We start from the raw sequence: 71,758 nt of genomic DNA, 5'->3' as shown, positions 1-71,758 counted from the left end.
CAGATTAAGGGTTATGTGAGAATCCAGTGTAAGGAGCACTAACCAGACCCGAGTTAATCTGGAGGCAGGTCTTGGCAAGCCATGGCCTCATCTTCCTTCAAGCTCCCTCTTCTGTGTTTTGTTGTAGCCAAGCTGGCTTCTTTTCAGCTTCCAGGACTTTCTGGGCTCTCTTCCCTACCAGACCTTGTGCAGAGGCCATTGTCTCTGCTTGGAAACTTCTTTGCTTTTTTCTTCCCCTGGTTGGTCCTACTCATCCTTCGCCCACACATGCCTTTCTCTCCACCTAGGTCAAATCCCTCTCTTGTGGTGCTTGTGGCCCCGACATCTTCTGTTTGTAGCACTCATCATGGCTGCAATTTCATCTCTTCGTGGGTTATCTTTCTCCTACACTAGACTGTAAGTCCCGTGTTTGATTTTTCTTACCAGTGTTCCCCCAGGTCGTATACAACTTTGGGCTTGGATGAACAAATAAATGAATAAGAAAGCTAAAGTCCAAGTTAAGCAAATGCAAGACCTGGAAGCAGCCTGGGGCCTAAAGCTGATAGGAGCAAACAAACCAGCATGGAGAGAGTTAGTGTTCAGACAAAATGAGTTTGCAGTGACTTCCTTGGGTCAAGGTCACCTACGTTGGTGTTTCTTTCCAAAGATTCCGGTTGGCCCGATCCTTCCTCCAGTCACCCTTCTCTGATATTCGAGAGGATCGATCAGTACATTGGTTACCAGATCCAGATTCAGATAGAAAACAAGATCGGTGCTCATTCAAGTTGAGTATATCTTGTTAGTCCCATGTTCCAACCTCTAGGGGGAGCTCAAGGCTACCCCTCCTCTCAAGGTGACCCAAGAAGAAGGGGCGGGACTCTTAGTCTGAGGAACAATGCAATTACAGATGGAGCTGGACTGAGCAAATGGCTTTTTCATTCACCCCATGTCACACAGTGTGCTCTTTTTCCCCCTTTCCTTTTCTTTTTCTTCCCTGCTGTGTTTGCCATCAGATGGGCTTGTTTGAATGAGTTCACAAAAGTCCTACTAAAGTCAGAGGTGCTCCAGTGTAGGTTGCCAGGGCAGGAGGCATGCCAGGGCCCGTGCTATAATTAGGAGTAAAGATCCAGCTTTTGCCTGGTGTGTTTCTGGTGCCTTTATTTCTTATGCTCTCATCATGGTGGGAGGCACCCGGTAGAAGACATAGCTAACACGTCAGTGAGCCAGGCACTGCTCTAGGCTCTGGAATAGCAGGATGAGTTAGACATAGTCTTTGCCCACAAAACTTTAAGTCTCACCATGTAGGCCGCCACACACCCATGTTTAACCTCAATAATCACTGGCAAAAAAGAAAGCTGAAGGAGTCCTGGCTTAGTAATCTTACGAAAACAAAACAAAAGAAAACGAAAAAGAAGTCATAATTTACCGTAAACTCACAATGCGAATCCAGAGTGATGTGGTGGCTGAAACAGTTTTTGTAATTTTAGGCTCCATTAATAGAAATATATTATGTGGATCAAAGGAGTTAATAGTCCCATTGTAATTAGTGCTGGTCAGCCACATCTGGAGTATTGTGTTTCCTTCTGGACACCACATTTGAAAAGGAACATAGACGAATTAGAATGTGTCCGGAGAGGACTGACCAGGGTAGCAAGAAGAGGGCTGGGCACCCTATCAGATGGGAAATAAAAGACTTAACTGGGGGACATAATAGCTATTTTCGAAGATTTGTCATATGGAAAGGGCCTGGGCCAACTCCTTGTGTTGTTGCAGAGAATACTTCCTAGGGACAGTACTTGGGTGAATGGTAGAAATGTTGAGGAAAATTTTTTTTTAAATTTATTTATTTATTTTTTTTAATTAATTTTATTGGGGTGACAATTGTTAGTAAATTTACATAGATTTCAGGTGTACAATTCTGTATTACATCGTCTATAAATCCCATTGTGTGTTCACCACCCAGAGTCAGTTCTCCTTCCATCACCATATATTTGATCCCCTTTACCCTCATCACCCACCCCCCACCCCCTTACCCTCTGGTAACCACTAAATTATTGTCTGTGTCTATGAGTTTTTGTTTCTCATTTGTTTGTCTTGTTCTTTTTGGTTTATATACCACATATCAGTGAAATCATAGGGTTCTCTGCTTTTTCTGTCTGACTTGTTTCACTTAGCATTATTCTCTCGAGATCCATCCATGTTGTCACAAATGTTCCTATATCATCTTTCCTTAACGCCGAATAGTATTCCATTGTGTATATGTACCACAACTTCTTTATCCATTCATCTATCGAAGGACATTTTGGTTGTTTCCATGTCTTGGCCACCGTAAACAAAGCTGCAATGAACATTGGCGTACACGTGTCTCTATAGAGAAATGCTTTTATATTTTTGGGGTAGATACCCAGGAGAGCGATTGCTGGGTCATATGGTAATTCTATTCGTAATTTCTTGAGGAACCTCCACACTGCCTTCCATAGCGGCTGCACCAGTCTGCATTCCCACCAACAGTGTATGAGGGTTCCTTTTTCTCCACAGCCTCTCCAACACTTGTTACTATTTGTTTTGTTGATGAAAGCCATTCTGACTGGGGTGAGGTGATATCTCATTGTGGTTTTCATTTGCATTTCTCTGATGATTAGCGATGTTGAGCATTTTTTCATATGTCTATTTGCCATTTGTATATCCTCTTTGGAGAAATGTCTCTTCAGGTCCTCTGTCCATTTTTCAATTGGGTTGTTTGTTTTTTTGTTGTTGAGTTTCATGAGTTCCTTGTGTATTTTGGATATTAGCCCCTTATCAGAGGAACTGTTTGCGAAAATCTTCTCCCATTCAGTTGGTTGCCTCATTATTTTGTCAATAGTTTCTTTTGCTGTGCAGAAGCTTTTCAGTTTCATATAATCCCATTTGTTTATTTTAGTTTTTACTTCCATTGCCTTTGGAGTCAAATTCATAAAATGCTCTTTGAACCCAAGATCCATAAGTTTAGTACCTATGTTTTCTTCAATGCAGTTTATTGTGTCAGGTCTTATGCTTAAGTCTTTGATCCATTTTGAATTAATTTTGGTACATGGTGACAGATAGCAGTCCAGTTTCATTCTTTTGCACGTAGCTATCCAATTCTGCCAGCACCATTTATTGAAGAGGCTGTCTTTCCTCCATCGTATGTTTTTAGCTTCTTTGTCAAAAATTATCTGTCCATATTTATATGGTTTTATTTCTGGGTTCTCAATTCTATTCCATTGGTCTATGTGTCTGTTTTTCCGCCAATACCAAGCTGTTTTGATTATTGTAGCCCTGTAGTACGAGGAAAAATCAGGGAGTGTGATACCTCCAGTATTGTTCTTTTTTTTTAATATTGCTTTGGCTATTCGGGGTCTTTTGTGGTTCCAAACAAATCTGATGATTTTTTGTTCTATTTCTTTAAAAAATGCCATTGGGATTTTAATGGGGATTGCATTAAATCTGTATATGGCTTTGGGTAATATGGCCATTTTAACTATGTTGATTCTTCCAATCCATGAGCACGGAATGTCTTTCCATTTCTTTGTGTCTTCTTCAATTTCTTTCAAAAATGTCTTATAGTTTTCAGCATATAAATCCTTCACATCCTTGGTTAAGTTTATTCCTAGGTATTTTATTCTTTTTGCTGCAATTGCAAAAGGAATTGTTTTTTCTATCTCTTTTTCTGAGATTTCATTGTTGGTATATAGGAAAGCAATGGACTTTTGTACGTTGATTTTGTAGCCAGCAACTTTACTATATTCATTGATTGTTTCTAATAGCTTTTTGGTGGAGTCTTTAGGGTTTTCTATATATAGCATCATGTCATCTGCAAAGAGTGACAATTTAACTTCTTCATTCCCAATTTGGATGCCTTTTATTTCTTTCTCTTGCCTGATAGCTCTGGCGAGGACTTCCAACACTATGTTGAAAAGCAGAGGTGATAGGGGACAACCTTGTCGTGTGAGGAAAATTTTTAGTTCAACATGAGGAGGAGCTTTCTAGCATCCAGGCCACCCAAAGTGGACTGGGCGATCTCTTTTCTTAGCATTTCACTTTCTTGTCTCCTTTTCTGCCTCTCCTCAGGGTAAGAACTGGTTTGCCGGTTCCCCTTTCTTCCCTGACAATCTCAATTCTCTGATCCTTCCTGGTCACCCGAATGGCATGAAGCCCTCGCATTTATGTCTATGTGAGTGAAAGGTAATATTGACAACACTATGCCAAGCACCTTACAGAGGAGATAGTGAATGCTTCATGCAAAATGTCGGGTAAACAGAATGACCCCTCCATTTTTACAGATGCAAAGCTTGGATTACTTGCTCAAAGTCACATACCTATTTCTACAGACTGAATGGAGTGCCCTTAAAATTCACATGTTGAATCCCTAACCCTCAAGGTGATATTTGGAAGTGCAGCCTCTAAGTTAAATGAGGTCACAAGGGTGGGGCTCTGATCCAGCAGGGTAAGTGTCCTTATAAAAAGCTCTTCCTCACCTCAAGCCAGGAAGAAAACCCTCAATGAAAACCAAATCAGCCAGAATCTCAATCTTGGATTTCCCAGCCTCCAAAACTGTGAGGAAATAAATTTCTGTTGTTTACCCAGTCTAAGGATATTTTGTTATGGCAGCTGGAGCTGACTAATACAGCCAGGAAATGGGAGAGCCAGAACTTGAACCCAGGAATTCTACTCGTACTTCCATAGCTTACTTTCCTAACCACCTGTTCTACTTGCCTCTCCCCTACTAAAATATGAATTCATAAACAAAACCAAACAAACCAGGTGGATTAGAAGTTTGAACCAAAGTGGACGAATGGAGTAGCCCCCCACCCCCCACCAGTAAATAAGGGGCAGAAATGTAAGGCAGAGATAAATTTGTGGCTTGTGTGGGGGCAGTGGGGCTCAGTGTGTTCCCTGGTCCTGTCACTCATAGCCACCTGAACTGTGCAGTGTCTTTGTTAAAAGAAAACGGTACTCAGACCCACTCCATTGTCAGATGGTCTGTACATGCCACCAGCTCGAGCCCTCTTTGTTCAGTAGAACAGTCAGGATTCTGATTTAAATATTGCCATCTTTTTCTGACACTCTCTGCTCATTCCACTGGGTATCCCCTCCCCACCTTTTGTGTGGCAATTTATTTATTTGTTTTTTAGTTTCAGATGTACAAAACAACTGTAATAGGTTGACATTTATCATTTACACCCCTCACAAAGTGATAACCCTCCCTCCCCCAATCTACTAGCCCTCTGATGTAATCGCATACAGCTGTTACATTTCCACTGTCTGTATTCCTTATGCTGTACTCCACTTCTTGTGACTACATATATATATTAAATTATAGTTGACATTAAGTATTATTCAGCTTTAGCTTCAGATGTACAGTGCAGTGGTCAGGCATCTACACCGTCTCTGAAGTGGTCTCTCTAATAAGACAAGTGTCCATCGGATACCCTACAAAACTTTACAACCTTGTTGATTATATTCCCCAAACTGACTTTCGTATCCCCGTGGCAATCTTGTGGTTACCGATTGTGCTTTCTAATCCCCTCACCGTCTGCCTCATCCCACCCCACCCCCATCTAGCAATCCTCAGTTTTTCCTCTCTATCTCTGAGACTGTTTCTGATTAGTTCATTCATTTATTCTATTCTTTAGATTCCACATATGAGGGAGATCATGTGGTATTTGTCTTTCTCTGTCTGACTTATTTCACTTCATATAATGTTCTCTAGGTCCATCCATATCGTTGCAAATGGTAAGATTTCATTCTTTATGGCTGAGTAATACTCCATTGTATAAATATATCCCCTTTTAATTGTGTCTTTATTGCTTTATGTAGTACAAAGCCTTTTATAATGAATAAGAAAAATGAAAACCTTTTCCCTTTTAAAAACCTCGATGACTCACCAAATACACACAAACCACAACTCAACAAAGCCATGATTAAAGTCTATGTAGAGTAAATCTCTGAAGGCGTAGAGTTTTGCATTCTGTTACCGCAGGCATCCAAAACCTTTGATGTATGTTGGGCCCTCTTGCTCATAGACCTCTGCCGTATCATCACTTTCCCCAGCCACGAATCTTACACCAGTGGATTTTCTCAGTGGAGAAGAAGTCTTGTCCAACAGGAGGCACAGAGGGAAGGCTTTCTGGAATATGTAGGGGAAAATCAGGAAGATGAGAAAGTGAAAGGTCAATCTGGGAGAAGAACAGCAGCAGCAGACAGGAAGCTTTTCCAGCGGGAATCCTTGCTTGTGCTGAATCCAGAGGCTGCTGGAATAAGCGAGCAAGACTGCTTTGGAGGGAATTTTGCCCACGTGTTGGTCTTGTGGCTCTTGTTCAAGGCCTGACTCTCGTGACTCTGCCTCTGGCTTCCCTTTGGGATAAATTTCTACCTCCTTGAGATCTGTTGTGGACCTCATCATATTCTTCCCAATATTTATATAAGTCCGGGCTGCCCCTTCCTGACTTCTCCCCATCAAGGGAGGACAAGAACACTGAGTGTGGGGGGCACTGGCCCGGGAGCATAAGGCAGAGGTTGAATCCCTAGGGGCTGGAGCGAAAGCCAGGACTGTTGTACCCAAGGCCAGTTTGGACTCTGAGAACCAGAGAGATGAGTCTGGCCAAAGTTCCTAAAAGCGAGAACTGAGGTCTAGAGATGGGGAGGCCATGTGGGGTCTAGGACTTTGCTACTCAAGGGTGTGGTCCCTGGCACATGTCAGGAACGCAAGACCTCAGCCCCCGATTCCCTACCTACGGAATGGGATTCCCAAATGATTCGGGTGAACATTACAGTTGGAGAAGCACTTCCCTGGAGAACCCAGGGCAGGATCAGGGTCCGAGACATGGGGCCGAGAGCTTGAAACTTGGTGGGATGAGATGGGAGTGAGAGCAGATTAGGAACACGCAGGTGGAGGCCGAGGTGAGGGGACAGAGAGGTCGCTGTCAACACCAGGGGATGTGAGAGGCTGCCTCCATGTGCTGTGTGTGTGTGGTATATAGATGTATCCAGACAGAAAGCTGAAAGACCGAATCCTCTATTCAGCCTCCAACTCGGATGTTGGAGGACGGGAGCCCATCTTATCCTCTGTCTCCTCAGCGTCTAGCATGGTAATTGCACATCACAGATGTGCAGGGGTCTCTGCTGAACCGAATAGGTCCCCTCGGCCTCTCCTGTCAGTCACACAGCTCGGGGAGGTTGTAGTGGAGAGTTGCCGTTGATTCTGCATTTCCCTCAGGCGTCTCCTGGTGCGATAAAGATATTTCGGTATTTTCTTTAGCAAAACCCACGCGGCTGGATCACAAGGATCCAGTCGTATAACCCTTGGCAGAACAGGGAGTGCACCAGAAGATCCAGGCTCCCACCTGGGTGTGACCCATCCACATGCCATTTCTGCAAAAAGAATAATGGACCTGCTGATTCTTGCTGAAAAGTTGGGGCCTCGACGCCAAGTCCAGAGCCTTGCTATGCACTTGGGGAATCACGTTGCCAGCCTCTGCAGTACGTGTGGACTGAGCTCTGCTTGCAGCAGCCTTCTCCTGGCAAGAGTTAATGCTAAGGTGCAGCTGAAAGAATGTGAAGGCTGGAGAGCCAGCTTGCGGGATTGCTATTACAATCAGAAGACGGCCCGAGTCAGAGTTCCAAAGCCCTTTGAAGAGATGCCAGCTTGGACACATGTTTCCAATTATCATATGCAATCTTGAGAGAGTGTGCAAGTTGCACTTTTATTATGTCAAAGTGAAAGAAATGGTGAGGGTGAGATAAAGGGGGAGAGGCCGCCGAGCTGGAGGCTGCACTTAGCTGTGGCACCAAATGTTAGCCAACTCCAGTCCTTCCCTGGAGCAGGGGCACATCGTGCCCACTCCGAGGGCCTCTCTTTTTCCTACTTATTTTAGGGGTCAAGGAAACCCAGCTGGTAAGGCTGGATGGAGGAAGCCCCAGCTTCAGGAAGCTGTTTGACCAGCTCTTCGGTATTTGGTCTGAATACAAAGATATTGTGGGTAGCATTCAGGACCTCTGTCCATCCACAGGATTTTACTTGATTAGGTTTTGAATTTCCCCAAGGTGTGCACTCGCAGGAGAAGCGAGTTTTGTGGCTCAGAACAGATAGAGGTGACTCTTCTCTCTCTCCCTTCCAGATCTGGGCAACCGCTTGGTTAGGTTTCACCTTGTTTGTAAATCTGGAAGAAATCCCAGCACAAACAATAATTTCACTCAACTTCATTTTCCAAACACAGTTCAGAAATTGTTTCCTCCAGGAAGTCTTCCTGGGTTACTCTTCCCACCTGATTGCTTCTTATCATTGTAGCCATCGATCCGAATATTTATTTGCACTAATTTGTTTGTTGCGCTGTTTTTAAGTCAGCATGTATGTGCATGTGAGTGAAGTAACTGCACTTCCTGGCTGCTAGTTAGTGCTCAGGAGCTCTGTGTGTGTGTTTGTCTGTTGTGTCTCTGTGTGGGCATATATGTACATACAGCTGTGTGTGCATTTACACATGTCTTATATACAATAATTTGCGATGTGAGAAGCACTAAGTGCCTTACAACTTAAGAGTAGGTTCTGTGATTACCATCACATTTTCCATATGAGAAAACTGAAGTGCAGGGAGATAAGGTTATTTGTCTAGCACCACTCAGCCTGTAGCGGTGAGGCTAGCGCTTGACTGTGGCTGTTCGATCATGCCCTTCACCATGACACCAACCTCTGAAAGGTGCTCAGGTGACTCCCATGCAGTGGCCTCAGGAAGGACCTTTTCGTCAACTCAGACCATTAACCCATTTATTGCTGACACGGGGTAGGCACAGACAAGGTGGGGATGGTGGTGGTGGAGAAAAAAATGGGAACTAAGATGGGAACTACCTGCCCTCAGATACATTGAGTGCCTGATGCATGCAAGACTGGGTCCAAGTGTTGAAGGGACACAACAGATGGAACACATTTTTAAGGAGCTGGTCTGAGATGGAGGGATTCTTCTCCAGCTGCTGCTGTGGGAGGGGAGAGGGGAGAAGGGAGAGCCTGCCTGGGAGGACCCACCCAACTTCACGTTGGCCCTGGGCCTCTGAGCCATCTCCACAAACCCAGGTGAACTTGGAGGAAGAGCTTTTCCTTTGTAGACCCAAATTAATTGGAGCAAAACAGAGCCCACGTGCTTGACACGTGGAAACTTTCAGAGCCAATGGTTTATAAACTTGCCAAGGGCTGCGGGAGGGCACATCGCAGCAGGGAACCGTGGAGCACTTCTCTGGCAGTGATGCATGAAAACAGAAAGCAGACCTTCCAGCACTCTCCTAGTTTTGGAACTCAGAGGCTTGCTCAGGCGAATCTGCATAAGGTACCTAGTACCGTGTGTTGACCCCTTGCAAGCTCTTACTTAGTAAATGCTAGTGGTCATTATTAGTATTGCTTGTCACAGAATGAATCTATGATACATTTATAAAGCTCTGTTCACGAGCCTCCTTGCCTTGTTGAAATCTGTTCCACCTCATTCTAACACCCTTTCAGGGTCCTCAGCCAACTCTACTTTTCAAAACTAAAATGTGTTACATACTTCTTAAGTGCCAGGCACTTACTTATATTTATCTACGTTATGTCATTTAATTATCTCTCAGCCCTCTGAGAAAAGAGCTGTTATTATTCCCGTTTCACAGATGAAGAAATTGAAATTCAGAGAATTGAAGTAACTTGCCCAAGGTCAACAGCCTAAGTGTCTGACTTGTCTGACTCGAAAGCCCACATTCTTAACAACTACACTAGAACCTCTAGAATCTAGGTGGCCTTCCTGAGTCCAGATTCAAGCAGAATCTGGAGCTGAAGAGCTGCTGGTCTTGCTCTTACCCTTCTGAGCCTGGCTATTCCATCATGTCCACTGACCAGAGGGTTTTCCTTACCCAATCCGTACGTCTCCGATAAACAAATATTGAGTGAGTACCAGCATAGTTGTTACTCTCCTACCATCACCACAGGGATTAAGTTGAGAACAAATCACTTTGCCTCCCACTTGCATGTTTCCTTTCAAATGCATGGTTTTGCTTTGTGCTCTCACCTCTGGGATATAGGAATGCTGATTTTCAGTTCACAGCTGCAGGATCTGAGGTCACAGAGAAGCGGTGGCTTGTCAGGCTGTCCCAGATAGGACGTGGGGAGCTGGGCCTAGAGTCTAGCTCTGCTGCCACCAAGCCGCATGTTGGTGCCGTCACACCAGCCTGCTTCCTCAGCACCAGGGCCTGGGCCTCCCGCTGTGCCAGTTGGGCCTGTGGAAGGAGGGCTCTGAGGTCACTCTGAGTGGGGCCCTGTGCCCTTGAGAGCCCACGCTTCCACTTCTGCTTCCCCTGCATAACTGTCCCTTTTCTCCAAGGAGTGCAGGACACGTGAGGGGCAGAGCCTGCCGTCTGTCCTCTGCATGCTCGGTCTTGGGTGGAGCCTCCTCCCGCCATGCATGTGATGCTGAGGAGAGTGTGGTGCGATGAAAGAATATTCCTGGGTTGTGGGAATGAAAATCCCCACTTGGTTGTTGTTGAAAGGCTGTGTCCCCACATAAGGATTTCCGCACGGGGAAAAGCAAATCTAGAGGAGGCTGGTGCCTGGTTGGAGACATCGGGGCAGAGGGATGGACGTGGAATGTGAACGAGCGTTAGGCACTGCACGGCTCTTGTCTCCCGGAAGCAGGAGCCCTCCCTCAAGCTTTGCTCGGAGAGTTGGGCTGTGTCAGGCTGAGGGCAGCCAAGGTCTGCACTAGTTGTCTTTGCTGTGCTGGAGGGACGCCTTCCAGCGAGGAAGCTGCTGAGGGGAAGGGATCGCCTCTGACCTCTGGGCTTTTGGTGAACCCAGCAGGAAGACCTCAATGAGGCAAGTGAAGGAAACATTTGCCGGACGCCCAGCTGCTGCTCCTCAGCAGAAGCTAATGGGAGATTTTGAGCTGTTTGTTTTCTATGTGATCAGGTGTCTGGGGCCTGGTGACCCAGGCCGGCCTCTCGGGGGGCAGCCGGGGTGGGTGTGGAAGCCAGAGCTCTGCCCTGTGTCGGGGGCAGAGTCCACGATGCAGTAACCCCACCCCGGCTTGGGGTTCTTTTGGATCACTGCGACTGTCCAGCCAAACTGACAATCCCAAGCTGTGTGTGAAAACATGGGCTCCCAGCTGTGACTCCGGAGGCACAGCTGAGAGCAAATGCTGCCTGTGAGGGAGGCTGTGGTGTTAGCAGGGTCACAGGGACTCCTCTTACTTGACCCTCCGTCCTTCCTCAGAGGTGTCGAGGCGGCCGTCCCTCCGGAGAGTCTAAGGAGGCCAGGAGAGTCTAAGACTTCTTTTGGGGGGTCCCAGTGCCTTGCAGTGTGGAGTGGCTGTCCAGACTCTCCACGCTGGGGTACACCAAACTTTCCAGGCTGGGAGTTTTCTGCGTGCCTTCCTCACCAGCCTGTCTCACTACACCTAGGGCCCGGCAGGCCCGTCAGCCTAGGAGGAAGTGTTTGTCAGAGGGACCAGTAAGGCTGAGGGCCCTAGCACTGGTGCCCAGTAAAAAGCCACAGACACAGGTCAGTGGGAGGGCTGCCTCTCTGGAGCCTTAATCTGACCAAGTGTCTCAGCACAGAATGTTCTGGTTGGTGTTTCTTTAACATAAATCTTTATTCCAATTGCAGTAGCTTTGATAGGAAAAACAGGCCACATTTCCTCATGCTTTCACCCTAATCAAATGTCTCTCATGCCAAAGCTCTCTGTGTTTCTAATTTGCCCTGTTTGGATTGGGTTGGGGGTGGGGCGGGCTGAGTTACAGAGGATTAAGTACTGTGTTTCCCGGAAAATAAAACCTAGCTGGACCATCAACTCTAATGCGTCTTTTGGAGTAAAAATTAATATAAAACCCGGTATTATATTATATTATATTATATTATATTATATTATATTATATTATATTATATTATATTATATTATATTTTATACCTGGTCTTATATTAAAATAAGATCGGATCTTATATTAATTTTTGCTCCAAAAGACGCATTAGAGCTGATGGTCTGGCTAGTTCTTATTTTTGGGGAAACACGGTATGACCATTTGCTTTTTTTATCAAAGGGACAATTTGGGCCTGCTTTCAGAAAAACTAGGGTAGGCATTTCACCCTGGTGGGAAAGCAAAATTTCCATTTCCATGTAAGTGCTCTGTCTGGAGGGTAGGGGGAAATAGTGCCCTTCAGGGAAAATACAAAACAAACAAAAAAAGTTGCAGGGGAAGGTGGTAACTTGAGTGGAGCCCTGCTCCCGACTTTATCCTCTCTTTGTCACCTCCAATTCTCTCTAAGACAAGATGCTCTTTGTATAGTCATTGTTGGTGAACATATCCTCCTCCCTCTCCATCCCCCCCCCCCCAAAAAAAAAAGAAGACTGCCCAGGGTGCTGGATTTCTTGGAGGCAGGGGAAGGATGGTAAAGGTGAGATGACACACCTTCCTCTTTCTCCTTCTCCCCTTTCACAGCCACTCTGTTTCTCTCTCTCTCTCTCTCTCTCTCTCTCTCTCTCTCTCTCTCTCTCTCTCTCTCTCTCTTCCCCCCCCCTCCCCTCTCTCTCTCCCTCCCTCCCTCTCCTTCTCCTATTTGGTTCCCCTGTCAGGGAGGAGCCAAAAGCCATTGTTCCCTTCTGGCTTGACCCACCTTGCCTGATTTATTTGTCTTGGTTTTCACTCCATTTATCTTTGCCTTTCTCCCCCCACCATCTTCCCTGAGGGGCCCATGACCTATCCACCTGTCCACCTTTGGTCATCTGTTGGAAATCACCCAATTAGAATAAGCAGTGTTTCAAAAGTTCTTTCCAGGCAGGTCTCTGGCTGCCCTGAGTATAGGCCGGTGTTGGGCCGTTGGAAGTTGCTGTGGGGCTGTGAGTGGTAGCAGGTGTATTGGAGGCCCTAATATTTCCTCGGGTAATCGAGTCTTTCTGCAGGAAGCTACTGGAGGACAAGCCATTAGTGCCCGGGCAGTCTTACCATGAAATCAGATAGACCGCGACAGGGCTCAGACATTCTTTTGTTACGGTTCTGCCAGACAGCTTTTCAACCACAAACAGGTCTCCCCCTAGAAGAGAGCCAGGCTCACAGGTCCTTGGTACACATCTCCTCCTTGCAGAGTGAGGGGGTCCCTCCAGGATGGAGTCTTCTGGTGAGACCCCACAAACTTACAGAGTGGAACAATCAAGGCTTATGGATCCAGGCTGGGAGTGGGGAGCGGGGTGGGGGGCAGGGACCCCAAGGCTTGGGTAGTTTGGGTAGAATGCAGAGCAAAGTGGCCACGCAGCAGGCTTCCCCTCCTAATCAGCCCGCTTAGGCTAATATCTGAAACCAGTTAGCCTTCCCGGAAGTGGCGGTGCTGGCTGGGGTGGGCTGAGGGCTACAGGCCCCACGGAGAGGGAGCCAGGGGGCACTGTAGACAATTCACCCTGTGTCGTCCCCAGATGGTCACCCTGGGGAAAAGGACCCGCGTGGCGGTACACAGGATGCTTCCAAAAATTTAATAAATAATGATTTTTTTTTTAAAACTGTATAAACTATAAATTACCATGCAGTCCTTATAATTTAAAATAATTTACAGGTTGAGGTAGGGAGGGGCCCAGGAGCGTGTGGAGGGGCGCTGGGGCGGGAGGGGGCGCGCGTGCGGTCAGACTCGTCTCCCCGCCTTCCTGCTGAGCACACACACACAGGCCGTGTCGATGCGGATGAAGCGCCAGGCAGCCTGCTTGTTGTCCATGGTCAGCGCCTTGACGAAGGTGTGGGTCGTGGTGCAATACGAGTTCCAGTGCTTCGCGTCGATGCCCCGGCACCCGCTGTCCACGGGATTGGGGTCCCGGCACTTGGTCTCAAAAAAGTACTGTTTGAACACGCTGTTGTTGATGTTCACCTCGCCCAGGACCATCACCTCCTTGCCCTTGATGTCCGTGGCCGTGGCCTTGTCCCCCACCCACACGCTGATGCTGTCGCACACGGAGAACTCCCCCTTGTGGAAGACGGGGTGCGCCGCCGAGCGCTTGTTCCTGTGAGTCCTGTTGAAGGAGGCGGAGCCCGCGGCCTCCACGCCCAGGGGCTGCGCGTCGGCCGTGACCGGCGGGGGCCGAGTGCTGAACAGCACGCGTGGGGAGCGCAGGCGCCGCTTCTTAAACAGTTTGGGGTCCACAGTGATGTTGCGGGTCTGCCCGGCCACCCTGGCAGCTATCGGCCCGGCCGGGACGCTGCGGGCTCGGCGGAGGGCTGTGTCCAGGGAATGCTGGAGGCCGGTCCAGGGGGCGTGGGGGCCGGCGCGTCCTGCTGGCACATGGCTCTGCGCGCGCGGCGCTGCCTGGATGCCCGTCAGAAGAGCTGTAATCAGAGTGTAGAACAACATGGACATTACGCTATGCACCTGAAATGAAACAGAAACGAGGGTTATTCACGGAGGGCTGTGTGGTGCGGCGGGCAGGTTCTGGGTGGGCTCGGCATTGACCTTCCGAGAGGCCCACCCGGAGGCCGCCCCTGCTCTGTCGCCAGCCAAGGCGGCCCTGGAATTGACCGTTCAAACCCGGACACTTTGGAGCGTGGAAGGGGGTGCTAGCAACAATGACATGGGGACGGGGGACGATAGGCGTCAACGGGGCCATGCCATCTAAGGGGTGCGCTTTTCCAGGAAGGGGACAGAGCCCCCCCGAAAGGCTGCCCTGTGGCCTGGAACGAACTTGGGACATCACTTCCAGAATCCTTGCAGTTCTCTGCCTGCCAGCTTGAGCAGCAGTGAGCAGGCGGCATGTGCGCATGTGTGTTCATCGGAGAGGCAGGTGGGGTGTGCCGGCCACTTCTCCCCACCACTGCGTCCTGCCTAATGGCTGGAATCCCCCGGAGAGCAGTGGGAACAGCTGCCTGGGACTTGTCTGGAAGCCTTAGCTAGGACATGCCCTCTTCAGACAGCAGCCCTGCCTCAGCTCTGACATCCGGTGACGGAACCCTTGTTACATCCATGAAACATCTTGTTTGGCCCAAAAGTGTCCAGTTCCGGGACCATCTTGATTAGTCAGCTGCCCTCACATATAAACAGAACAGTGATAACCTGTTCTCTTTGTGTGACATTTTAAAACAATTTCAAACGTGTTCGTTTTTAGCTTCTCATTAGTCTGTGGGTTAGGTTAGGGTTTATCATCTCTCGTAGACAAGGAAAGTGATCCACAGAAAATTAACTAATAGGCTTAACATCTCTAGCAAACACTAGAACAGAGAGAGAATCCAAACCTGACCCTTTACTGAGGGGTCCACCCTTCCATCCTTCTTTCCTCCCTCCCTCACTCTCTTTCATTCCTAAACATGTCTTTTCTTTTGATTATTTATTTTCATGTGAGTATAAATCAAATGGCATAGATCTATAATATCTGTCCCCCAAGAGGCAGTACAAACCCCTCTTGAGCATGGGACAGGGCTCCACACTGCATAGAGCTGCCCACCAGTGGCCACCCGCTGGGTCAAGTCACTGTGGAACTAGCTCTGTCCTTGAGCTCACTTTTGGTGAGCTCCGATTCACACTCATAGATGGATATCAAATGTCACCTCCTCTGTGGAGCTTCCCCGGATCTTCTTGTAGCGTTAGGGGCATCCCCTATAGAGGGTGTTCAAATGTTCAATTCTGTCCCTTCCTCCATCTCTCCCCACCCTCGCTCCCACAGGTCATTCTGCTCCCTGCCCACTTGTCCAGCCTGGCACAGATACCAACTTCTTTTTGAGGCCTTCTCAGACAACTCCAATCAAAAATGATCTCTTTCTATTCTCAACTTCAGAAGTCAGTGTGTGTGTGTGTGTGTGTGTGTGTGTGTGTGTCTGCCTACTAAATCAATGTAATGAAAAGAACTCGGCATTGGATCTGGGATTAGAAAACTTTGCTTGGATTCCTGGATCGGCTACTTGTTAGCAAACGGAAGTCACTTAAGTCTTTCTTTCCTCCTTGATCAAAACGGAGCAATAAACATCATTTCACCAGGTTGCTGATGGGATTAAATAGGCGCCCACAAAATCTGAGTTAATTCTGAGTCATTGCTGTCATCAAAGGCTTTGGTCTTCTTCAATTATTGTGGCTTATTCACTCCCCGAGCACACTCCAGCCACGTCTTTTCACAGCACCTTGTTTTGCCTCTGTCAGGCTTCTTTCAAAGCATAACGATTTGAGCCTGTCTCCCCACTGACTTGGAGGGCAGAGCAGCTAGTCACTCCATCCCTGGGCGTGCACCTCCCTTGTCTCAGATATGTAACTCTGTCACCCTCTTAGTGTCATGGCATGGATAATTGTTTTCATGCCTGTCTCCCTGAGAGCTTTGCAAGCTGTGCCGTTTGCATTTAAATATTTCCGGGGCCAGGTGCAGTGCCTGGCATGTAGTAGTATGTCCTCAAGAACTCCGAGGAGAGTGGATGGAAGGGTGAATGCGGATGGTCAGGGAGGCTCTCCATCTGCCCTCTTGCCACCACGGTGCATGGCTTCTTTTGGATTTCGTGCCTATGGCCCAACACTGCATTCCGAATATTTTAAAGTGACACATTCTTCTCAGTACTGTGCTTTTCTGCAGCTGGAAATAGACAGCTCTTTGGTGAGATACCAAGAATAAAACCGCCACATTCTTTTCTCTTTGGTTACTGTGAAAATGTTTGTGTTTGTTCCAATTCTTCAGGCCACACAGAGCAGGCGGTGGCACATCTGGGCTTTTGACCACCACTGGATTTGTCGGCTGATGGCCTTGCAGACAAATGTCCAACCAACTGTCAGAGAACTTGTTATTCAGTGGGCCGTGAATTCAAGCCCTTTGCTTTTGCTCCTTTTCTTGTTTCATTTTTTGCTGCTTCTCAGTGTCTCTTATCAGGTAGATGAAGGGAGAAGAAATGAAACTGATATTCATCCCTTTGTATCCAAATTAGTAACACTTAGAATTTGGATAGAGAAATACATTTTTAAAAGACTAAAAGGGGACCAGCCTGGTGGCTCACATGCAGTTGGAGCTCCGTGCTCCTAACTCCTAAGGCTGCCGGTTTGATTCCCACATGGGCCAGTGGGCTCTCAGCCACAAGGTTGTCAGTTCAACTCCCCGAGTCCCGCAAGGGATGGTGGGCTCGGCCCCCTGCAACTAAGATTGAACACGGCACCTTGAGCTGAGCTGCCTCCTGGATGGCTCAGTTGGTTGGAGCGCGTCCTCTCAACCACAAGGTTGCCGGTTCGACTCTCACAAGGGATGGTGGGCTGTGACCCTTGCAACTAGCAACGGCAACTGGACTTGGAACTGAGCTGTGCCCTCACAACTAAGACTGAAAGGACAACAACTTGAAGCTGAACGGCACCGTGCACAACTAAGATTGAAAGGACAACAACTTGATTTGGAAAAAAAAAGTCCTGGAAGTACACACTGTACCCCAACAAAGTCCTGTTCTCCTTCCCCAATAAAAAAAGAAAAGACTAAAAGGCAGGGTTTTGGGGGGAATGCGGGCCAGATTGCTCCCTGTTTCCCATTTCCAGAGGTCCCCACCTCATCCTAAAGTCTCCCCTTTGGTGAGTGCGTCCTCTTCTAAAGAAACTGACATTTCTGGGCAGTTGAGGCCGGTACCAGGATCTCCAGCCCAACTGCGCTTTTGAAAGCCAGTTCTGAAAGTCCAGCTGCCTGATGGGCAACTCTCCATGGACTCTGACATTTTAAAAGCAAGACACGGGAAACAGAAATCTTCATACTCACAGTCCTCATCACCATATCCCTTTTCCTCTTCCTCGCTCAATAGCCCATTTGGGGGCCACTTACTGATTTACCAGGCAGTCCCACAACTCCTCTCTCTACACACATTTCTCCCCATCCTCCTAAACGCGTTTCTCCATATTTTCCTTCTTCCTGTTACTGGGGCCACGACTGCTTCATCCACCAGCTCCAGACCTCAGCTCAGGACTGGACCCTGCTCTTTCATCCACACCCCCTGCCCCCGATCCAGCCCTTTAGGCTGTGGTTCAACAGCATCTCTTGAAACTGTAACTTCCATTCTCACCTCCATGCTGCCAGTTCAGATCATGCAACAGTTTCCCACGTGATGTCCTGGACCATTATCTCTCTTCTTCCAGTGCTTTCCATCCCAGGCTGCCCACTGAACCTCTTAGAGCACTGCTGTGATCACATCACCCCACTTATAGGACCCAGTGATGAGCTGGCTGTCTAGTGAGTCAACAGGCCCTGCCCTCCGTCTGCTCTCCTTGTGTATTTTGCATTTCAGAACGCCTCATAGGCTCACTCTGTTCTTCCCACCCCACCTCTGGCTCTGGTTCAGACTCTTCTGTGCTAGGGGCATCGTCCCCCCCAGCCCTCCATGTGCCTTTTCTGCTCTCCACCTCTGCAGGTTGGAGCCCTTCCTGTTCTCTTAAACACACACAGAAATGCCAGTTCCACGGGGGAGCTTTTCCTATTTCCAAAGAGACAAACTCTCTCCCCTCCCCATCTCTAAAAGCATTTCCCTCAGGCTCTCTTATTATAGTTGTGTCCTCCTCTTATCCTCCCTTCTTGAGGGCATGCTCCCCGAAGGCAGAAAAGCCTCCTTCCTCTTTGTTGTGTCCAGCTGACCTAGCACTCGCAGGTAACTCCACCTCTAAGAATCAGTGAATGTGTGGACAAGTCTCCTGCCTTCTGTGCTCCTTAATTTCTCCAGCTGAGCGGTAACATTTAAGGTATCTTCCAACGCTGACCTTCTTTGAGTTTAAGAAATTACAGGCATACCTCGGAGATATTGTGGCTTTGGTTACAGACCACCGCAATAAAGTGAGTCACATGAATTTTTTTGGTTTCCGCGTGCATGTAAGTTTTGTTTACACTATGCTGTAGTCTATTAAATGTGCAATAGCATTATATCAAAAAATACATATTTCTGAATTAAAAATACTTTATTGCTAAAAATGCTGACCATCATCTGAGCCTTTAGCGAGTCGTAATATTTTGCTGGTGGAGGGTCCGGCCTCAATGCTAATGAAAATGGAATAAGTGTGAAGCAAAATAGAACAAAGGGTGATAAAACGAGGTATATCTGCACAACGTTTTCTACTCTGCCCAGCAGTCAGTCTGCTGGTTTTACTGAACTGTCTTCACGCGGCTCTTAAAGTCTAATGCTACTTATTAGTTCACCGTCAGGACGAAACACATGGAGCCTGGAGGCATTTAATCAGTAAGTGGAGATTTGCATCATGGACGATTGTTTCATGAAGATTTGAAAACGTTGCAAGTACTGCTCTCGTTTGGGTTTCAGATGAAACGGTGTTATTTAAAAAAATATTTGACTTATAATAGAGTGTCCCTATCATCTTTTTAAATTAAAAAACATCTTTCTTTTTAAAATCCACCAGTACTAGAAAAAGAAAACAACGAGTGTGTTTTCTCTTCTAGGGATACAATGCACAACCCACAGTTTACAAATGAACAGTCTTTCCTTGGCCAAAGTAAACCTGGGGAGGACTTTCATTTAATTATTTTTAAAAACAACCTTTGAAGCCTTATCTCCTGGAGAGACGACTGTCCTTGTGGAGGCTTCACTAAGCAAAGCCCTGTGAACTGAACGATTAACTGGGGAGGACACAATTAGCGACTCAGGAAGAAACATGGTCGTGTAATATGTGAGGGGTCTGTCACTGTCCTGCTCCTACCAACATGGATGACAAACGACTAAGACTGGGGGAACCCATCAGGTGCCTTTGATCCAGCTACTAACAGGCTGCCCAGTTCTCTCACCGTCTCCCAGGCCGGTGATGCACACTGTGAATCTCCAGTCGTAATTCCACACACCCCAGTAATAAGAGAAATTTCCTACACCTGGTGAACCATCTTGACGCAGATTCTGGTCTCCTCTGAATAGGTGATGAGCTGCTGGATGGAGCTAAGCAACTGGCCCACACTGTGTCTGGGATGGCTGATGGCACCAGCAGGCTGGGCAACCTGCCTTTGGAGGTGTGTCGTAGAGGGGAGTAAGATCTTTCCTCCCTTCGAGGGAGTGGTGCCAAGGGCTCTCAGTGATTCTCCGGCTAGAGATTGGATCAGTGAACCAGGGTCACTCAGGGTTAGCGAGAGAGGAAATTCTTGTGGTTGAGGAAACCCAGCCTGTCCTCCTCTTCCATCTTACTCGCCACATTAGGAGAGTGGATCAAGGGTCATCTCTTGTTTTACACTTGGCCTCCGCTCTAAATGTAAACTGGCTGCTGTCTTCAGTTGTAAAGACTCCCCCACTCTCAGCTGTGGAGTGTGCGAGGGAGGTTGTGGCTTCTTCTCAGCTCCCCGGGGAAGGAGCCCTGAGGCTGCAGCGGAGAAAGGCAGAGACGGCAGAGAAGCCAGCGCCTCTGCGAGCATTTCCCAGGGGGCAGCGTGGACTGGAAGAGACGGCAGAGGTGCAGCGCATTGTGCTCACCTGGAGAGCCTGTTAAACCAGATTGCCCCCCAGAGCGTCTGATTCAGTAAGTCTGGGGTCGGGCCTGAGAATATGCATGTCTCTTAAGTTCCCAGGTGACACTGATGCTGCTGATCTGGGGACCCCATTTTGGGAACCGCTAACCTAGTCCTCCAGTCCTTGAACTTTACAGAGGAGAGAAATGGGCCTTGAGAGGCTAAGGGACCCGGGGTGATGCAGCTAATGAGTGGCAGGCTCAGCACCTTCGCGGGGACAGAGGCCCGAGACCCCCCTCCCCACAGACACACACGTTGTAACTGATGGGTCCTGGGCTGTGTTTCCTCAAAATGAAAATTCCATTCAACAGACTGTAAGTCTTACCATCCTTAGGCCACAAATCCAGACACCAGGGACCATTTGGTTATTTAATTATTTTTAAATCTAGTTTGTTAGGTTTCTGGGCCTCACATAGATTTGATCCAAAAAGCACTTAAAATGCCCACGATGGCAATAGGCAGCCAGAAAGCACTAGCAGGGGCAGGTACCTGAGGATTTATTGGTTTACTCCCTGGCAGAATGGAACAAACTCTACGGGTCCTCATTTTTCGAGACCCATCTTAAAATGAATGAGGGGAGGTCATAATTACCATCTATTGGGCATAACCCTCTCATTAACCATCGCAACAAGTCTGGGAGGTAGGCCTTATGGTTCCCATTGTATAGAGGAGGAAACAGAGATGCAGGAAGAGTAAGTACCTCGAGGCAGGCATATACCTGGAGAAAGTGGAGCTCAGAGCCGGGCCCTGTCTCCAGATTGGGAGCTCTCCCCACCCTCCATTCCACGGCCACAAGCAAAGGCGTGATCAGGGACCTCCCGTCTCACAAGGCTGCCTACTCAGCAGACCCGGAGCTGTGCGGAAGCTCTGACTGACTGTCTGTTCAAGGTCCTGTGTTCCGTTACTTTCGAGGTGGGCGACTCAGGTTCCTAGTAGCCGTGGGGCCAGCCTGAGAGCATAAGGACTTCCTCTCGCAGACGGGCTAGGAGAATCACATGTGCTGGATGACTAGGAGCCACCCCAGCCCCCGCGGATGCCCCGTCCTCAGCCTGGGGCTCATTTCCAGCTATCCCGGCAGCTCCAGAGCCAGGAACCTTGATGAGACACATGCTCTCAGGTGCTCACCTCAGTGTGGCCAGGACGGAAAGCTGCTTCCTTGGAAAAGCCGTTATTGGGCCCGGACGCTGAGCTGAGCTTGGGTCCAGCATGCCATCCAGCCGCCTGGACTGCACCGCCACGGGCCAGGACTCTGTGAGAGGAGAGAGCTGGCATTAGCTGGGCACGTCACCACATTCTCTAGCAGACAGGAGAGGAGGGATGTGCCGACAGGACAAAACCCGTATTCCTGAGTTCTGGGGTTTTACCAGCATCAGGGCCCAGCCACCGAAACTGCCCAGGACCTGAGCTGACACAGACCTCCGGTGGTATCTGCCTTTCACTGTCATGCCAAAGCTCTGGGTTTCTGCCTGGGCACAGTCTGTGGCTAATCACATGCCACAGTCTCACACCGGCGTCCTGCTCCAACCGACCCCTAATCTAGCAACAAAATAGAAATCCTTGTGTACATTACACACACGCAGATGTAGCAGACTCGACTCTGGGCCACCCTAAGATAACATTATGCAGAAGAACAAGTCCTGACAATTGGGAGTAAGCTGGTGTTTTGATGAGAATCCAGAGGAGTAATGAGGGCAAATAAGACAACCTGACCACTTGATAGACAACGGAGAGCTCTTACAGAGCTAGCACGGGAATCTTGAGAACCATACTAAAAGTCAGTTTTCAGGAATCAGAAGCTATGGGGATCATACAAAGAGAAAAAAAATTCTACTCAGTTTTAGGTTGTAGTTCCTAGAAGCAGTGGAAGGCTTCTGTTTTCTCACTTGTATAAACCTCGTGTGTGTGTGTGTGTGTGTGTGTGTGTGTGTGTGTATGTGTGTTATTCACTTATTTAGCAATATTTCCTGAGCACCCACTATGTGCCAAGAACTGTTTTTAGTGTTGAGAACATAGCAGTGACTAAGACAGACAGGTCTCAGTTCTCATGGAGCTTATAGTCTTGTATAAATAAAAAAGATATCATCAGACTCTTCATCTGCCATGAAGGAAATAAGTGGGGTATGATGACAGAGGGGGACTGCAGGGTGTAGTGAGGCCCTACTCTGTACAGAATGCTCTGTGAAGAAGAGTTCTCTGAGGAAAGGGCCTGCAAGTTGAGATCTGAAGGATGAGTAGGAACGAGAGAGAGAGCATTTCAGGAATGGTAAGTGCAAAGGCCCTGAGGCGGAAACGAGTCAAAATTACTGAGCATGTAGGGAAGAGTCGTAGGAAATAAGTTGGAGAGGCAGAAGGAGTCCGGTCTGCAGGGACATAGCTAGGAGCTATGGTTTCCTCCTAAAGGCAAAGTGTTTTCAGCAGGAGAGTGATGTGACATTTTTAATGAATGAATGAATGAATGAATGAACTATTATGTCTTTTGTAGAACTTGTAGTAGGGTGGGGTAGCGCCACCCTTGCCCCCAAAACAAGTTCTGGAATGACTTTGTTATCCTTCCTGTCTATATTCTCTTTCTAGCTCTACAAACGCCTTTCCCCATCATGTCTGTTTCCAGTGTGGACCCCCACCAATTATCTTCCTTCCACCCCCTCTTATCTTGTGCCACCGAAACAAATGTCAGTGAAGCTACCATGGCCCCATGGCCCTCACATAGAGGAGCTGGAGGTAGAAAGGGCCCCCAGAGTTGTCCTGCTGCTGGAAATCATGAAATTAAGAACTGAGGTGTTTCCATCCTGCTTCCTTACCCACTCTGCTCGAAATATCCTTTCTGCTTCAGAAGTACCAGCAAAACCTTTCAATATTCCATTGGGGTTCAGGCCAGAGATGAATACTTACTCGAACACCCTAAAATAGCATATTTTCATTCCCTCTCAGGGTTGGGTTTAGCACGGGAGAGGAAGGCCTGTCCCCCAGGGTAAGAAGTGGGCATCCTGGGGTCTGGTTCCATCACTCGTGGGGAAGAGGATCTGATCTCGTCCACAAACTCTTCATCTAGGTGTTTGGCCAAACCTGACTGATTGCTAGGCTGGAACCCAAAGCGCTAAATCCTGGTCCAGTTCACTCTCAGTCTTGGGTAAATCACTTCATATCTTTAAGCATCTCTGAGTTTCCTCCTTCACAAGATGAGGAACTGGCCCCGGCGATAGCTAAGGTCCCCTCCAGCTCTGATTGTCTGTGACTCTACGAGCATTTAATGTTTTCCAGCCCACATCCCTGCTGGGTCCGTAAGAAATACTTTCCCCCATCTAAACACTGGAATTCATTTATTTCATTAATGGAGCACTAAACTTGCAGGCGCTGTGCCAGCCACTGTGTTAGGTGCCAGGGACATGAAGAGTAAGACATAATAACACAACTCCCAGGAGCAAATAACCTAGAGGTGAGGAAAGACAAGCACAGGAACAAGCACTGAAAGCACCACATGATAAGTATAATGCGTATTGAACGTGATATGGAAACTTAGCGGAAAGGAATTAGTTTCATCTGGCCAGTCTGGCCAGAGACCTACGTTCACAGAGGAAGTAACAGCTAAGCAGGGTTCTGAAGGATGAATAGGAGTTCACCAGGGAAGAAGGGAAGGAAAGGCATCCCAGAGCCCCGGAGTTCATGAACTGGCAAGAGCTCCCATATGACTTAGTGGGTCTGGGAGGGGTGAGAGGAGTATGTGATGGGCCTTGTATAGCAGCCAGTGCCTAGGAGTTTGCACCTGCTCACTGCTGGGACCCTGCCGGCTGACATCACTTCTTAGGTGACACCAAAAGCCTCCAATGTTAATCTATGGAACAACCAGAGAAGTAAGAGTGACTCTCTCTGGAAACATTCTGGATATTCCACGGTAAGCCAGGATGGCCTCCGATGTAGATGATTAGAAAGAGAGAGAAGTTCAATCTAAGTAAAAAAAAAAACTCCACAACCTGTAGGCAAACGTGCCTTCTTGGGGATCGACTCTAGACCAACCACTAAAGGTTCTCTGCCCCGTATCTGCAACCTCTGGCTCAAGCCACCTTGGTGCAAGCCCGGGTCCCCTGCCAACCACATCTAGATGCCTGATTGCTATATTGGAGACCCTGTCTAGTATTTCCCATGCATTTGGCCTTCTCTTGTCCAGTGGAGGTACAGGTAGCTTGCTGCTGGAGAGAGCAATTCATTGACTAGAATACTGATACACTAAGCGCTTTTCACAGATACTGCTGTCATTGTTTTTAGACTGATGCTAGTAAAGGTTGGGACTTGAAAATTAAATCTGACCTAAATGTTACCAATTTCTAATGCAAATACGTTAGGAACAAAGTACCAAAATGCATATCTATTTTTATAATCCTGTTTGTTCTCATTGGGTAATCACGTCATCAGAAGCCTCTCGCACTTTTATACTTGGAAATAAATCACAGCCCATCTCAGGACCACGTTCTAGTCCTTCTTGTAGGGCACGAAAGAATGCTATTGAAGTCTGGTGTGCCTCTTCAGGACCCAGACAGCCCTGGCCTGTCCTGGGTCTCGTATTTTAAAGCAGCGATTCTCAAAGTATGAGCCTTAATGGTATCTATCAGCAAAAGCTCAGAACGTGTTAAAAATGCAAATCCTTAGGCCCTACCACAGACCTAGCAATAGGTGCTGAGTGACACCCAACAACGTGTGTTTTAATACTCCCTGCAGGTGACTCTGATGCATTCCTAAGCCTGAGAACCACTGCTTTAGAGGGTTTCACTCTGATCCTCCTCAACTGCAACCACCCCATGGGATCCTGGGCCAAGAGAGAGCGCCAACCTGGAGCCAATCTACTCCTGTGGACTGTCTGCTAGAGTGTGAGTTTCCGTGTTACAGTCAACATTACGTCGAGACCATGCTCTCAGAACCCATGACCAACCAGCCTTGAGTCAGCTAGAACTAGAGGTTCTTCTGCAGACGGCCTGAAGGTAAGACTGGTTGTATGGCCCGTTCGATAAATGCTTGCCTTCATGTCCCCTTGACTTTCTTAAGGTCTCAACGAGATTTTGGTCAATTGCAGCCAAGAAGCTTTGATTAACGGCAAATCATTCAAATTCGAATCAATATGTAGTTTGAGAAACAGCCTGTGTATCATGAGTGAAGGCATCTCGCTAACTTCAGTCAGCATCCTTCAAAGCCCTCCCTGCTGGATCCCACCTCCTACCTCCTGGCTCCCACTTTCTGCTGCCCTTCCCCCTCCCCCCCCAATCCTGTACTGTGGACACACCCTAGAATTACCTGGGGAGCTTTACTAGCTCCTGACACCTGTCCCACCTCCAGAGATTCTGATTTAGCTGGTCTGAAGTGCCACCTGAGTCTCAGTGTTTTATAAAGCTCCCATGGAAAAGCCTGGGCTGAGAACCACGGCTGTACAGGATGAAGGGGACGCTTGACATTGGCTTTGATGAGCTAGGAACTAAGAAAAATTGTCAAGAAATTAATGTATCTCAGAAAATGTAAGGTGCAGGTGTGGTCACATTAGAGGTAATAAGAAAGTGTGAGGGTATAGCTTGTAGACTCTCTGGGGGACATTGTCCCTATGTCCCCTACCCACCCCATCCCCCCATTGTCTAGATATAATTGACATGTGTGAATCGGAAGGTTTTCTTTTTACCCCTGGCATGCCACTTAAAATGTTCTTTGGTGTGGGAGCTATGGTAAGCTTATGAGTAAGCCCAAGGATAACTGGCTGACGTGATGCTTGACCAAAGATTTGGTGATGCTTGACCAAAAAGATGTCTTTGACAACTCCTCACACAAGCTTGGAAGCAATGGCAAATCCCAAGGGCAGCTTACCCCCCATCAAAGATGTTAGAGCAATCGGCATTGTGGGGACAGAGTCCCAGAAAGCAGTTTCCAGGCTCTCGGCCTCATGTGGAGAGGTGCTGGCTCAGATAGTGGATGGCCGTCAGCTGTGGCTGGTTGGCCATCAGCTGTAGCCATTAAGCCATTGGCCACTGATATAACTGCCGCAGCTACGGAGGGGAGCCGAGGAGAGTGAAGGAGGAGACTGAAGGAGAGTAAGGAGAGTCGAGGAGAGTTGGTCGGTTGGCAGCAAAGCGGACAGCAGGTCGCACGTCGTGTAAACCTAGCCTCCAGTGAGACCATAGTGGTATGACTTCCCTACCTATGGCTCCGTGGGTGTTCCTTTTTGGCCTCATCATGTCCTGCGTTTTTATGTGGGGAGCGGGAGCAGAGACCCCGCAGGCCGCCCCGCCGGACACCCCGCACAATAGGCATGAACCGCAGCCTTCCTTCTCCTAGCTTCCACCCGCTAGCGTTCTGCGAGTTGGGAAAACTCACTAAATATGCTGAGCACCGGAACACGTTGCTGACGGCCTAATCTAATGGTTGGTGCTGTTGCTGTGGTTTTCATTGCTGAAACCGGTCCCCTTAATTCTCTCTTCTCTCCATTGGTTCTTACTCTGGGCCTGTACACAAAGAGAAAATTTGGAGTCTTTTGCGTCGCAAGTTTGTTTTCCTAATTTTTAGCCTAATCAGAAGTTTTCTATTATGGATTATGACTGTGAGGTTTGCTGACTAGGAGCTCTTTTTTGGGGGGAAAAAATTCAATTTTGGCCATTTCAAGATGATTTGATGTGTTTTAACTGTTTCGTGGTTTTGGCACATCCAATCGGAAAATAGTGCATCTGCCATCAAGGACGTAGAAGACATTAAGGTTCAGCTAAACCGCTCTTCTTTTTGACTGAAAGTTTCAATGCTGACAATTCTAAAGTGTCTTGCCACGTTTCCTATGAGAAATGTTTCCTAAAGAGAAATGGTCCTATGTCTCCTTTGGAGATTCTGGGGTAAATCACAAAATGCTTCTTAGCATTTCCTGGGAGAGTGAGGCATCTCAAGGCAGAGACCATTGTGGTTGGTTGACCTTGAGCTTCAGAAGCAAAGAACATTTGCTATGAATGTCCGTGACCTTCTGGTATGTGTGGTGGGCCACAGTCTGTGTGGTATTTACCTGACTGGATTCATGAGTTGTGTGATGCCAACACCACAGAGGGGTCTTCAGAGCATGGGTAATTCTGACACACAGCAGCCTTCTGTTATAGAACTGAGGGCAGTATATTTTTGCAAGAATATACTGCTAAATAGCTGTCCCTGTAGTATAGCCCACCAGCTTGGGAAATACTAGTGATATATCTATAATCTACATTTGAGTGCCAAAAACAATCTACTAGTTTTTCAAACTTTTCTGCGACCCTAAGAAAACATCTCCTTGGTTTCAACTGGCTGATCCTTAAACCACAAGAAAAAGAACCATTTCAGCTCTGCTTTTGGCTTCTGCCGGCCTGTTCTTCCCATATTTGGGACTAAGAGCAGACAGAAGTATTGTGGGGAAAAGGGGACTCTCAGGTTGGTTGGAGTCAAAGTTTATATCCAATAATGCCATCGCGGCCTCCGGCCCACTGCAGACCTTGGGTGACCACCTGGGATGGGATAAGTACGTGAATGAAAACAAAACGTTGCCAGTGAATGCAAACTAAGATCCAAGCTCTTTATTCTATTTGCTTTATGGGATTAAATGTCCTCAGCTCTTCTCGAGCTAACCTTTTCCTCTCAGTGTGTGGTATGTTTTCCAAGCAACGGGTCAAGCAATGTTACGACATATAAGTCTATAATGCAATTCAGATGTAACTTCAGAAATTCAGACAAGCTAAAGATCCATAGCCCTGAAAAAGACCAGGAAAAATCGTGGCTTAACAGATGTACAGTGTTCTGGGGCTTTTTAAAATGGCAGGCAGTTCATCCTTCAATGAAAGAGGAATAAGGGACAAGTTATGGGACTCAAATGTAAGGATCCCAATAAAAGGCCACCCTTACTTGTTAAAATGTCAATGAGACAAAGCCATTTCTGTAGGAGCAGCTGGACTTCAGTTTCTTGGCAAACAAATGCTGCATCTCAACCAGCCTGCATCCAAGAACACATAGATCACCAGTACCGTGTTTGCCCGAAAATAAGACCTAACCTAGGAAAATAAGCCCTAGCATGATTTTGCAGAAGGACATCCCCTGAACATAAGCCCTAATGTGTCTTTTGGAGCAAAACTTGATATAAGACCCGGTTTTATTTTCAGGGAAACACAGTAGCTAGCACCAACCACCAGGGGAAACTGAGTCCCAAGGACACATCAGATGCCTTCTCATTCCACACCACTCTGGAGTGACAGCTGCCACAATATCTCCAGCTCCCTTGTTCTTCTGTGCTGACATTTCCTGGCTTGTCTGCTGACTTCACACCCACAAAATCTGACTCAAAGCATGAAAGAGATAACTCAGCCCAGCTTTGCTCAGGCATGCAGCACAGGCAAATTCTAGGTAACCTGAGGCTACGATACGAGCTGGGAAAAAAGACTTTACTTCTGTGTGTGTTTGTCAGGGGGCTTTGTGCTGTTTTAGCTACTTCCTGTGTATGGCTTTAACTCTCCCGGCCCCAAATGGGCTCCTTCCGCACAGTAACACATATGCCTGATGGGGAATGGCGGAATATCATCGAGATGGTTAAATATAATGAAGGGTTATGTGATGGGAATTTTTAAGCTTATTTTAAGAAGTTTCATCTAGCTCTTTCATTATCTCGGGAGGAAAGGTCAGGAGAGATGAAAATTTGCCATCCTTCCTAAAATCACTTGAGTCTCAGATGGTATTTCAGTACATTCCCAATCTTCTAGTGTGCCTCCGTTTAGGTTTCACTTGACCATGACATCACGAATAAAAGAAAAACTCTGCACTGGGGAAATGCACTCCAGAGCTAACAAGAGGCACAGAGTACATCTGTCCCCAGGGACCCAGAACACGGTGGGTAATTAGACATTCAGAGATGAGGGCAGATAGTTTCTCCCCTTAATCACCACACACACACACACACACACACACACCACACACACACACACACACACACACACACACACAGGGGGAGAAGAGGGCGGGGAGATACCAGCCACTCATCTTGCTTCTTCTAAAGATGTAAGTTTGGATGTTTAATTTATAGAGAAATAGAAACTAATTAATTTTAGAATCTCAGATTTTATTTTACATAATTATAGATAATTGGAGCCGTAAAGAAAGGGCCACTGATGACTGTGCAGTCCAGCTTCTTCCCTCGACAGGTGGGCCAACTGAGGCCACAAGGCTTGGGGCCGGTTGCATGCCAGCCTCAGCAGTTATCAGCTGGGCAACTTTTAGCGAATGATGTAATCTCTCTGTGCCTCAGTGTCTCCCCTCAAAAATCGGCATAATTATACTATATCTTCCACATTGGTTTGTTGAGAGGATGAAACAGAATAAGCATTTAGCCCAGTGCCTGGCAACGAGTGGGTGCTGCGTAAATATTAGCGATTCTCATTCATATCATTAAAGACATTCAGCTATAATCAGGCCACGAGTTATTGGCAGGCTGGGTGCAGAACAGCAAGCAATGCCTCGTGGCCATCCCACGTCCCCGTCTGGCTGTCTCTGCAGGAAGAAACCCTGCTTTGCGTCCCAGTCATGGTTGGAATGGCTGGCTGTGCACATGCTCAGCGGCCCCCTCTGAGCATGTGTAGGACAGTCAGTCTGCAGCTGCGGGATGATTATCTGCAATCATTTGCCAACCGTGATGCTGAGTAAGGAACTGAAACATTTGTTTTTGAAATGATCCATTTCCTTCAGGCATGTGGCAGTCAGAGGGAGGGAGCTGCTCTAGTTTAGAGACTCTAGTCTAGAGACTCTAGTTTGGGGAGCCCAGTGCCGTTTGAGTATCCCAAAAACTTGCCAGGCCCTGTAGAGTTAATAGAATCTTGGCTTAGGGAAATTGCTGCCTTACAAGGACTATACAACAGGAAGGTATCCTTGTGGTCAAATTTAGGCTTGGTGATCCAGGGATTTGGGACACATTTAGGCATCTGCTGGATGGTTACCTTCTCGAGGTCTCAGGTGTTTTTCTATCCATGGGACTGTCCCACGTTGGTCACTTCATGAATATTTACTGAAGAAAATTGAAAATTTTCCACACAGCTATGCCAGTGTATTCAAAGAAAATCATTATTTCATATTACATTGGGAAATGACAAGTGCTCCTGATGTATATTCCTGGATAACTGGGTGAGTCCCCCTGTGACTTTGGCAAAGTGGCGTTTTAAGAACGAGAATACCCCATTGGTGAGCTGACAGGTACACTGCGGGAGAACACAGTGTCTCTGCTCTCAGGAGAGACGCTTTCATCACAAGCACCTTCATCACAAGCGCTACAAAGCACACACAGGTGTGCAAAATCAGCTCCTCATTTCCAGCTTGCTTATTTTTCTTGTCTAAAATTTCTTTGGATAAAAGCTGTGCTCCAACCCAGCTGCTTGTAACGTTGTGCAATCCACTGGGATGGCAATCACCTCATTGTTTAGCTACAACCCATGAAAAGATGAAAAAAAGAAAGAAAAAAGCAGAGCACACACATACAGGACGAGGGTGGAGGCGGCGTGATGATAATGAAAACCATTTGTTAGCATTTCACTCCTTTCTTTGTGAATTAGCCGAGTTGCTGGCACCAGGCCTCTGTCTGTGAAGGGAGCAGCACCCCCAAGGCTTTCCAGGGACTCATTCTGCCATGTCACCCTTTGTCCCCAGGAAGGAGGGTGTTTGAGTGACTGCCCCAGCTCCCTCTGGGCCACAGGCACCAGGCCTGTCTCCAATGCTCACCTTCTGTCCCACCCAGGACACGTACCCATCCGCTATGATTATGCATTGACCTTGGTTCTTTGTAAAGTCTGCCTAACCAGACTTTGGTTTACTTTGTGTAAGAAGGGCTCTGCTTTTTGCCTGCAGTGTGTCCATGCCTTGCAGCCCCAGCTTTCTTTTTAACTGTTTCTACTTTTCTTTCTTTGCACAGACCTGATTTCCATATTCCCCAAATATAGATTCAAACATTATTTAGGATAAAACTTTTAAAAGAGAAACGAAACAAGTTCAACAACAAACCCCCCAAAATTCACAACCAGTAGCACAGTATATGTTTGCCTGAGCATGTTTGTTTTGCTCGCATTGTCCCTGAGAGAAGAGTCACCTCGAAGTGACAGGCAAGAGCAGTAGTACCACATGCTCTGTGCATAGTACCTAAGCGCCCCTCCGCTCTCTGCCCGCTTCTCAAATCTATCGCAGTAGTTACACAAGTCAGGTCTCTTATTCAGATCTCTACAACATGGCAGCACTACCACTGCTCCTCACTTCTATCACCATCATGGCCTCCACCACGACCATCGTCACCACCATCATCTCCTCCAACACTTCCCACCACCATCCTATCACCACCCATTACCACCACCAGCATCAACCACGTCCAACATTTTACCATTACCACTCCCACCATCAATACCATCACCGCCACCACCGCCACCACTGAAGAATTGAAGAACTTCCTGGAGTCAGGGAAGACTGACCACTGTCCCCCAAGGCCTCCTCTTAGGCTGTCAATGGAATCAGCAAAACCATAAGAGAGCCAAGCCTGGGGGTCATTTAATCTCTTCCAGAATAGTTGAATGAATTGTCTAGGTCCACATAACTCCCAACTGAACGGGGTCTATTCACCACTATATGAAGGAATGTGATATTCTTGCTTTCCTGTAAATCCCACTGTACTGTTTTCCAGTACCCATTCTGAAAGCTATTTTGTTTTGTTTTTTTAAATTTTTTTCCTCCTGAGATTTTTGTTGTTGTTGTTCTTAACTTGGTATTTCCAATAATGTACATGACATAATTCAGTTCAGACTTTGATAAAATTATCTCAGAAGGGGAATATCTATCACTGTCACAAAGATATTATGTACACACACACACACACACACACACACACACACACACACACACACTCACTCCAAAAGGTAAACAAGGAATTGTATACCTTGGTCCTCCCAAACCAGGCAGGTTCTTCCATTTGCCTGATGTGATGTGTTAAGAAGAAATGCACAGTTTTTGCTGACCATTTTTGAGGTTTTCTATGTTTCACCCCTGAAAATAAGTGGACTTTACGCTTAGCCCCTGCAGAGAGGGGAAGCTCTCCCTGACCCCTCCCCTCAGCTTCCAGAGGAGGCACTCCTCTGACTAGACTGACTCCAGGCAGTGATTGGCTCCTGCCTGTAGGAGGGGAGCTCCCTGGGAGTTAAAGGTCAGGCTCCCCAGTAGGTTCTCTCCCTGGTCCTTCTGTCCAATGAGGAGTAAGGTCCTAGCAGCTGTCCCAGGAGGAGGCCTGGCCAGCTCTCTCGCCTACTTCTTTCTCTCAGACCAAATAAGAAGCGTCTTCTTTCTGAGCCATGAGGGTGAGTATGCCCACATTGGAGGTTTGAGTTTGGGCTTGGGGGGAAAAGGTGGGGGTAGGATGGAAATCCCCCAAAGAGGGCTCTCCCTTAAGCTATCTGAGAGGCAGTGCTAAGGATAGAATTGCCTATATTTTAGGTGTAAAGTTAAATGTAATGTAATATGATGTGCTACTTCACTAGCACCAACTGTAGATTAGAAGTAAATACAACTACTACCACTAAGAATAACATTTATTGTGTATTATGTGCCAGACACTATACTAAGGGATTTCTATATATTCTCTTTTAAAATACTTATTAAACATTTTCTGAGGTCAGTATTATCCCCATTTTCCAGATAAGGAAACTTCAACTCAGCATGAAGTGGGGAAGTACAAGGTCACACTGCTTAGGGGATGGGATGATGGACAGGCGAACAAGAGCCCTGTCTCTCGCTCTGTGGTCCACTCCCCTTCACCTCACTCGAGATTGCTCCCAAATCTGACCATGCAAAGGAGCAATAGCTTTGTCCTCTGTGTTTTGCGTTGAGGTCCATTTCTGCTTCTATGAATAATGTGTAGGTTAGGATGCTGCCTATTTTCTATTCTTGAATTTACCTAATTTCTTTTTAAAGCCCAGTGCTGATTTTCTATTTATAAAATTCCTTGACTTCTCCACTTGTCTGTCATGAGACTCTCCTTGTTTACACCCTTGAGGGAGCCCACAGACCATACTTCCCCCTCACTGAAATACTCTCACCACCAAGAAACAGATTCTGGAAGGACCCACTCTTCTCTAAGATGTGTAGGCACAGCAGATAACTGCTTAGAATGTGCAGTTGTTTCTTACTGAGCAATTTGTAGACATTGGAATGTGGCTATTCCATGTACTCTCATACATTTTCTGGGTAAGATTTAACTCCTAATTGTGAGACCATGAAGGAAAAAAAAAACCCACAGGCAAGACAAGAACTACTCACTCTGGGTTGGGATGTGATTCTCTTTTGGTTGGCTTTTTGGGTGTAAAGACCAAGCCAGGGGCTGGTGAAGCCAAGCGGCATCTGTTAATATTTCCATTCATGGACATGCAATAGAAAACCATTTCATACATTTACAGGAAAACATCAAATATAATATCTTTGTTGAGCTTAATCAGAACCAGAGTAAAATTCCAGGCGCCAAGAATAGAAACGTACCCTAATGATTTCATTTGTAGTCCAAAATATACAGTGTTTTCTCGGCTTGCTCTGTTTGTCACTTTCTAAAACAAGAAGTTACCAAGCTATAACTTTGGTTTGAGGGGTGGGAGGAAAGCAATAAACACTGAACAGAAATGCAAAGAGATTGAATGTCAACGGTCCTTGGTGGATGAACATTCAGAAGTGAATTCCATTTGTGAATTGTGGACTGTGTCTCCCAGAACTGTGTGAATGACCCAAGCAGCATTCCATTGTCCAGGCTTTATGCTCTCAGCAGTGAGTATTTCCTATAACAGAGGTGAACCACAGGTAAAGAAGAGGAGGTCGAGTTACCATCAGTGTATTTTTTAGGCAGACAGAGATGTTTTCATTGTTAGCAGGTGAAAGGAGAACCTCATGCTATGAAAAACAGACAGCACACCTAGACAGAAGAGAAGCAGCTCCTTCTGATTTGCCATACTGAATTGAGGAATGATGCGGCTATGTGTGAAGTATTGGTAGTTTTCATTTTAAGCTTTGGAGTGAAAATCTGGCAGTCTCTTTAGCCCACCAGCCTAATGCCTCTAGAAACTCTCTTTAAAAGAGACAGAGTCACTGTCTTCTTTTAGTGTCTCATGAATAGGGTGAGCAGGAAGGGGCAAGTCATAAGAAGCTCTTCACCAGTGAGCAATGACGATCACCTACAAGATAACAGTGACATTTTAGCAGACACGTCAGAAGGGCACACACTGGGCCGTGAGCTATGTGGCTTGGCCCCGTCCCCACCGGGCACCATGGGGATCTGAGTAATGCTGGCACTGAGGACAGCCCTGGCTCTGGTGCTGGATCTGCTGCTTTTAATTAGGGGCCAGCCTGGGGCTGAGTCCAGGTCAAGGATAGAGCGAGAAATACCCATCTCATTTCCTATCAGCTTGGAGCTGGACGAGTGTCTGCGGCATGAATGGATGAGTCCTGCACAGATGGAATCAGACCAGCCCAACACTTACCTGCAGGCATGGGGACAAGCTAAGTGAGCTGGGATTTACCCCCCCCCATAAGGGAACCTGATGTCATTGTCGAGATAAAGTGAAGAAGTCGAATGAGAAAGGTGCAACTAGAGTAAGAAGCAATTGAGTGAGGAGGGGAGTGGGAGAAAGAGCAAGGACAGTAAATGAGAGCAGAGAGAGAAGGCAAGAAAATGACAAAGGGGAGTGGACAAAGAAAGGAGGGTGAGGAGGGATAGGGCAAAGGGCAAAGGAGGAATAGCAAGGGGAGGAAGAGATACCAGAGAGAGAAGGAAATAGAAGAAAAAGGCAGAAGTTGGGAGAAGACTTTGAAGATGGCCTCTCCTCAGCTTTAGTGAAGTGGAATAAACCCTTGCACACATCACAGACTCACACCTCTTAGCTTGTGCTGGTGAGATGTGATTCCTGGATTTCCCTAGAGAAAAAGCCCAACTAATAGGTAAACAGAGCCATTAGCAACTTCCCCACAAAGAACCCAGATTTCGTTGAACTGGCTTCTGGTAACCTTACCAGATAATCTCGATCATGTTTCAATTCACTGTCTATTAGAGCATGACTTTTGCTGGAAAAATCCCATTTGAGCCCAAACCCAGTGATAACAGTGCCTTGGCAGAGTGACACAGTGATTTCATTCCATAGGTTAAGACAAGGCCACATCCCAAGGTACACAACAACTTTAACACAAAAGTCCTCCATCACAGAGCCGCTGTGCTGGGTGTGCCAGACTGACACTTCTAATAAACGAGATTGAATGACCTCACCATTATCAGAATCAGACAAAATGCCTTGGAAAAGAAACTGAGAGTGGAAAGGACAACATCGGGGGAATTGGGGCTTCCCATTGATGCTTAGATGCAGCTGGAGTTTGTTATAATGTAAACTTTGTTTAATCAAATCCTCTGTCATTAATGAAACCCCAAACCAAATCCAAACACAGATAAATGATGATGTACTTGGATTTCACATTGGGCTTGCATCATTGCTTCACCAGGTGCCATCCATAAATCTGGGACGCAGGCCTCTGGAGCCTCAGAGAGGCTGTCGTGGGGTTGTGCTAATGCCATTCCGCTTGTGCCCCTGCCGCTTCCGTGATACTGCTGCTCGGTCAGTCAGTGACCGGGCTGAGGGAAGCCATGCGCTCTGCCCCAGACCCACAATCCTTCTCTTAGTGTGGCAAGCATTCAAGGCAAACCAGGAAGGTGAGACTTCTGGAAACCTCCCCATCACAGAAATGACTGAATGAAACGGGGAGGTCACAAAAGCCAGGAAGCTTTCAAAGGGAGGGGGAGCAGAGCTGCTCTCCATGGCTTCCAGGAGACATAGTTGGGATGAATGGGCGGAACTGGAAGAGAAGCAGGTCCGACTTCAACAAGAGGTCGCGAAGGGTATCCAGCAAAAGGAATGAGCTGCCTACTGAAGTACAATTCATTCCCTGCCATGAGCCGTGTTCAATTCAGGCTGAATAACTACGAGTACAATGGCCTCTCCTTACAAGAATCTTAACCTTATGTAGATTCAACTCTAAGCAATAAAGAAAAGGAGGGAGGGCAGGAGGGAAGAAGGGAGGAAAGGAGAGAAAGAGAGAGAATGAATGATCATTTAAGGTGTGAGGGGGTTGCCACCAAGTGAGCATGTGATGTGGAGACTTGCATGTACCACTCTCCATCAGTGTCAGGTCCCACTTCTCGTGCTGGGAGCCAGGGTGTGATTTTAGTGTCAAAAATGTGTATGTTTTAAATAGTGTGGCCCCTTTGCAAGCCAACTCCTTCGTCTGGCCCTCAACTGAAGAAAGATCTATCTGTTCTCACATTGGAGGAAAAACTAGGTGGTTGGACTTAACTGAGAGGCGTTATGTTATTCTCCAAGGTGGGCCCTTCCTAAGGGGTTTTGAGGGTAAACGTGGCTCCCCTTCCCAGAACTCTCATACATTGACTTTAAGCACAGCCCTTGCATGAGCTCAGCCAGACTCCATCTGCTAGGGAAGAGTCCAACTGGCAGGGAGGTCAGACAGGCGGCCTCTAAGCGGTGAATCACGTGGACAGGCTGCAGGTGCCCTGAAGCAATCATGGCCGCCCCCGAGCCACCCTGGACACTCTAACAAGATCCCCGTAGTATGCTGACTCATGTAACTGTCTTCACTGAGGCTAGTCCCACATCTACCTGCTCATTTAGGAAGCCCAGTCTTGATAATATTATAATAAAACTAATTTTAAATAGATGCATATATTAAAGATAGACACGGGGGGGGGGGAATGACTGGAAGGAAATACAGCAAAGGGTAGCAGCAGTTGAGCTAAAGGATTATGGGTGATTTCTGCGTTATTCTTTATACCTTTCTGTATTTTGTATTGTTGCAATGAGCCATGAATAGCTTTTATAATCCAAACAATGTATTTCAAAATCACTCGACATTATTATATTTAAAATGGTAGAAATGTCCATAGATTTAACCTATCAATCCCACTGTTGAGTCTTTATCCTGAGAAAATAATGCTAAAAGGGAAAAGGCTCTGCTTATGACTTTTCTGTTTGCTACATGATTATGACAGCAAAATCAGAAGTCAAGTATTCTTTGATAGTGGAATAATTAGTTACTTTGTGGAAAACCTTTTTCAAGAAAATTCTTTGTAGTCATTAGATAATGAAAACTGTGAAGATGATAAAAACAAGGAGAAATGCTTGTGATCCAGCATGAACGGAGGGGAAAACAGGATAGAGAAGAGTATGTATGGCAGCCAAAGGAAATCCTGTGCGTAGGAACCAGGCCCGGAAGTAAACGTATAAAATGAAAACAGTTGTATCGAGTGTTAGAACTTTGGGTGATCTCCTCCTTTCCCCATTTTCCAAATGGTTCGTATTGTTGTTATGATGTCTTTATAATAAAAATAAAGTCCATAAACCTTTCCAGCTGTGCTTTCTGTAAGCCCTTCCAGTTTCGGGCAACGCCAGACACCCTCCCTAACATATTGGTGTCCCCCTATGCTGTCTAGTCCAAGCTTCTTCATTCTGTAGCAACTCAGCTAGTGTGGCTACGCCACCAGGCTTACTCTCTGGCTTTGCGTGGGTGAGGCTGGGGACACACTCAACCTGCGAGCAGCCTCTTTGTTTCATCAAGTGACAGTTTTATCACCTTGAACAGAGGATAAACTGATGAATAGCTCGGCTGTGTGTGGACACAATCCCTGTCTCGGGCAGTTCTCGGGCATAAATGAAAAGGGTTCAGGACTCAGATTCTCCTTTATCTATTGTTGACATAGGTGGTTGGATCCTCCAAAGCTCACATACGCTTTGGATATAAGGTCAGCTTCTGATGATCTGTTCTATGGAAGGAAAAAATTGTAAACAAACCACCAAGCTATGTGCAGTGTCTATGGTTTGGTTGTGTTTTCGTCCTAGGCTTTGGGGGAAGAGAAGTGGGACGAGGAGGAGGGGAACTACTAACATTTAATCGCCAGGCATTATCCTAGGGGCTTGTCAGTGTGTAGCTCACACTCATCAGATAGACAAGGGAACTGAGACTCCGAGAGGTTAAATAACGTATCCCAGGCACACAGGCTAGAAAAAGGAATTATCTAGTCCCAAAGCACAGTAAGCACAAAGCACAGTGCTAACAGGTCATCCACAAAAAGGAAATCAAAAAACAATCCCTTACCATTAGTCTAGAACTGACTTTAATCACCAGAGTGTCTGTTATCATCAGTGGTTCTCAATCAGGGGTGATTTTGACCCCCAACCCCACCCAGCAGATCTTCGGCAACATCGGAGACATTTGGGGTGTCCTAAGGGCGTGGGGGTTACTACTGGCATCTCGTAGGTAGAGGCAGTGGATGCTGCCAAGCATCCGAGCGTGCACAGACCCCCTTACCACAACACAGAATCATCTGGACCAAAATGTTAATACTGTTGAGGTTGAGAAACCCTGTCATATCATAATGGAACCCAATGTAACTTACCCCACTCAATTCATTTCCTGTTCACTTATCACATGAAGGTTCTATGATTCTGAACAATTCTCAAATAATATAAAGCATCCGAGGTGCTGTTTACTGATCACGCAATTAGGAACCACTCAGCATGTGTAAATTGAATAAATGTGCATAAAATTTGGAGGACAAGGCCAAGTTTAAATGTGACATTTATGGAAGGCGTTTATAGTGAAATTGCCAGCAAGAAATTAACAACTTTCCAAGTGTTACCAATTGTGGCTAACCCTAATCTGTGTTAAATGCTACAATGAATATAGCTAAACATTCACTTGAGTCTCAGGATTCCCATATGTAAAATCAGAAACTTGGCTGTTCTCCGATGACAAGGTCAAAGCACTGAGTTTTAACACTTCAGCTGTGTCTGTAAGCAGAGGGTATGTTGCTTTGGTTTGCTGTGGCTTGCCTATTTGGAGGGGCAGCACACATTAATTTTGTTATTTCTGTGGCATTAAGATGGCCTCTGGAAAACTAGAGCTAATGAATTACTCAATCCTTTTGTGGTTCACCATCATTTTGTAGGCACAGTATTGTACTAGTATTTGAGAATGACTCTGAGAAACTCTGCAAAACTAAAAAGGACTCAGGGATCATCTAATGTAGTCTTTAGTCAATCAACTAGTAGTCTTTGGATGACCTACTATGTGTCCAATTCCATGCTCGGTGGCATAGAGAATACTAGACAAGTACAAAGCATGAGCTTTGTCTTTAAATAATAAACAATATGGACAGGAGGTAAGACAAGTGCACAGGAAAAATACTTCGTGAATAACTGGATTCTAAATTGTGTCGTACGGGCTATCAGTAATGACGGGGTTCAGAGAAGGCTGTATCACATGAAATTGTTCATAGTTGTCCACATGTTTACCTCTCTCACTACACTGAAAGCTACCAGAGTGCAGGGACCTAGACACTTTCTACTTTGTATCCACTTTGTGTCTCTCTTGGTGACCAGGCAAAACCTGGCCTGTGGACACCATCTTAATAAGTGAATGGATGGTCTAAACAGGAAGTAGACCTTGACCTTGGCCTTGAAGTTATAGAACGTCTCAACCAGTTCCTCTCCCCACCCCACCCCTTGGGATGTCAAAGGAAGTTTGGTAAAACAAAGGTTCCATGGCCAAATGGAATCACGGGGTTAGAAACAGCTTTCTTTAATCAGAGCGTTCCATAGTCCAGTATGCACTGGGAATTTATAGAAGGATTCACTGATTTGACGTCAAACTCATTGGATCATGGAAACATTTTATACCAAAGATTTGGCAACATAAATTTGACTCAAGATACCAAGAAATTCACACTGAGAATAATTCGTCCAAACTATCCAAAGAAAATGCCTTCCTGAATTGACCAATGCTTTGAAAACCAGTATCATGGAGCTCATACAGTTATGATTTGGGGATGTTCTGGAGAGAGTTAAAAGGAAGTCCTATCCTTTCAGGCCAGGCCTGTGTGAAGGAAAGACGAGGATACTTTTTATGCTGCCCTGAAGTAGCTTTCATAAATGGCCTCTTTGCAGCTCTGGTTTAGAGAACCCTGCTTTGGCCTGACATAATGTCTTAAGCCTTGGGTTCACATTGGGAAAAAAAAAAAAATTGGATGAGTCTTTTCTAAATAGTCCCAGTGGGCTTGTACTTTTATTTTCTAAATGTCTTTTGCCCTGAACTGCTCGATTGGGTTTGATAACTTCTCAGCAAACTGTTGACCGCAAAGCAGATGACCTGGAACAGTGGCTGTAAATCTGCATTTGCTTTGCTTTGGATGGGTTTCCTGGCCTAGTGTCCAATGATGAGGCTCCCTATGGGCACACACCCACTAAAAAGGTACAAGTAAAAATACCTACTATTAAGTTTCTTTATTAGAAACTTGTTCTTTTTGTACTTTAATGTATCTTTCAAATGTACAGTTGTTTTTCCTTTTCTGATCAACTTTTGAAACAAGTCTTCCAGATCCTAAAGGGTTTTTATTAAAAGACAAAGCAGTTGAAAAATAATTGATGGCCACCTGGGGAGTTGAGTAATACGAGGTGTAACAATTAAGTTCACAAACTCGTCCTAGAAAAAGTGCTGCATACCTCATTGCTGAATATCACTATGGTCAACTTCGAAGTACTCCCCTTGGGAAGTTATGCACCGATGCCAGTACTAGTCCACCCTTCAAAGCAATTTTGGAACTCTTTTTTCTGGAATGGCCATCAGAGCTGTCATTGTATTACCCTTGATGTCCTGAATATCATCAAAATGTCTTCCTTTCAATATTTCTTTTCTCTTCTGGTAAAGAAAGAAGTCATTGGGGGCCAGATCAGGTGAGGAGGGAGGGTGCTCCAATACAGTTATTTGTTTACTGGCTAAAAACTCCCTCACAGACAGTGCCGTGTGAGCTGGTGCATTGTTGTGATGCAAGAGCCACAAATTGGTGAAAAGTCCAGGTCATCTAACTTTTTCATGCAGCCTTTTCAGCACTTGCAAATAGTAAACCTGGTTAACTGTTTGTCCAGTTGGTACAAATTCATAATGAATAATCCCTCTGATGTCAAAAAAGGCTAGCAACATCATTGCAACAAGTTCACGAACTTAATTGTCAGACCTCGTATGCTATTACCATCAGGAGCAAATACAAGCAGACGGTGACACATTTTGTGAATTATTTCTATTTAAACATTGGAGCGTGAAGATACAGTTGAAGGCAGAGCTAAATCCATTTTTGCAAGTAGTTTTGATTTTAAGATAAATTTGTGAAACGATTCCTAGCACATGGTGTCATGTTCTGTCCCAACTTATAACCATAACTTTTGTACCTGGATCCCTTCCCAAACAGCTGGTTTTAGCATAGCCTCACCTGTACTAGGCCTGGGGACTTGGGTCCTGAGGATGGCATTGCAGGAAGGCCCACCCAGTCCAGTACTGCAAATAAATTGGACGCAATTCCAAAGTGAAGGGACAGAGTTGTCAGGTTCTGTAGAGTATGGCACGATGAGACAGGAGCAAAAATCTTGGTGTGTCTGACTCACCAAGGTCTGTCTGCATAGTGCTGTGCTGGATTGTGGTACACCCTCTCCTCCAAGACAGACCCCGTGCCCCTAAGGGCTCAGGTCTGCTGAGCCCTCCTGCTGTCCCTGGAGCTCGGCTCTTACTGTGCCTAGGCCTGGCAGAAAGTCACTGCACACAGCTCTGCTGTTCTCTCTGTCACACCAAGCTCCATTTGTGCTGCCCTTTCTCCTCAGCGTTGTTGCCTAAGTTCTAATAAATCACTGGTACCATCTCTCAGAAAAATTAACAAACCCTTTGGGAACATTGCCTCTTGGAGATGCTATGAAATTGGTTTAAGTCCCATAATTTGTGGCTCGTGCTTGGCAATTGTTCAACTGAATTCAACAAACATGGAACGAGCCCCTGTCCCGCGTAGGTACACCAGTCAGGAATTACGAGGGGAATAAAGGCAGTTCCCAGACAACTAAACTGAAGCACGGAATGAAAGTACACTGTCACCTCACTTGTTTAGCAAATATAGATGGAGCACCTACTGTGTGCCAAGTACCGTTCTAGATATGGAAATACAGTAGTGAACAGAGCGGAAAAGTCCTCTGCTCTCAGGGAGTTTAGATTCTAGTGGGGGTGGACAGCAAACAAAGATCAAATAAACAACAAGTCACTTGGTGAAAAGCACTGGAAAAAACTAAGCATGATAAAGATTTGGGATGTACAAGTGGGGAAGTGATCGTTTGGTCAGGGACAGTCTTTCGAATGAGGTGCTGCTTCCAAAGAGACCTGGATGAAGTATGCGAGACAGCCATGTAGAAATGGGGCAGAGAAGATGGCCGGTGTAAAGGTCCTGAGGCAGAAGTCATGCTTGGCAGAGAGCAGCACCCACGTCCCTATGGCTGGTGCTGAGTGATGGCTGGGGCTGAGTGATCGCTGGAGAGCGTGGTAGATGCGATCTGAGAGGCAACGAGGGCCAGCTATTGTAGAACTTTCTGGATCCTGGTGAGGGCTTTGTACTTTATTCTGACAGAGAAGGGAAGCCCTGAACAGGTGTTGAGCAGGAAAGTGACACGACTTGATATGTCTTTAAAGGAGCACTCTGGCAGAGCCACAACAATGGGAAGCAAGAGAAGAAGCAAAAAGATGGGTTAGGCGGCTCCTGCAATACTCTGGGGGAGAGGTGGTGGTGATCGGAGCTCGGATGGCATTGCAGGGGAGGTGAGAGGACAGTGTCGCCTGGAAGGGATAGTGTGGTGATGAGGATTCCCTGATTGATTGTGACGTGGAAGAGTGAGGGAGAGGAGAACCAATGATGCCAAGTTTTTAGCATCTAGCCAGATGGAGGTGTAATTTACTGAGATGGAGAACACTGGGAAAGGAGCCAGTATCAAGGGCAGAATACAGTTCAGGTTTGGACCTGTTAAATTTGAGATCCTTTTGGACATACAAGTGGTGAGTTTGAATAGGCAGTTAATATAGAAATTTGGCATTAAGCGGAGAGAGGTCAAGGGCTGTAAATATAAATTTTGGAAACACCTAGCTTTGGATCTTGTCTGGGGCCAGGAACCTGGAGAATTATCTCACTGAGTTGTATTATATGATTCCATGTCTGACCTTCCTTCTTCTGTAGATGAAATCAAACAAGTCTCCCTTCTTTGAGACCCCTCCTCACCCCCATGCTGTGCCATCCCTGGTAAGTCTTTGGAAGCTTCCTGAAAGCAGAGACTGTCTTATTTAGCTTCCTGTCTCTTCTGCTGCCGAGCATGCACCTGGCACATCAGAGACCACAAACCATTGTAGAGTTGGAATGCCACCTCCTCTACGCCCAGGGTGGTGCTGCATGCTCTGAGATGTTGCAAGTAGTATAGGGCACCAGTGGGGGTCAGTGTCATCATACATGAACCAGCAGAGAAACCGAGAGACCGTCTGTCAGAGTGAAAAGAGACCCGCGAATGGCCAGGGCTCTAGGGTCTAGTCTCATCTCTGTTCCTTTGTGGTGCTGGGTAAGTCACCTCACCTCTCGGCTCAGTCTCCTCGTTTGTACAATGGTCTGGACTGGTGGTCTCTAAGGCTCCTTGCAGTCCTAATTCCTGCCTCACCAACAGAAGCGTTGCTTGTAGGGGTAGCTGGGAAAAGAACTAAAACCTGATGGAGGCTGGAGGACTTGAGTTGGGCCCTGGATATTTGCATCACACTTATTTGTCTCAGGTAAATTCAGAGAAGACCATTGAGAGCTGCTCATTTGCCCACTTTTTTTTTTTTGCCAATCTTGGTGCCATCTTTGAAAGAAAATAAAAAATATATATATATTCATTTCATTCAACTGAATATATATATTTCATTTATATATATGGCTAATGATAGCTAAGATTTATCAAATATCTTGTATGTGCCCAGTATTGTGGTGAGCATTTTAAATGAATTATCTCACTTAATGCTCATAATAGCTCTATGAATACAGTTGTTTGTTTTTTTGTACAGAATAGGAAACTGAGGCCACACACACACACATATTTGCTTAGGTAAATCTCAAAAATCAACCAACCAACAAATAAATTCAATCTAACTTAATGTTTTACCCAGGTTACATAATTTTAACCTAGAAAATCTCAAAAGAAGGTCAATACAATTGAGATTAAATTTTTAAATCTTAGAGCAGTTGAAATCATTTATTAACTAGCTAGCATTTTAAGATAAATTTTTCTCAAAGGAAGATAGATAGATAGACAGACAGACAGACAGACAGACAGATAGATAGATTGATTTCCCTATAACCTCAGGATTTGTTTATGACCAATGGAACATTATTTGGGAATTGAGTGTAATTTTCCCAAACACGTATACACGATTCCAGATACACCATCCTGTGGTGTGTTTTTTTATTCCAGTCCCACTTACTCAGAAATAACTGTTAACAACGAGGGCACATTTGTCTAGATTTGTTTACGGTATTCAAACTTTTATACCACTTGAGCTATCTAGGAGTACTTTATTTTGACATGAGCCTGGCCCCTCAGAGGGTGTGATGGAGGAGGGAAGGCCTTCCATCTTTTGCCCAGTTGGTAAAAATGGAGTTGTGCCTCCAGCGAGGAGACGGATAGTCACAGCTCTTATAATTTTCCAATGTGATGGCGATTGGATGGAGCCCCCATTTGTTTGCAGGGCAGCTCTGAGGTCTGGGCACCACCTGATTTCAATAAGGCCAGAGAGCGGTTCCATCCCATAACACATTAGCAGGCAGGCACATCTGCTCTGCGTCCACATTCCAGAAGCCAACGGAAAGTTGGTCTCGTGAAGCTGTGGTCCAGCTGGACAACAAAAGACAGCAGTTGCTGTTGGATCCTGCCCAACACCTCCCTATAGAGGTCAGGTTTTGACCCAAAAGGCTTCTGGAGCTTAGAGGCCAGGCTGGTATTGTTCTTTATCATTAGTGGTGTTGTCTCGATTAGAAAAAAATTAATCTCTGAAGTCTGGATGCAGAATTCTCAAGTCTAGAATTCCGCCTACATATGGAAAGCAAGACTCACTCAAGGAAACAATGTCACTGTGTTTGTCACCCACGTCCTTGGGGATCTGGCCACGGAGAAGAATTTGCGCTTTATCCGAGTGCTCTTGACCTGGGACTGATAAAGAGCTACCGCCCAGCAGAGGCGCGGTCAGAAGACCCCTGTCAAATGACTGTGTGGCAGCCAAAGAAACACTCGGTGCTCACTCTAACTGGAAACACACCCCTGCCGCTGGCAGGCGTCCCGTGTTCACTGCGATGTTTGGATAACGATCAGCAGTAAGATGTTTTATTTAACAATATTTGGACAATGAACACAAAAACATAAACAAGTTAATTATTTCAATGTTAATAAGGAAAGCATCCCTTCATCTTCGGACCACATGCATTTCAGTGGAGGCAATGAATAACCCTGTGCTGACTCGTGAGGTGGGCAACATGGGTCTTCACTTTGGCCCCCTCCAAGGCTGCCCCCTCCCTTCCCATCCCCTCTGGAACCCTCCTCCTAGGGCCCATGGGGGCTTCCCAGCATCGGGATGCAGCTGGGCCAGACAGAGCCTGTGTGCTAATTAGCGGAAGGTGGCAGCTGCAGCCCGGTGCCAGGGGATGGGATGGCGAGCAGAGCCCTGACTCCTCCCCTCAGCTCCATGTCCCAGACAGGGATACAACCTGCCCAAACGCCATGGGACTGCCCAGAGTTCCTCTACCTGTGGCTGTCCTCCGGACTTCCTCACTGACTCACGGTACCCAGGCCCCAACCCCAAATCACTGCGCATTGCCAGAAGGGTCAGAAGCTACCCTTGGGCGCCAAGGCAGTGGCAGGAAAGGAACAGGGAGGGGATGCAGCTTCTCTGCAGAGTAGCTGGGGGCCATCTTCATGTCCACCTGCCTTTTTTCTGCATTACTGTGAGTGGCTCACCCTGTGCCAACCCTTTCCCCCCACACCTGTCATCTCTAGCCACCCTCTCTCCTTTGCTGGGTCCTCCACATGCTGAACACACAGCACCTGCAAGCAATAAGGGTTCCAGCATCCCCACCTCCCACCACGGTGGCAGCTCACCTGCAGGCCCCTGCCCTCCCAACCACAGCCCCTTTGGGGAGCTTTTCTCCCTGAGCTCATCCTGCCGCTCTAAATTTGCAGCTTGACGACCTGAGACGTGAATTCCAGACTAGACGTTAGAAGTGGATAATGTCACCCTGATCACTCTTGGTTTTGCTTTTAAAAGAAGCCTCCTAGAAACTCACTGTCACCCAAGTGGTGGTGCCTAGAGGGGGGCTATCGGCAGATAATGTTGGGCACCCCACTTCTTTTCCCATCCAGACCCCATGTTGCTGTTCCTTCATACTTCTCCATCTCACCATCTTGCCTGACTGCCTTTTGGCAACTTGCACTACTGTCCACAGCCACTGTGTGTTCCCCCCATATTCTTTATGCACAGCAGACACTACACACACACACATACACACCTCACGCACACACGCATACAGATACCACACACATTACACACACACCGCACACACTACACACATGCACACACATGCACGTGTGCACACACACCACACACAAACACATGCACACACACTCACATGCATGCAAACACACTACACACATGCACACACATACTACACATGCACACTACACACACACACACACGTGCACGCGCGTGGCCTTGGAAACAAAGGTGCTTCCATTACGAAACTTTGCCTCTGGGCTGTCCACCCATCCTTGCTGCGTGCCAGTCTTTGTAAAAATTCAAAAGTTACTTTTTTTGTTTGACAAATCTCTTCAGAGAACCAGGGTGCAGTGGGAGGGCAAGGGCAGTAGAATCTGTCGTTTTTAAACTTGATCAAATCGTACATATTGTAAGTTCTGACCTCTGCTCACCTGGTCCTTCCTGAGCCCAGAAACAGACTGGGGAAAATAGCAGTGGTGCCATCTCCTAATCTCACGCCCTCGGCTGGGCTCGCAGCCCTGGTTCTTGTGCCCCGAGCAGCCCGAGTTATATTAAGGAAGAACAATGTCAGCCTGGCAGCCTCAGCCAGGCCCTGAATTCCTGAGGGGTCAAAGCCTGACTTGAGATCTGCCTGGCTGAGTGTCTCATACAGCGCTGGGCAGGCGTGGGCGGTTGATAAATATCATTAGATGGCAAGGGGTGAGGAAGACTGCAAGAAAGGGCCCTTTCTTAGTTGCTTGCTACTCACTTGCTAGGATGTCCTGGATCCCTGGAGAAGCCAGATGGCCCAGGGTCTGAAATAAACAGCCCCAAGGCCCAAGTCACTTGTTGACAATGTCTTTCTGGGAATAGGCTCTTGGTAGAGTTTCTGCAGGAAGGGGATTAGGCATTTGGCTTAAAAAGAAGGGTCTGTGCTGCCCAGAGCTAGGAAGCAGGTGGAATATATGCAGGCTGTGTTGTGTGGTAAAACTGACTCTCCAAAGAGGGGCGGGGGAGCCCTGATTTGTAGCATCTACTGCTTTCCGAAGTTTAAGTACTCCCACCACGGCCAATTTCAAGCTCAGTGTGACCTCACTGAGTGTGGAATTGGGAAGAAAAGTTGATGATGGAGCCCGTATGAGCCGGCTCCAGCACCCCACTGTCTGAACCATTTTCTGGGATGAAGAAGAAAGAGGACCTCCATTTATCTTTGGAGTATCTCTCCTCCACCTGTCTGCCTTTTAGATCTCAAATCAATCACACCTCCCTCCAGGAAGCCTTCCATGCCTTCCTAATATACCCTCTCGAGCAACATGTGGGTGTCTCACAGCACTGACCAGAGTGGAGACTTCTCCTTCTTTTGCACACAAAATTGTGGATCACTGTCTTCCCGACTAATCTGTAAGCCCCATGCAGGATGGAACTGTATATGGTTTTTATCCACCCTTGTATCATTGGTGCCTAGCACAACCCCTGGCACCAAGATGGTGCTTCATAAATAGCTGATGAAAGAAGAAAGAAAGGACCTGAGACCTGAGCGGAGCTTTGCTACGAACTCTGTGATTTTAGACAAGGCATTTCATCCACTAGCGTTTCGGTTTTCTTTCCTTCTTTCCCCCCACCCCCATCATACAGTTTTTAAAAAGGACTGTGATTTCTCCTAATTCTTTCAATGCTAAGATTCTATGGATCTTTGAGTCAGAAAAGGTAGTGAGGTTTTGAATATTTGTAGCTGCCTGAGCGATGTATCCACTTTTGTGTATGTGTGTATGAGTGTGTGTGTGAGTGTGTGTGTGTGTGTGTGTGTGTGTGTGTGTTAGAGGGTAGACGGGCAGATGGCAGATGCATGCAGAAGGGGAGAAGAAAATCTTTTAAGAAAAGGTTTTCATTTCCTTTCTGTGTCCAAGGCGACCAAGTTATAGAAGAATCCATCTGACAGCCAGTCCTGTGGGATTAGATTCATCCCAGTGAGTCTTTTCCCAAAAAGGCTAAAGGCTCCCTTGGTATTAAAATGCAAGTAAAAAGTGCCAATCAGCTTGTAGGTCCCTTGTGGGCAGGTCAAAGTCTTAAACATCCTTATGCAGCTAAAGCCCAGGACAGTGCAGGGCAGGGAGAAGCCAGGAATGCCTGCTGAATAGTTAGCTTTAAGACAGCTCACCTTGGCAGCAAGAACTGGTCCTCATTAACAATTTGGGTGGAAAGAAACATTCCTCCATTTTTATGTGTTTGCTTGGGGACACATGAGCAGAAACGGCCTTTAGAACATTTTATAAGTGTTGGGAGCTTTGATCATAAATGAGACAACACCACAATTTACTTCTCCCTGAGTCCGAGGGAGCTAGAGGGCCATCATCTCTGGGATTTCTTTTCTGTCCCAGTCAAGAACTTTCTGGCGGGGCCAATGGCAAAAGCTAAGTTCTGGGTCCCTTTCCCTTTTGCTGGTTGCTGAATAAATTCATTTCAAGGACCCTGGCTTTCTTGCTTTTGTGACCATCCCAGGAATGAGAGGCGAGAGCCAAGTGGGACGACCTCCAGCCCCTCCAGAAAGGAAAGGAGCTGTTCCCTATGTATGCACAGCATGCCATTGCTTTTACATGTGACAAAGCCCCATGGAGACAGCAAGGAGTGGATCCCAGAAATCTGTGGGAGTGATTGATAGCTGCCTGTAAAGGCCCGGTGACAGGAATGGACCCCGGGGGGCCGGGTGTGGGGGGAGGAGAGCTGTCTTAGCCTATATTGTGGAATAGTGCTCAGGAACCTAGTTTGGAGCTGTCTGTGGAGAAACCTGAGTAAAGAGTTGATGGCAGAACTAGCATGGGAAAGACAGGTTGTAACAAAACAGTAACAACAGTGACACTAAACTTTTTGAGGCTTATGTACCTGGTGCTATGTTAGCCATTTTATAAGCGTTATTCTATTTAATCATATAGCAGATTTATTACTACCTGCAATTTACATATGGCTTAACTGAAGCTTACCCCACAAATGAGCAATAAATCACAGTGACACCATGACACTGAACTTCTGCCTTCCTTTTCTAGGGATTTCCTCCCAGTGTTTTAAACTCCATTCCCTTTTTTAAAAAAAAATAAATTTTATTTGGGTCTATTGGGGAACAGTGTGTTTCTCCAGGGCCCATCCATTCACTTTTAAAGGGATCAAATATATGGTGATGGAAGGAGAGCTGACTCTGGGTGGTGAGCACCCAATGAGATCTATTGACATATCACAGAATTGTACACCTGAAACCTATGCAACTTTACTAACCATTGTCACCCCAATAAACTTTAATTAAAAAACAAAACAAAACAACAAAAAACTCCATTCCCTTTCCTTCTCACTTTATAAAGTCCGCAAATTCCAAAATTTTTTCAGGAGCCCTCCATGACACCTGAAATTTTACTTGCCAAGATTTTAATAATATAATGAAAATAGCTGCCATTTGTCGAACAGCTTTTACATGCTGTTCCATATATTCTCTCATTTAACCACTACTTTATAGAGAGGTGGTGTTATTAGTCCAATTTTGCAGTTCAGGAGCCAGAATCAGAAGGAGTTCATATCATGTATTTAAAGTCGCACAATCGGAGGGAAGAAAGGAACTTGTACGGGCTTGGTTATCTTGCAGAGTACTCCATGGCCTTCTGACCAAATGTGATGGCTGCTGAAAGCATTTGCTCCCAGGAAAGCAGCACCCTGAGTCTTTATCAGCCATGTATTTCTTAGTATGAATGAAAGGTCCAAGATCACCTTCTGATGGAGTAGAGGTTTGAAAGGATCAAACCTTTGTATACCAAGAAGGAGGCCCCAATGACAAGTTGGCAGACAGGTTTTGTGAACAAAAACGTCAAAGGGGTGTGTCAGTGGCTCTCTGAGGGAGGAGAAGAGGGATGGTCAGCTCTGCATGTTTTATGGCTTCCGAGGCTGTGTGACAGACAAACTCATCACCGTAGGCCCACGGGGCACACGGGGCCCAGGCAGCTAGGACATGATGTGTGAGGGAAAAATCCCTATTTCTATCAACTGAGTCAGGGCGAAATTAGACATAAAGGTAATCCAGCACATCCGAGTTTCATCATCATTATATCATTCTTCAGGCCTTGTAAATGTTTATAATGATATTTTTGGTAGGTTGGGGTAAGCTGTCTACATCTGAGGTGTATTATTTTAAACCTACATTTATAGACTAATAAAATGAGGTATTGGCCAGCTAATCTCTTGTAGTCATATACTCAGAAGTATCCAGGCAGCAAAATGAGTAAGTGTCCTGAGGTGGCCCTGAGGGCACAGACGCTGACCGTACCGTGTCACTTGGACGAGATGTGGGGATGATCAGAGCTGTGTACCTGGGACCAGGCATCCCCTCCCAGGGCAGAATCCATGATCAACACACCTTGGAAATCTGAGACCTTGGAAAGAGGACGCATGACAGGCACCCCATCCCCCATCTCCCTCAAGAACTGGACACCACCCTCCTTATAGTGAGGTGGTACCGGTGACCGACCTGGGGTGGTGGGAGCACCCACTCTTCACCTGGCATGGGCTAAACACAGACTATAAGAATTACATTTTTTATCCGAAGCACAGGACCAGTGTTTGAAAATGGGTCCATGTTAGGAATCAAGATCCTCCTGGAACCACGATTCTCATAATTATCTCACAGAGTACCAACTAGATACAGGTCAGTGTGTCTACTGCCTGGCTGCATGGGAGGTTTGGTTTTGCCACTCACTGGTCTTTCCAGTGCCCCAGCTCCAGCTCCAGCCCCCTCACTCGACTCCTGGAAAACTGATGGTGGAAGAACTTCCAGTTCCTTCTCTAGAAACTACCACCAGCCCTTCAAGATGAGCTGATTCAGAGATTCTCCCCTGGAGATGCCTGCTCTTCCCTCCCAGGCTCCTCGCTCCCTCTACACTGTGTTCTGCTCCTCAGCTGAACCAACTAGAGCTTCGATTTCTCCTTCCTGTTCCTGCTTTTCCCCCACTCACCTCTCTGTCCTGGCTCCTTTCTTCAGTCACACATCTCCAGCTTTGCTCTCTATCCTATTGAATATTAAACTTCACAACTGGCTGTAATCTACACGAGGGCTGCTAGGTACGCTAGGCCGCTAGGGTACGCTTGAGAGGAGGCTGAGCCTCCAAAGCCCTGTTCCACCTTGGGCCAGCTTAGCTGCAGGAGTGGAGACTCCAGAAACTTGCATTGCAGCCTGCGTCACACCTCCTCCAGGAAGCCTTTCCCAAAGTGCTGCATCCCACTGATCTTTTTTCCTAACCATCTGTAGTATACATGTGTGTGCCACACTTAGGAACTATTCATCCATTCAATCAACACTCCTTGAGCTCCTACTATGTGATAAAGCACTTGATGGGCACAAAAGTTTCTGCCCTCATTCTTACATGCCTATGGAAGCGAGAGATAATTAACAAGGAAACAAACAATAGAATGAAGTATTATGAAACACCTTTGGCTAGGGAATAGAGTCTGCTGGTGGCAGGGTTTGGTGGGGGTTGGGATAGATATTTTAAATGAAGGTGTCACCTGAAGGGACCTAAATGATGAACAAAAGCTAACTATGTGAAGAAGATCTGTGGGTCAGAGTGTCCCAAACAGAGGAAACAGCAAGTGCAAAGGCCCTGAGATCAATGTGTTGAAGACATAGCAAGAAGTCAGTGTGGCTGCCACATAGCAGACAAGGAATGACAGCATGTTGGAGAGAGAGTCAGCACGAGATCCTACGAAGGCAGGGCTTCTCCACCTCAATCCCGTTGCCATTTTGAGCCAGATAATTCTCTGTTGTGGGGGGCTGTCCTGTGCATTGTGGAATGTTTAGCTTCATCCTTGGCTCCTACTCACTAGCTGCCAGTACACAAACACAACACACACACACACTTGTGACAATTAAAAATGTCTCCAGGCATTGCCAAATGTCCCCTGGGAGAACAATCACTCCCAGTTAAGAACCACTGAAACCAGGCCATGGAAAGAGTATGGATTTTATTCCACATGTAATGGAGGGTTGAGAACTGGGAAGTAACGTGACATGATTTACATTTTTAAAAGGGCACTCTGACTGTTGTTGGGTTAAAAGGCTGTAAGGAAACAAGAGTGGAGGCAGGGAGACCGTGAGGCAGTTCCTGTAGTCGTCTGGGTGAGAGGGGATAGTGGTTTGGACGAAGAGCTGTAGTGAGATGGTCAGAAGTGGTTAGCTTCGGGATTCATTTTCAAGCTAGTAGGACTTGCTGGTGAATTAAATATGAAAGGTGATGAGGAAGGCAGAATCAAGGATGTTTTCTAGATTTGGGGTCTGACTAACGTGCGAATAATGTCATTCACTAAAATGGGGAGGGATGACAGTAAGACTTGAAGAAGAGCACGAAGTGTGGGTGTCAAAAATTCTAAATTTGACATGTCCCTTAGATAGCCAAGTGGACATGGCAGTGCAATATAAGGGCCTGGAGCCCGGGGCAGAGGTCGAAATTGAAAGTAGACATCCAGAAGTCATAGGTCATATCCAATGCCCGGGGAGCATGAGATCACCTACAAAGACAGTGACACAGAAAAGCAAGGAAGCTGGACCGAGCCCCAGGGCGCTGCCATATTTAGAGGTCAGGAGAAGAGGCTGGCACAGGAGGCAGAGGAAGAGGCCCAAGAGAAAGAAGGGACATCAGGAAAGCGGGCCCTGTAGCTCCATCTGCTGAAGACCAGCCTCAGCCAGTCACCCATTAGTCGGGGAGCGCCTGAGGCATTCACTTGTGTTCTGTGTCAATGACCATTCCAAAACCCGGTTCTGAACAAGCCAATGACGTAGCAGGAGTCACCTCGTTTAATCCTGACGCTAAGAATTAAGTGCTGTTCGTCCTATTCATGTGTTTGCAGCCCCACTCCTGAGCCTTGGAGAGTCTGATTCCACTTTCATGCTTTTTGCCTTTGGCCTCTGCCTCACAGGGGCCCCTTGAATGTCTGGCCCAGGCTTCTGTTCCCACCATGGCGGGAGCTGCTCATTTCTGCCCAGGCTTAGGTGAAGTGCTTTCACATCTGCTCCTGCGTGGGATGGGCAGGTGGGAGCGAGGATAGCTCATGTAGGGCAAGCGGCTGTCGCGGTCCCTCACCCACCAAAAGCACAGCTGGCACTGGTACCTGCAGTCTGACACTCCCTATCCGGGGCTCTCACATCTTACCTCTTACACCTACAGCCAAACTGCTTCCCCAGCTGGCAACCATATTCAGTGCAACAGCCCTTTCCAGTACATAGGGGCGATATTATTCTCATTTTACAAATTAAGAAACAGAGGCTCAGAGATGTTCTATGATTTGACCATGTTACACAGCTAGGAGAAGGCTGAGCCAGGAATAAATCCCCGGTGTCCTGAACTGCAGTATTACTGAGCTGAAATAAATAATCTCTACCTGACTTAACCATGATATTTTTTCTTACATAACCACTTTCCCAATCCATAAAATAAATAAACTTCATAAATAAGGTTCGTGGAATTTCCCCAAGCACAAGTATTGCCAGTCTGAAGTCTGTCCATAATCATTTAAGAAGTTGAAATGACTAGAAGGTGGATATTTAAACATTTTTAAATTACTTCTTTTCTTAACCATAGGGGACTTGAAAAAGAAAAAGGTGCTTTGAAACGTATTTGTTGCTTTGTGAAGCCTTCCGCTTTCTGATATGTCCCAATCTTTTTTTTACAAAAATGCAAAAGAACAAAGCTTAATGAAAAGCCCCACCCCCAAAATATTGTCTTTCATTTCCAAGATACAGAGATGCTGACACATGGCCATGAAATCTGGAGTCAGGTTTTGGTGTCTGACTCCGTCAAAAAGGAAAAGGAAAACATTTCTAAGTGTTCACACTTTCTCCATCAAAGAACAGACACAACCCTCTTGAACCCAGATGAAAAGAAAGGTAATCATTTCATGCCTAGGAAACATTCTTGGTGGGGTGTCATGTCTTGGGACAATTGATTCCATTTGTCACTGCACGTTTCATACAGGGTAGAAAATGCCTTTTTAGTTTTCCTTTTGGGCCCAGGAAAAGTAAGTCAGCATTTGCTTTGTCCTGAAAAACAAAACAAAACAAACAGACCAAAAAAAAAAAAAAAAAAAAAAACAACCAAAAAACCCCAGGTGCAACAGCAAGGAATTTAGACAGCCTCTTGGCTGCCCTGCTTGGCTCAACGTAGTCCACCCGCCTGGGTGAGAAGAGGCTGGGTATGATGTGACAAATGTCTCTCTTCTGTTATAAATGTTATTTAAAATGTGCAACTGGCCTGGTGACATTAATTTTACAGGGAATGATAGCACGAGTGGTGGAGAGGAGAGAAGGACACTCAGAGAGATGAAAATTATCCTGGAACCAAGTCCATTTACTCCCCTTCTGCCCCTCTGCCTAGCAACCTCAAAATAGAGATGTCTTAACTGCCTAGAGAGGAGCGTTAAATCTTTGGTCTTGACAGGAACTCTACATTTGAGGAGATGTCACTAATAATCCTTTTTGAGTCTCAGTGGTGAAAACGGGGCCCAGAGGGAGGGCAGAGAGTTGGAATGAGCCCCAGGGGAGCATGGGAAATACAGAAAAGGGGAAAAGGGGAAGCTTCCTCGTGAAAAAAGAGGCAGGCAGTTTGTCATTGTCTGTCTGTCCTCAGGGGCTGCATTAGCTAGGCTCTCAAGAAAATTAGGACATGTCACCTTTGTGGCTCCAGAGTAGAATCTTGGTGTGGGTCACTCACATAACCTCCTCCGCTGGGAAGGGAAGAAAGGTCTGGAGTCATTGACAGATTGCGGGCTGGGTTGAGGGCTGGAGTCAGGATGAGGGTTTGGTTTCCCTGAAGGTGTCAGCTCCAGTTCCACACTGGGAGCCTTTAAGCTGTTTCTACCCAGGGGAAAAACTTAAATCCTCTGCCTTGGGGCAGCCTGGCAGCCTCGCTCATGAGAAAATGTTAGGCTCCCTGCTCCAGGCAGGGCTTCTTAAGAATTTGACAATGTCAACATTTTAATGGTATCTTAGCCCCGTTGTCCTTATAAAAATATATGGAGGGGAAAGGATGTGATTTGTGGGAACAGAAGCTCGTTCCAGAGCGACTGCCCCCAACGAGGACCAAAGCATTTCCCCTGCTCACAACGCCAGAAAGGCAGCGATAGCCCTGTGATGGTTCCCAGTGACAAGACAAGGATGTCTTGTGCCCCTTGGACACCTGCTGTCACGGTCGTGTCCAGAGAACAGAATCACAGCAAGGTGGTTCTGCAAGCATGAAGTGGGAGAAAGATGGAACAGAAGGTGGGAACAAAGATGAGATGGGATTGTAAGTGTTTCTTTGCTGGGTTTTTCCCAGAGAAATAGCAAACCTCAGGGATAAAAACATTTAGGGAAGTCATAGTTCTGATGAGATTGAGGAGTCTCAAAGAAGAAGACAGAGAAAGAGGAGAAGGAGGAGAAGAAAGGAAAGGAGCAGGAGAGGAGGAAGAAGGGGAAGACATGATGATATCAGCTCTCCCTTGCTGAGGGCCTCCCAGGGGGCAGGCTGAGTGCCAGGCGCTTTGCACCTCATTGTCACAGCAGTCCCTCGAGGGGGTGCTCAATCTGACCTTATCGAAGAGGACATTGAATCTAAGAGAGCTTAAGTTACCCAAGACCATACAACGAGGAATCACAGAGCTGGCATTTCACCCCAAGTTTGTCTGTCTTCAGAGCTATGTCCTTCTCTAAACCATGCTGTCATCTATACCAGTAGTTGTTAAGCTTTTTAAACCATGACTCACAGTGAAAAAAATACATTTTCCATCATGATCCAGTTTGCACATGTATATATGTAAACGTATATAACTAAATCAGAAGTTTCATGAATACTTTCTCTTGGTACAGTGATTTAAAGAAAATAAAAACCTTTACTCTCTTTCCTTTTAAAAAGGAGGAAGGGAGGGAGGGAGAGAGAGACAGAGAAAGAGAGAGAGAGAGAGAGAGACAGAGAGAGACAGAGACAGAGAGACAGAGAGAGACAGAGAGAGAGAGAAGGGAAAGGAAGGGAAGGGAAGGGAAGGGAAGAGAGACAGAGAGAAGAAGAGAAGAGAAGAGAAAAGAGAAGAGAAGAGAAGAGAAGAGAAGAGAAGAGAAGAGAAGAGAAGAGAAGAGAAGAGAAGAGAAGAGGAGAAGAGAAGAGAGAGAGAGAGTTGTAGCAGTAAATTCATCTCACATTTTCGTAATGGGTCTCAATCTGATCTGTACTTCGCAAAACATTTTCCTTTCCTTTAGTCTGCGGCTGTCGATATTTGAAATGTTTGCAACTTCCTGCTTGATCTTGTTGGATGCCGGGCAGCAGCTTTGCTTCTGAGGCATGCTGCTAATTATGTACTCTGGATCATCCCTCTGGTGAGGGGCCACCGTTAATCAAATATTTGAGAAATTACAAATATCTGACAAAGCCGTTCGTTTGGAAAAGAGTCAGCCTAGGAAACCATCCAGAAAGCATAATCGCTGATCTCAGGCACCGACCAGTAATATTTTAAGCAGTTGATTCATACTTTCACGAAGGCAATGATTTTCTCTGTTTTCAGAACCTAAAGGTCTCGTCTGCTCTGACCGGGCAATGCAGTCACCATCTAACAATAAATGCCAAAGAGAAAAATACAAGGGGTTGGGGGAACTCGATCGATCCACCATCAAAAGTAGGGTTGTCTTTTTCGATTTGGGATGCGTACCCAGGATCTGAAATCAGATTGCTTTGCTGGGGCGTGTGTCTGTCTCCACCCTGGTCTGGGATTTGGGGTATGAGTTTGTTTCAACAGCTAGGGGCAGTGACAGGGTTGGTTGAATCAGATTTAGGTCATGGAAAGTGAAGTCCAGATCAGGTGGCTCAGCGCGAGTCAGCCCTGGTGAGCCGCCGACGAGGTGACTTCATCCCAAGCCATGCACTCACTAATGGAGAAAACATGTTCCGGTGATGGCCTCATGCAAAAATCCAGATTTACAATTTTTCTTTCTTTCTTTCTTTCTTTTTTTTTTATTCCTAAGGATTCCTTGAATATTTGCCGTGCGTGTCTACACGCCTTCCGGAGTACTTTTCCTTCTGACGGAGCAGAACTGTTTTTCTGCTATGGCCCACGTCAGATTTTGTAAAGGGTGGGATTCTGACAAGTGGGCACCCGGACGCAGGCCTGGGGGAGAAGCAAGAAGAGGGCAGGAGAGCAGAAAAATAACCTACATCTTCTGTCCTTTTCCTGGGGCAGAAAAAAAGCCATTGAGCGGGAGGGGAGTAGTAGAAGAGGGAAAAGGGGATCAGATATACGGTGATGGAAGGAGAACTGACTCTGGGTGGTGAACACATAATGCGATATATAGATGATGTATTACAGAATTGTACATTTGAAACCTATATAATTTTACTAACCAATGTCACCCCAATACATTTAATAAAAATTAAAAAAAAAAAGAGAGAGAGAACAAAAGCAATTGAGACCCAAGTTCTTGTAAAGCAACTTCCTTCGAAGCTCAGTGAGGGACCCTTCCTAGCCTCTGCCCCTTCATTCATAAAACCCACAGGGCAGCTATACCCCACCCACTCCAGCACTGGGAACAGAGCTCAGGCTTGCCGGGCACTTGGTACACTCCAAGTAAAGTAAGGGTGTTCCAGCATCCTCCCTTATCCTCACAGCTACCCTCTGGCATTATGATTCATTCCCTTTTACAGATAGGGAAACTGAGGCTTAGAGGGACTAAAGAATGTTGTCATAGAACAAATAAGAGGCGGAGCTTCGATCTGAAGCTAGTTCTGTCTGATTTTGTGACAGGGCTTCTTTTAGAAAATCTACCATCCCAAAGGACATCCCTTCTTCCAGGAAGCCTCCCCGGAGAGCACCATATCATACCTTCTAGTAGTTCCAGCCCTTTGTCCGTTTCTAGCCCTTCTGATACTGCTCTCAATGGCTCCACGTATGTTCATCGAGATGAGGAGGTAAAAAAGCCTGCTGACAGATTTTTGTTTGGTCTGCACAAATGTTTTGAAAGTGAAGAAATTGTACATTCAAATGCAAAGTTTTGCCTTTTCTTGAAAAGTTGGACCTACAACCCTGTAAAGCAGCACGTGGCCTATCCCTTTTGATGGGGCCAATCCACTGTAGTTTACCACAGACCCCCCCACCCCCAGCCCATGGCTTTATCTCATTTGCATTATCGGATGAGCCTCTAACGCCATTTTCATCTTGGAGCTTGAGCAAGCTCCTTGGGCAGGATCATGATTTATGTTTATAATGATTCTCCCACAGTACTCAGTCCCCTAGTTAGTATATTCATAAAGATGCTAATTGGGAGAAGGAAAATCAGTTCAGTGGCCTGGTAGCCAGTGGGGTGGGGACTGTCCCCACTTTAACCACAGGTTATATTCAATTGAGCCACAGCTGCTCAGCCTCTGATCCTCCAGGCGCCCTGCTACCATAGAAAAATTCACAGCCTCCTTCTCCCTTCTCTTGTAAACTTGATCAGATACAAAAAACCCTAAAGACACCAATTGTTGGAGGAGGAGGAGTTGTTACGTGGGGTAAGGGAGCAAAACACTCTGAAAGCTGCCGGTACAAATGGCCATTCTCAAGAAATGCCTTATTTAGAGAGCATTGCATAACATTTCTAAAATAAAAGTCTGAGGAGAAGTTTGCCTCTGAAAGAAAATTATAGGCGGATCTCCATGAATCTCTTTTTACCAGGATATGATGAGGCAAAAAAAAATTCAGAAGAGGAAGAGATTGGTTAAAAGTCTATCAGCATGAGAATGTTAATTACAGAAGGTCAAAATAGAGACATACAAAAATACAGAGATGATATTGTCTGATCTGAAGTGGGAAAGCACGAAGAGAGGACCCTCTCAGATCAGTTCCACTGGGGAGAACATGAGGGAAAGGAACTCATCATGTCTGTGAAGTGCCTACTGTGTGCTGGCCTATGCTGGTGTTCGTCCTACATCATACCACTTACTGTGCACAACAGCCCAGCAGAGGAGATACTACCGTTGTCTCTGTTTTACAGAAGAACGGGTACAGGAGATGCCCTCCTGTATCCCTATCCTCTTTGCTTACCTAGTTCAGCTTCCTTCAGGCCGCTGGAGCCCAGCGTGACTGTCCCTCCCTTCAAAATCACAGTGCCAAGGGGGCCTGCCTCTCTTGGCATCTCCCACACACCGTGGGGATTCGTTACAAGGTTATTGACAGAGATGAGACGGTGCCCCAGTGTGTTCACCTCCGAGCCAGGTCTCCTCAGGTCCAAACATGGGATGGCGTCTCACCAGGCTGGGCAAGAGAGGCATGCAACTCGCTGTAACTGCATCTCAGATCCGCAGCGATGAGGCACTGAGACAAGACCTCCCTGCACCCCCAACCTGAGCTGAGCTCTCATCATGGCTTCCACAGGGTGGTCCTCCCTGGGCTCACTCCGGAACAGCATGCAGCAAGCCGACAGATGATATATAACAAACCCTGGCTACTCACGGAAAAGTCAAAGAAAATGGGAAAATCAGCCCGTCTGTCCCAAATAGCAACTACTCTGTGGTTCCTGGGAAAGTGTTCAGTAGTAGTGGATTGTAACGGCCCTCCACCAGGAACGGCTTTGGTGGGAAGCTTGGGCTGCTCATTCCCACCGACTTCAGACCAGATCCCTCCATCTGCAGGGCTCTCCACCTGCAAAAGCCACCACAGGCGGTGCCAAAACTTCTCCATCTGCTGAGCCTGGTGGTGAATTTTCAGGGAAATTCCTCTGGTCTTGCAAACTGGCTCTGACTAATACTGCCAATAAAAAGGTTTTCCACAAGTGAAAGAGGCTGGCCAAACTCTCGGGCCATTCAAGAAGCGTTTGCTCATCCCACCTGACAGATTGTGTTATCAGACTCGTCTCAACCTCAGAGAGATCGCCTTAGGTCTCCTGGTCTTTTTAATTTTTTTCTGCCTCATCGGAAATCAACTCCAAACTCTACCAGCCCTCCTGCTTCAGTAATTTTCTCTCTACTTGGGGGTAAGGAGCAAGTAGGTGTTCCTATAATAGCCTCCAAAGATACTCATTTTAGCCCTTTGCACTCTGAATAACCAAACGGCTCTCTTTTTTGTCCTCCAGTGAGACCTTGGAGCAAAGGTAAAGATGACATGAGCTGTTCTCCTTGAGAATAAACCCACTGCTACTACAAGCACCAACCCTTCAGGGTAGCATTGCTGGCTATTTTGTTTTCACTCAAGTGTCACATTATTCTCACAGCTTGGCACAGTTGTATTAATTTGATACCAACATGCACCCATGTTGTATTAAGTGCTGTCAGTGCTGGGAAGGGTTCTACTTCCTTGTTCTCTCATTCAGGGAAGGGACCTCCTGGTGTCGGAGTGTGATCTATTTAGTATAGGAGGGAGGGATCTCCCCCCAGTGCCGTGGACACCTGGGGCAAGCAACCTGCCTGTATTTTTAATAACATATGGCCCAGAAGGAAGCTGCCATGCTCTAATGCCACCTGTCCCTTTCCCCCACTCATTCTGGTTTCCTTTTCATGTGGGTCATTTGTAGTCACACTCCATTGACAAAAGACAAAACATGACACCTGCTGGGACCACAACACTGAAGGTCCCATCAATGGCTTCCTGGAGTCTGAAATGCTGGTTCTTAAAGGTCAAGCCCAGGGCTGGCCTTCTGAAGCCCCACTCAGTGATTAAATAGAGGCCCCCCATTAGGGCCTGGAAGAAAGGGCCTTACTGGTGATTTCCAAGGGAGTTCTCACCGGGAAATAGTATTATCCTTTTAATAAGCAGTTAGCCAAAAATGGTGTTGGGGGGATTTTTGGTTGTCACCATGACTTCTGGCATTTAGTAGGCAAGGAGGAGATACTAAACATCCTGCATTATGTAAATAGGTCATACTTCACCAAGAATTGTCCCCAACTGCCAGTAGCCCCATTAAGAAACATTATTAATTCAATGCACTTGTCCTGTAGATTAGGAAAATGAAACCCGAGAAGTTTAGTGACTTGCTTAAGGTCACAAAGCCACTTTCCCTCCTGTCTCAGAACTCAGGAAACTATCATCAGAAGTTTACCCAAAATACAGGAGAAAAATATCAAGCGATCATCGTAACGTTTCAATCTGATTCTGACTATGTTTTAGTCTGAGGCCAACAGTCCATGAAGATGCCTCAAAAACATGTCAAGTAGCCCACAGAGGAATCATGAAAACATCACAAAGCCTGAGAAACTCGTCTTTATTGTAAGCTTTCTTGATTCTGGTCTTGGCCAAACTTTGTGTCTGAAGGGCTATTCCTCCTTGGCTCAAACAGTGACAATCCTGTGTACACCCAACGGAAAGCCCAGTCACCCCCAAGCCTCAGTTTCTCCAGCTGCATTTCTGCCTTAGGGCCATCCTGGTTTTACTGCTTTTTAGAGTTAGGGTGCTTAACTGTTTCCCACTGTCAGGAAGCAGGTCGCTGGGCATGGGTTGGGGAGGGTCGTCCATCTCCATGTATTTGCCTGATGCCCATATGCTCTTCTGTGAAACTGGTCCATCACAGAGTTGATTTCTCAGGACCAGCTAAGCCTGAGGGCTGATGGTCTAGCCGATGGTTTGCAAGATCAGAGGGACCAAAGAAAGAGAAACCTTCCGGGGATATGAGTTGTTTGCTCAGAGATTTTAAGTGAATCTTCAGCAAGCCTTCCTCTGCCTCCCGAGAGCAGAAAGAGTATTTGGTGCCAGCAAAGGTCTCCAAGACCTACCTGCTCTGAACCCCGAAGTCCCTCTGAGGCCTTATAGGGAGAAGACAAATATCTGGGCCTCTAGTCCCTGGGGGCCTGGGCCTGGCCCCTGCTCCGTGCAGAGCAGGGAAGAACAGCAGCCATGTGTTCTTTGCAGTTTCTCTGTGGTCCCAAAGCTGCTGCCACTACAACTGGACACTCCTCAAATGTGCAGCAGTCTGCTCAGCACTGATTTAAAAGTGAAGTTGCGCGATTTTCTCAGTAACGATGAGAAACTCCTCTCAGGCTGCAGCCCTGCCCTGCCCTACCCTCCCTGCTGATGTCGGCAGCTGGGGTGCCCTTCCTGGCCAAGACACAGGTTTCTCCACACAAGAGAAGCAGAATGTGACGCTTTAGCACCTCCTCCCTCAGGTACTCTGGATGGCCAGTGGGAGAAGGTGAGAGAGACCCTCACTCCTTGAGAAAGGCTAAGGATACAGAAAGTCACCAATAGTAGGATGACTGCCCTGAGTGAACCCAGTTTCCAAATGCTCTTGTGGGCCTGGGCGCAGGGAAGGTGTGGCACCAGAGCCGGTTCCAAAATCCTCTGAGGTGCTCCTACAGTTCTTTCAAAACACGTGTCCTCGTGCCCCAGAGACCTTAGTTTCCCATTTGTGGTGCCTCCTAACATTTTTCCCTTCAAGGCTGCCGGTGTTTTCACCTACATAAAAATGTTGGGGAGAGATAGGGCGAGAGGTTCAGCAGCACATGAAGTTAGCCCCAGGGTCCTTCAATGACCCAAGTGTGAAGAACAGTGATTTCTTCTGTGAGTCAGTGCCAGCAGGGCAGGTTTCAGCCCCCAGACCACTCACTCGCCAGTCCTGGGTGCGCTCTGAACCTCTGGAACACTGCCCATCATGGATTGACATTTGGGTTGCCCAGGCTGACATACGACTTATTCCACAGAAGAGACCCATGCAGGTCTAATGCAGACTTTCTAGACTTTCCTCTGGGGCTCTGCAAGGGGAGAAAGTTGCAGACATTCGGTAGGAAGCTGTAAACACGATGCAAGAAATATTCCCTTCTGGTAGACTTAACTGACAGCTTCAAGAGTCTGAAGACCCTGGAGAAAAGTTATTGGTGGGCCCTCCACCACCATTTCTGAGTTTGCAGAACGCAACTGGCTGTGCATGTGGGGGAGGAGGGGCCCGGAATTGGCAGTGGGTACGCCCAGCGGATGGAACCAGGATAATTAATCAAATGCCTTTACTCCAGGATTTCCACTGGCCTCACATGATTGACAGGGCAGCGACACCCAGGAGAGCACTGTTTTGGTTTCCAGCTGGGAATGTGCACGCAGTTTTCCTTAATACCCACAGCACCCAAAAGGCTTTGCTGTAATGCACTTTAATGCATGAAACACCCATAAATTATCCTTCAAACGGTTACAACTTCCAACCTGGAACAACTTGGAAAAACCAGCCTAGCAAGCAGGCTCTTTTTTAATCGCTCAAGTCACAAGAGAGAGAAAGTTCAAGCAGAAAACACCTTCCAGGAGAACCTCAGGGATTTCTTTTCTTTTTTCTTTTTGAAAGAGTAAGAAGAGTTGTAATCAAACAGAGCGAAGCCTCTGTGGTTTCTGCTGGCTCAAAGGTGCTGCCCCCTCACCCCGGAGTCCTCTCTGCCCTGGGTCTTTGCCTCCGGGACCTAAGGCGCTGCCCACCTCAGCCCTCCACGCCAGCTTCTCCCACGACTGGCAGCAGACAGCTGGAGGTGAGGCGTGTGACCTGAGTAGCCCAGCTGAGCCTTAGCGACTTGGGTCCACCCGGATCCGGGGAGGTCTCTGGGTGTGCAAGCTTCCTCGTTAAGCCCCGGGGGCCCTCACTTCGAACTCTCAGCCCTCCAGCGATGAGGAGAAGACCCCGAAGACCCTTCCTCCATTCCTGGCATGAGGTTCAGCGTGCCCTGCCCCGCTGGTGCCCTTACCTGGGGGGCAGCGTAGCACTTTCGGGACTCGGCGCACAGCCCAGCCCGCGCGCACCACTCGCCCTCCGCGGGGCAGCCCACCCTCTGGCCCGCGCGTCCCTCTCTCCACGCTCATCTGCTGTCCCTCACTGGCGCGCTGTCCCTTTCTAGCACTCGAGCTAGTGGTGTCTGGCCCCGCGCGGGACGACTGCAGGCGCCAGGGCGGCCTCCGCGACTTGGGGCCCTGGGGAGACCGGGAACTTCAAGACCAGAGAGCGCGCCGCTTCCCCCGACTCGCCGGCTCGCCTGCCAAGGCTCCCGCACCCCTGCGCCCACTCGGGACACTCCTCTCACCGCTGCACCCCAGCCCGTGGGACCCTCGGGGGTGCCCGGAGCGCTTACCAGGCTGGGAGCCACGCACTGCCTCCCCGGGAGCTCCTGCCCGCCCGCCCGCAGCCCTGCCCACGCTGCGCCCCTCTCGCGGCTGCGCTCCAGGCTGCAGGACTCACCCAGCGCTGCGCTCCTCTCCGGCTCCCGGCGCGCTCTGCGGTGCAGGAGCTCCCAACAGCTTGAACACTGGCTTCTGGAATTCTTAGCCCCTCCTCCGGACTCCTCCTCATTTCAGCTGGGCCCAGCCGCCCCAGCCCCAGGGCCACACCTGCTGGTCCTGGATGAGGTGTGGCTGCAGGGGGTCCTGGGGATTAGCGCTCCATCGCTCCCAGGAGGGCTGAGTCGCGCCAGCCAGGGAAGGGTCCAAAGCCCCAGAGGTCAAGGGGAACCACACGGGTCGGAGGGACGGTGCGAGCCCAGCACAGGCGGGGATTTTCTGGGGCACCGCTGTCTGTGTCCCCCTCCCCTCCCCCGCCACCGCCCCCACCCTGTCCTCCCAGCGCTACTCTCCCATGCATTAGGCATGGCTGCCCCTCACAGCCTGGAGAGAACGGCCAAGGGAACTTTTCGCCTGGGATGCTTCCTGTCACCCCTGAAGAAGAGGGCACCCAGGGAGCCCTGGGAGACGCAGGTGCTGGCGCTCCTCTGATATGAGGCAGAGCTGCGGCTCTGAGAGCCAGAACCGTCTAGAAGGCCCCTGGGCAGGGGCAAGTCCGGCGTGGGGACAGGGACAGAGGCGTTAGGCGTCAGGACCTGGACTCAGGGCCTTAACTTAAGTTCTGGAAGTTTCCTGGGGTCCCTGAAATTGTAGGTAAATCTGTACATCTGTGTGCATTGCGTGCATTTTTCTGGGTAGACGGTCAGCAGCTTTTATCAGCTTTGCAAGGGATCTGTGACTCTAAACTGACCCAGACAGCAAGCCTCCTTGGCCACCCCAGGACCCGCCCCAAATCCTCTTTATCCGCAGGCTGCAGACTTTAAGGGAGGTGTGACCTCCTGGCTGGCCGGGCCCTCCCACATTTCTTGTGTTCCATGGATTCAGAGCCTGACAGGGAAGCTTGCCTGCCCTTTCCCACCTCAGCCCCACAGTAGCAGAAATACCCCTTAAGCCAGATTTTTCAGCAAATGTGCGTCATTAATTATAATAATGTTCTGGGGGTTCACACGTCTTTCAAAATTCACACCCACTTTCTCTGGTGTTAAACTCAGTCTACACTTCTTCCCTGAGTAAACCGTATGCTGAGCCTGATGCCTGTCCCTGATGAGCCACATGGGAGGAAGGGATGGGGCAAAGGGAGGGGAGGGCACTGAATCCCTTTGTTGGTGAAGACGTGCCAGCACAATTCAGGCGCCCTGATTTAATGAGGTACAGGGAGGGGTTCCCGTTTTAAGTCCAAGGATGGCCCTTTGCCCCACTCCCACCCCCCAGTGGAGGCACTTGAGCGAGGTGATGAAGCCCTTCTTAGGCATTTCCAGCTCCCTTGATACAGATTGGCCTGAGGTGTCCACTTCGTTGTCTTTTCACCTTTGCCCCATAGCTAAGCTCATGCCATGTCTGTCTGCTGTGAGAAGGCTGAGGTAGGAAGAAATCCCCAGAATTGGAAGTCAGCTTTAGCCTTGTTGTGGCCTCTTCATCTCCCAGGGAGGGCTTGTCCACTTCTGAGTTGTTCTGAGTTGTACAGACTGGTTGGATCAACACACTTTGGAGGAGAGTGCTAGCTACTGGGCCCACCATAGATGGCCCTTTCTGCAGACGTAGCACCAGAGTCAGGGTTATCCATTAGGACATTTATCATTGTCAGTTAAACAAAGGAATTTCCATACAATAGGGCAAATTCATTCATCAATCATGTCGTGTATAAACTTGTTTGAAAGCACCAGCCCTAAGCCTTACAAAAGAGCTGCCTGAGAATTTAGGGATAAAGTTGAAAATTTTAGAATAAAATTTGGTTGTTGAATGCAGAACCTTTGCATGTGTTCTTGTGGCGTCACCCAGAAGGACAAAAGGATTTGGTGGACTTGTGGTTTTGTTTTGTTTGTTTGTTTGTTTTTTAATGTGGTGTGTAAGAGGGACATAACAATGTAAATGTAAAAATGATGTGAGCAGAATGTAAGGCTAAATGCCACCCCCCCCCAATTCTTGATCATATTCTGATGGCACATGTTGGTTTAATAAGAGCTCCTTTCCATCCTTGTCTAGTTCTGTTTCTGTCCCTGAACTTAAAGGATCTTGAGTAAATAAGAACATGTGAGCAACAAATACTCCAAAGATTAATTCTGAGAGCCTACTATGTGCCTGCCAGGCACTGTGAGATGGCGGAGGTACCTACCTGTTCTCAGAGAGTTTGCATTCTGATGGGGACTGGATTTTTAGGCCCCGGCCTTGTGTATCACAGTCTCCCCAGGTCCTAGCACAGAGTCTGGCACACAGTAGGTGCTCAGTAAATGCTTGTTGAATCCAACAACAGTCAGAGACATTTGCGGCTGTCAGACAACCCATCCACACTGAATTGTTTTCCAGTAGGTTCCAGGTCAGACTGGCCTTGATACAGAGACTATAGTCAGCGTTTCTTCTCTTGCCTCGTCCACTTCCTTCTCCTGGGTCACTGCGAGAAGGACTTTAAGGCCTGGACCAGTCACATTTATAGGAATGAAAAGCAGCTGAGAGGGCAGCGGGCATAAGGAATGGTGCAGACAAGTAAAGGATAAGAATGTTTTTTTGTACTAGATTTTCTCGAAAGAGCTTTTTCGCCAGGATATCAAAATAACCAGCAGCTGATGTATTTGCTGCCTTGGAGGAGAGTGTAGTGTGTGCACAGTAATAGTTGTTATTTCTGAGGATTCAGAAGTTTGCAGCCACTGAGTGCCTCGTCCACAGCAACGCTCAGCCTGGCACAGAGCTCCTGCCTCTCTCTTGCTTCATCCCAGAAGGGCAAGGCAAAGTACATGTGCTATTTAAAACACCAGGAGGCTCAGCCGAGATCTGCCAGTACGGATGGTATTGCTGGATCTGCTGGCAATATGTGCCAAACAGAAATATTGTCCCAATTGCGGGAGGAAGTGATAGCTTCAGCTCAAAGACTTGCTTCCCCCTTTTTTTCTCATCAGAGTGGAGAACACCTTCAGAAGAGGAAATGCTTAGTGTGATGCTCAGTGTGAAATGCTAAGTGTGGTGGCACGGTTACAGAATCACCGAGAAGATCACTCCAGCCACCTCAGTTATGGAGGAGGACTCAGGGCTCAGGAAGGATGGGGTCTCAGCTGAGTATAAATGGCCAGGGGCAGGCCAGAACTCGGGCCTCTTGATCTCTAGGCGAGTCTGCTTTCTCTCACACTCTCTGAAAGAGGCTGAGGGAAAAACCTCTGGGCCCTGGCTTAAGTGGGGAGACTGGTAAAGGAACAAAGACAGACCAGGGTGCAGAGAACACTGGGGATGGCAATGGCTGGGCTCCCCTTCTCCTCTTGGGGGCCATCTCTGCCTCCTCCCAGGAGTTGCTCCTGGCTTTCACCCGCTCTCTGATAACTTCAGTTTCTCCATCTCCCTTTGGCTTGTTTGCATTCACTTGCCTTGTCTCTCCCAAGGAAACTGCTAGCCCTCCTGACACCCAGTCTCTGGACGCGCGACTTCTTGCACCACTAAATACCTCAGCAAAGTGACCTATACCCACCTGTTCTTTGGCTCCTCTCAACTTCCTGCGGTCTGGTTCCCATCTTCTTCCCCTCCCCTTCCCTTCTCCCTGTTGACCTGATATTTTCTTCTTAAAGGTCACCAGTTGCAATAACAACACTGCCACCAACATAACAATCGTAGCATTCATTGGCTGCTTTCCTTGTTTTGGGGTTCTGGGCAAGGCATTTTTATGGGCCCTATAAGTAGGTATCACCCACTTATTAATAAGGAAGCTGAAACCCTAAGAGGTAAGTCTCTTGCTCAGCGTAAGTCACTCATAGCCCATGAAATGGCCAGGTAGAGACTGAACCACGCCAGTGGAGCACTGGCTGTCAAACACCGTACCTTCTCCTTCTTTCCGCCAAGTTCATCAGACTTTGCTGGTCTTCAGCCTCCTTCCCGAGGACCTCCTGCACGGAACACTTTCCTTTCAAGTTTCTGTGACTGTGCTCTTCCTAGTTTACCATCTACCTCTCTGATTTCTCTGTCGGCCCTCAAATGCATGTGTCTCCCATGGCTCAGTCCTGGGGAGCGACGTTCTTCTCCACTCTCAGCCTCCCAGGCCATCCCTCCTACCGTACTGATCCCCTCGCTTCAGCTCTGACCCCACACCTGCTCCTTCAGTCACTAACAGTTGGAGAGTTCATGCCTGCAAAGTGCTACCTGGGTTCTTGTTTCGGACCGCGGCCTGCGTGGGTGCTAGCAAGGACGGTGCTGCCCTCTCACCTCCGACCCTCAGGGCCTCCATCCAAAGCCCTTGGTCTTGACTCCGCCTGCAGCAGCCCTCAGATGTCAGCCCTGGGACAGCTCAGGTATCTCCTTGGGCCCAGGGCAGTTCAGCTCTTCTCCAGCGGGGGCACCGCAGCCCAGGAAAGCCAACTGCTTGGAAGTAGGACGATGTAGCTCACCTACTCCATCTATCCACCAAGGTGGTGTGACCTTGGGAGAAAGATCTGTCCTCTTGCAGCCATAATAACGGTAATTACTTACAATGCCATCATGAATGGTATTAAATACACGATTGCTGGTATTAAATACACCTGCAATGTGCCCGTCCTCTTGGAGGTATTAGGTGTTCCTCAAGGGAGCGAAACAGCCTCTAGTCATGTGCAACCTAAATTCTAGGAAGTGACTTCACCCATTTAATAAATATTTATTTAGTGCATATTATAGGCCAGGCCCATAAAAAAAAATTGTGATTTCAGTGAGCATGGTTTGGAAAGGAGGATGAGACGGATTCAGAAACCGGCACTGGTGCTGCAGGCGCCAAGCTCCTGGGTGCAAGGGGAGTGGAGCCGGCCTCCTGGCGTTTTGGTGTAGCCTCTGCTTTCCTGACCCAAACAGCGGCGAGCCTCCAACTTCCAGACTGGTCTAACTCTGTCCCCACAAAGGCCTCCGATGGCCCCCAGCTACCACACAGACAGCCCAGGTCAGGTCTTCATGGGTGCTGTCTTCAGGCACCTCTGTTTCTCCCCTCCTCCAGCACTAGAACAAATCCTCAGTGCTCCTCATGAAGCACAGCCCTAGCAGCACAGCCCTGCTGCCATTCTAGAATCTTCCTTCAGGTCTTCCCTCCATGGCTCGCACCGCCCCTGGCATGGGGCTTTCTTCTTGGGGCCTTCCCAGAGATACCGCTGGTTCAGGGTTCACAATGATCAAATTCTGTCCGTAGAACATCACAGCGGCTCTGTCCTGTCACTGGGTACCGTGTGGAACAATTAGGGTTCTGTGGTGCTGAGGTGGGCAGGAGCCTCACGCCTTCTTCGGCAAGGCTTCTCTGGAGGAGTCTGGGCTCGGTGGGCTCTGCCGCATCCTGGGTGGCTTTCTGTCCAACTCCAGGCACCTGTTACAGTCCTGGGCAGGGTCTGTGTTAGGTACAAGGAAACAGGAGCAAGAAGACATGTTTCCTGCCACGTAGGAGTGTGCTATCCAAGGGGGAAGCAGACAAATCAGCTGATGAGGCGTGTCCCAAACAGTAAGCTCGGGATGGAGCAGGTGCCCAGCGTGCAGCTGCTGCGTCTCTTCATTGCTGTCCCCTGGCACCAGCACAAGTTCCATATCCCTTAAGGTGACTTATGCAGCCCCGTGTCATCTGGCCCCTCACACCCCTTCGTCTTCCCCTCTGGCTACTCTGTTTTCTTTGCTCTAGCTCCAGCCTAGGTCATTTCCCCCTCCATTAAACAAGCTGTGTTGGCACCTCTGGGCCTTCTGTGCCATTTCTAGTGCCTCAGAAAGTACCACCCTCCCTCCCTGTCAATCTAGCCCATCCCTCTTCCTTTGAGACTCTTCTTTTTGAATCTTAGATGACACTTCTGATGGGGTGCTTTCTCTGATCTCCCAAATCAAGACTGGATACCCTTTCTAGGTGCTTCTATCCAACTCTGTGTTGCACAGAGCAAATGCTTGATAAATATTTGTAAATGAAGTATTTATTGCCATAGTTAAGCTTTGAAGCATGAGTAAGACCCAGGAAAGAATGTTGGGAAGGGCATCATTTCAGAGACAGGGAACAGCTTGAACCAAGCGTGCAAGAGAGAAACGGCATGGTGCGTGCTAGAAGGCAGTTCAGAATTAATGGGCCAGGAAGTGGCAGGAGATCTAGCTGGAGCCGTCATGGGCGAGGTTAAAGAGGGCTTGGATCACGGAGGGTAGGACCTAGTGCAGGGAAACTACCTGGGTTCGATCGTCATTCAGCCCATCCAGGCGGATGGTCACTCCTCAGTGTGTCTCTCATGGGGAGTGAGGGAGCTGGGGGAGGTTGTCCAGAAACTCCCTTTCAAAATTGGTTGAAGGCTCTTTGGGGGGAGGGGAGAATAGTCCCCCACCACTAGTAGTCTGCCTCCTGTACCTGTTGAACCCACTCCTGCCACTAGAGAAGGCCACCAGGTGCTGGAAGAAAAAAGCCATCAGCATGCAGTAATATGGGATCTGAGGGGATCCGGGCAGTGGCCCCAACCCCTTATGATGTTACACAGTCTTAGCCTGATGCCCCCAAGTCTTCCACTCCCTCCTCCCAGTTTGCTTTACTTGGATTGAAACATAAAGTTTGCATCCAATGAACAACTATCATGACAGCCTGAGAGGGGCCCTGGGAGCTCAGCGTAAGGAGGAGACACAGTCAAAATAAACTCAGGGGGTAAATGTGTCAAGACGGGTCAATAGCTGGATGAGGGGTGATGGAGAGGAAGGGGACTCCTAGACATCCCCTG

The 71,758-nt window shown here is 47.4% G+C and overlaps 1 protein-coding gene across 1 annotated transcript; it reads right to left on the bottom strand.

Moving 5' to 3' along the window:
* Positions 1-13,459: 13,459 nt before the first annotated feature.
* On the bottom strand, positions 13,460-65,121 carry NGF (nerve growth factor). The gene is made up of 3 exons (XM_081025167.1): positions 64,999-65,121; positions 21,537-21,660; positions 13,460-14,356 (listed from the first exon to the last, which is right to left on the bottom strand). The coding sequence occupies exon 3, from the start codon at positions 14,342-14,344 to the stop codon at positions 13,619-13,621; it is 726 nt and encodes a 241-aa protein (XP_080881293.1). The 5' UTR covers positions 14,345-14,356; positions 21,537-21,660; positions 64,999-65,121; the 3' UTR covers positions 13,460-13,618.
* Positions 65,122-71,758: the final 6,637 nt, after the last annotated feature.

The sequence above is a fragment of the Rhinolophus hipposideros genome (assembly GCF_964194185.1).
Source record: "Rhinolophus hipposideros genome assembly, chromosome: 19".
Classification (NCBI taxonomy): Eukaryota; Metazoa; Chordata; class Mammalia; order Chiroptera; family Rhinolophidae; genus Rhinolophus; species Rhinolophus hipposideros.
This window is presented reverse-complemented; position numbering and strand designations above follow the sequence as displayed.

Coding starts and splice junctions, on each gene's coding strand:
- NGF (XM_081025167.1), bottom strand. CDS start 14,344: ATGTCCATGTTGTTCTACACTCTGATTACAGCTCTTCTGACGGGCATC.